This window comes from Hylobates moloch, unplaced genomic scaffold (genome assembly GCF_009828535.3).
Source record: "Hylobates moloch isolate HMO894 unplaced genomic scaffold, HMol_V3 SCAFFOLD_8, whole genome shotgun sequence".
NCBI classification, from domain to species: Eukaryota; Metazoa; Chordata; class Mammalia; order Primates; family Hylobatidae; genus Hylobates; species Hylobates moloch.
Genome location: NW_026652283.1, coordinates 20,167,532 through 20,239,620, shown reverse-complemented (window position 1 = coordinate 20,239,620; position 72,089 = coordinate 20,167,532). Strand labels below are relative to the sequence as shown.

The 72,089-nt window shown below is 40.7% G+C and overlaps 1 protein-coding gene across 2 annotated transcripts; it reads left to right on the top strand.

Moving 5' to 3' along the window:
* The first annotated feature begins 25,889 nt into the window (after positions 1-25,889).
* LDHB (lactate dehydrogenase B) lies at positions 25,890-47,782 on the top strand. 2 transcript variants are annotated; one of them, XM_032159798.3, is made up of 8 exons: positions 25,890-26,002; positions 29,404-29,538; positions 36,904-37,021; positions 40,073-40,246; positions 42,070-42,243; positions 44,635-44,752; positions 45,899-46,022; positions 47,414-47,782. In XM_032159798.3, the coding sequence occupies exons 2-8, from the start codon at positions 29,410-29,412 to the stop codon at positions 47,579-47,581; spliced, it is 1,005 nt and encodes a 334-aa protein (XP_032015689.1). In that variant the 5' UTR covers positions 25,890-26,002; positions 29,404-29,409; the 3' UTR covers positions 47,582-47,782. The 2 variants fall into 2 exon arrangements, with proteins under 2 accessions (XP_032015689.1, XP_032015688.1); XM_032159797.2 differs by lacking the exon at positions 47,414-47,782 and having other exon boundaries at positions 45,899-46,262.
* Positions 47,783-72,089: the final 24,307 nt, after the last annotated feature.

The following is a 72,089-nucleotide window of genomic DNA, read 5'->3' as shown; positions in this document are numbered from 1 at the left end:
TCAAGTTAGAAGATTTTAGCAAATGTAGGTTCTGTGATGCCTTTGAGCTAAGGTGCACTAGAATGAGAGGGGAATGGTAGCTGTTTCTTATTTAATTTGATGTGGAAATAAGAATGGGGTGAAATGGATATCAATATAATTTCAGACGTCTTCTAAAGGCACTGTCTTCCTTGATGGTTCTTACTGCAAGGCAACTGATCTGAAGTAGACTGAAGAGGGAGGCTGGCTTTAGAAACAGAGACTAAAAACTGGGGACACCGGGCCAGGTGCGGTGGCTCATGCCTGTAATCCCAGCACTTTGGGAGGCCAAGGCAGACTGATCACGAGGTCAGGAGTTCAAAACCAGCCTGGCCAGCATGGTGAAACCCCATCTCTACTAAAAATACAGAAAATTAGGCTGGCATTGTGGTACATGCCTGTAGTCCCAGCTAGTTGGGAGGCTAAGGCAGGAGAATTGCTTGAACCCAGCAGGCAGTGGTTGCAGTGAGCCAAGATTGTGCCACTGCACTCCGCCCTGGGTGACAGAGCATCTCAAAAAAAACAACAACAAAAAAAAAAACAGTGGGGACATCTGAGTTACTTAAGAGTACAGAATCAAGAAAACTTAAGTGAAGTACAAAAGAACAACAAAACAACAAAAAAAATAAGAATAGGAAACAGAGAAGAGAATGACTGCAACTAGATTCTTTAATCCCCAAAGATTCATTTATAGGAACACAAAACAAATTTTACTTTTGTGTTCAGGGCCAGCCATAAAGATCTGTCCTTAAAGAGAGTGAGACAAAGGGCACATTGCAACAGAAAGGTGGATGCATGCAGACAGTTATATAATTTTGCAGCCGTTCCACACACCTTGGCAAGGGCCAATGGTTTCAAAATCCAAGAATAGCTCCACATGTGATCTCTGACTGACTGGGAAGAGGAATATGCCTGGCATGGCAAGAGGAGAGCACTCCCAAAAATGATGAGCAAGAAAATCATTTTCTCTGCTAGAAATAGGTCAGAGAACTTTCCAGTGATGAAATATGGAGATTCAGAAATCAACGGTGGTCACTATTTTGCTGCTTTTAAAAAGGCAGAGGGCTGTTAATACCATTCATCTCATTTATTCAAACAAACATATTATTTGAAAATACATTGTTTTCCAAGCCCTGTACTAGACACAGAGAATACACTACTGGGCAAAAGAGGAATGGATTCTGAGGACAAGTAGAGTATCCCTTCTTTCTCTATCAGTAAGTCAGTTCTCCAGAGCTATTTACTGAGAGGCCAAAGGATTTTTCTAGGCTCACCTTTCTTAGCTGCCTTCCCTAACAATCCCTGTGAACTAGCGTTTAAAGTTGACTGACTCCATAAGAGATTAATGTACAGTAACTAAGGATGTAAAACAATGTTCTCCAATGGCCAGAACTCTTTACTCCGCAGAATTTATGATATATGGCAATGAAAATAACTAAAACCTTCAAAAATTTAGTACTCAAAACAGGACAAAAGAGCTAGATGAAACTTCTGTCTGCTTTACCACCACTACTGTAGTCACTTTAATCTCAAGATAGATAAGTCAAGATTGGCATCAGCTGTTTTGTCTAGGCTGAAGGGCAATTTATATTATGAAAAAAAAATGACAGTATCAAAGAATAAATTCAATTGTCTGCTTTATTCCATAAATATAAATTAAGCCATTAAAAGTTAGCTCCTAGAAAATGAGAAGCTTTTTGTCTGTGAAAACTAGTATTAAAATTAAAGAAACTTAGGGAAAAAAAGCCCGACTTAACAAAAAAGATACATACCCAAGAACCATTAAATGATCAGATCATGAGTAGATACTTTTTATCCAGAATTGATGACCAAGCATGGGTCAGTCTAGTCAAATACTCCTGAGGTTCCCAGAACATATCTGGGAGCAGAATATCCCAGGTAAGTATTAAAGCAATGTGCCAACAAAGACTTTCGTTCCTCAAATGCCCCAGCATTTTAATGTTGAATTGTGATTTTTTTTCTACTCTCAGCTTTGGCCTTGTTTTTGTGCCTGTACCTGCTTCAGACAGATCTTCACAAATAGTGCCTTTGGTCAGTTAACAATAGGTGGTATGAGGTCTAGATTGCGCAAAACTGACAAGAACTTGAAGACATCTACCTTATAAAACTGAAATCAAAGGGCTTAAAGGACATTCAGTTTGTTGATAAAGCAGATATCACCTTGTAGAAACTGAAAAGGCCATATATAAGAAACATGAATAAACATTTTTATTTATTATTTTTGTTTTTTGAGATAAAGTCTCACTTACTCTGTCACCCAGGCTGGAGTGCAGTGGCTCAACTCACTACAACCTCCACCTCCCCAATTCAAGTGATTCTCCTGTCTCAGCCTCCCGAGTAGTTGGGATTACAGGCACCCGCCACCACGCCTGGCTAATTTCTTTTTTTGTTTGTTTGTTTGAGACGGAGTTTCACTCTGTTGTCTGGGCTGGAGTGCAGTGGCATGATCTTGGCTCACTGAAACCTCTGCCTCCCAGGTTCAAGCAATTCTCCTCCTCAGGCCTCCCAAGTAGCAGGGACTACAGATGTGTGCCACTATATCCAGCTAATTTTTGTATTTTTAGTAGAGAAGGGGTTTCACCATGGTGGCCAGATTGATCTTAAACTCCTGACCTCAAGTGATCTGCCCACCTTGGCCTCCCAAAGTGCTGGGATTTAGGCGTGAGCCGCCGACCATGCCGGGCCTGATTTGTTTGTTTTTTGTCATTGAGATTGGGAGGGGGGATAGGAGTTGGTGTTTGAAGATATCACCTAATCATTTCCTTGCATACACAGGAAACATAAAATACAATTTTCCCTCATGTTGGAAGTTGAGTGCTCTCAGGGCATAGAGTGAAGGAAAGTCCTCATTTTGCCCTAAGCAAATGTTTCCTGGGTATGTGGCTCCAAGGAAAGATGCCAATGCTAAGTTCTCTAAGAGTACTAGCAAAATGCTTCTTGCACATCATAACTGCTTCATAGCTATCTCTTCAGTACTTTTTCCCTGGTGATCCCTAACCAAGGCTCCCATAATGGGAGCATCAGAGCTTGCACACTGGCCTTGCAGAAGCTATACCACCACCACCACCATACAAAAGACTTGGATTAAGATCCCAAATGCCTTCCCCAATAAGAGCTGTTTCAAATCTCCAAACTATTGTCTTTATATTTATTATCATAGTTTCCACAAACAACCGTAATTCATTAAATGCATACTGTGTACTAGTGTTTTACATTTAGTAATGCTAATCTTCAGAATTTTCCAGTTTATAAAAGAGTTAACTGAAGCTTGGAAGGTTTAAGCAATTTACCTTAAACTACAAAGTTGGCGAGTTGGTTGAACTGTATGTCTCAGTCTTAAACTTATCTTCTTAGTAACTCAACGTTTAATGAGAAGATAAGCAAAACATCAACAATTTTAAGCTTATGAAAAGCAACAAAAAAATCATAAATTAACAGAAAAATACAAATTTTCAGCACTGCTGCTACATTTTCCAGTTCCCTTTGTCTCTAGCTGTGAATGATTTCGTGGGAAGAATAGAGATGAATACGTTCAGACTAAAATAGAAAATGTTGGAAGCACTCATTTAAAATTGTGCACAGTAATTCCAGAGAACTTCCAGCAGGTGGCAGTATTTAAGAACATTACTGGCAGTCACAACTTTGGCAGCTATTGCTGCAAAGAGAGATTGGGTGTCAAACAAAAGTCTTTAAACTTCGGCCCAAACTTGAATTTCCAGGTATTGTATTCATTGTCCTTCGAAAGTTTCAAGAGCTAAAACATTACCTTTTTCTTATAATTGTTTAATTTGAGGTTCACTTCAACTTGCAGATATGGAACAGTGGTTTTAATAAATTACAGTAAATTTAGTTAATCTTACTTTGGAAATTGTGTAAGGTCTTTGATGTTGTTCCAAATACCAGTTCCTTCCCTGGAATTGTGTGGCCTAAGCCTCAAGCAGTATTCAAATTGCTGTTATTTTGTATTGTTTCTTAACTATCTAGAAAATATGTGAAATAAAGGGTCAGGTTCTGTTGACAATGCACAGGAATCGTTCAAAAGGCTTACATTATATGCTTGGTCTAGAAATAAACAGAACAGTTTGCCACATTTTCCTAACAGTTAAAACCTCTTGCAAACTATTCCCCATTCAGCATTTCTCTCTGCTCTGCAACACTCATCCCTCAGTCCTGTTTGGCAAACCATATACCTTCTGTGATCATCACTGCTGTTCCCACTTCCATCCGTTACACTCATTCTCCCATTTAAAAAAATTTCTTGCTTTACTCATTTTCAATCCATGTACATACCTTGCTTCAAAATACTTTTTACAAAACATTCCCTAGGCATCATTCCTTGACTACTGCTGTGTTCTTTTGCAACTGTGTATTTTCTTGGAATGTATAAAATCAATTTTCCCATAATGTATATGTTGTATATGTTTATCTTGCAATTTTCAGTTGAACATGTGTCACAAATATAGGCAAGCAAGAAGGAAGATTTTACCAAAGAACAGAAAGTTGTCAGTTCATTAAGACAAAGTCCATTATGTTTTCTTTTCTGTATGGTATCTCTCAAAATTACACTCATCCATTGTATTATTTTCTTCCTGTCAGTTTCATTGCCAGAGTCATAATAAACTTGAAATGCTCTGACATAATTAACTCGCTGGGGAAAGGAAGAACATAACCGTCAATTAATTTAGGAAATGACCATGCTTATCGTTGCTCAGATAATGTGTTTGTGTCTCACACACATTCTCATTTCCCTTTCCTTGTAGGTACATCGTGACAGGCAGAAAAAATCAATCTTCTGTTAGAAATAGTTCTGTAACTTACTTTTCAAACAAACAAAAAAGACTTTAAAAAACAGCATTGAAAGAAACTAAGTGTGGTTTAGGAAGAAAGGAAATACATTTCTAACCCAATTTATGCAGTATAGTTTTCCCCCAAGATTACCTATTTACTTTCAAATACATGCTAACAGGCTGTGTTTATACAGCCCACACACAGATGAGGAAAGCTTACACAGTAAACTCCCCAGCTTCTAGGAAGACTTTGTGGCTCAGTAAAAATGACAGAAGGATTCCATGGAATGATATAGCTCTATATCCTAAACACTTTTAATCCAAGGGTTTATATGAATTTGTACAATAGCTACTAGGTATAAAAATAGTGTAGTCTATGCATCCTGGAATAATCAACCAATATGAGGCCACCAGAAATGTATTCAGCTGGTAAATGTATTACCCTTCAGATGGGTAAAGTGTTTCTCATGCACTGGCAGTGGAATGCTCAATGTTTGGGAATGGCTGGAATAAATAAGAGGTTTTTTTAATCTTTCCAGAGTTATCTGTATTTTAAAAGTTTGTAACTAATGAAGTGTCTATGTCTTGAGTTTGTGTGTGTGCACATGCACGTGTGGGTGTGTGAGAGAGAGAGAGAGAGAAAGAGAGAGAAAGAGAAAGAGAGAGAGAGAGAGAGAGATCCTTTTTGGGAAACCACTGATGAGGCTGTCTGGACTCTCACCCTGGGAAAATGTCCACATGCATATATGCACAATTTTATATAAAATTCAGAGGTTTTATGGGTTTGCTGAAAGGTTAGAAAGATTTAGATCAATTGATATGATTTTAGGCAGTGCAAAAGATAAACTAAAACTCTTCAGGAAATAAAAATATTAGGCACAAAAGACATTCCCTGGTTTAAACACATACACACACACACCCACAGCCAGAGTTCTTGAACTCAATTAGGAAGATGACACATCTAAAGTCATCATTAGCTACCTCTCACAAGCTCTGACGACTCCAAATTGCTTTTCTCTCCCTAGTTTACAGTTTGCCATTCCAGATCTCAGTGTTTTTGCTCCTGCTCACCTCCTCTTTCTCTCCTGTCTAATTCAGCTCCACCTTAAAAGTGAGTATAGACCCTGTCTTTCAGAAAGCCTCACCTGGCTGCCTAAACCCTTTCTGTTCACAGCAAGGCCAGATGCCCCAGATATCGCCTGCACAATAACACATCATTTCATACTGAAACGGGAAAAATTCCCTTGTCCCCTATGCAGGGCACGCGATGGGGGTGTGGCTCACTTTTTCAGGTGCTCTTTTATTGTAGCCATCTGTAGGCAGCTTGTGTTAGCTCAGTTAGACCCCCTGCCTTATCTCAAGGACACAGGGCTTTCTGTACCCCGGGGTTTCTTGCCTTGGTGTACCCGAAGAATTGGATCTCACGTGGGCTTGGAGAATGAGTGCAAGGTTTTATTGAGTGGAAGTAGCTCTCAGCAGATGGGGTAGCCAGAAGGGAGACGGAGTGGGAAGATGGTTTTCCTGCTGGAGTCAGGTCGCTCAGCAGCCGGGCTCTCCTCTGACCACCCCCGTCCAAACCCCACGTTTTTCCACCGGTCAATGGCCTGCTGGCATGCTGGTGCCTGTCAATGTCCAGCTGCTTGTGTGTTCCCCCGCCAATGTGTTCCTCTTGAGGTCCAGCTCCTTGTGTCTCTGCCTGGTAGGGTCTCAGGGGGTTTTACGGGCACAGGATGGGGACGTGGCCGGCCAGGGTGTTCTTGGGAAATGCAACATTTGGGCAGGAAAACAGAAATGCCTGTCCTCACCTAGATCTGTGGGCGCAGACCTGGGGGTGGAACCCTAATGGGGGACCATAGCCCTCCTCTACCCAGCACTTCCCTGCTGGCCTTCCGTATCAATAGGGCCTTTAGACTGTGAGCGATTTGAGTACAGGAACTCTGAGTTATTTAATTCTGTGTCCTCAGATCTCAACTCAGTGCCTGGCACTGAGAAATGTTTTTGAATGAATGAACAGTGCACATATGCCTGTGATACATGCACTCAGTATTTAAATTCAGGTGGCTTAAAGTTCACAACCCTTGACCTTGTGTTCAAGAGAACTTGAAACAATACCACAGCCTTTGAACAAGGCTTGTTTAAAAGGAGCAAGTACTCATGAATAAATTATCTTCTGTCTCACTTTCAGCAAAGTATACTTTGAAAGGAAATGGGCCAGTTCCCTTATAGGTGAGTCCTCAAGTGGTCAGTTTTTGGTATGTGAATTTTTATGACAAATATTTCCCTTTCCTTTTCATTACACTGTTAATTATCGTTGTATAAAGAAGTGTACCTGTCTGTGGCATAAAATTTAAAAGCTATCAAAAGATAAACACCAAGTAACCTTTCTTCCTCCCCAGAAGCAACCATTTGTAGTATTCATTAACCTTTCACACACAGTCTAGGCATATTAAAAAATAAATGACGTCTTTTGTTACATTTTAAGACATACATTCAGAGAAATATTTCTCAATATTTGACAGCTGCCATAAGGAAGAAATAGCATGTAGAGGTGCTTCTTCAGCGACAGGCTGAGTCTAAGGTGCCTGTAAGGATTCCAGGCAAATGTATCCAGAATATAGCTAAAATAGAGGTCTGAGACTCAGGAGAGAGGTCAGGTGGTAGCCATCAAGGGTAACAAATTGTTGATGCCACTGGAATGATGTAATAGCTCAAGAAGCATAGACTGTGGGTGAGATGCTGGCATCACACTAAATCCTAGGAAGCACCAATATTTAGCACAGATGCAAGAAGAGCTAATAACCAAACCCAGGAAGTCTAAGTTAGGGTCACCCTAACAGCAGATTTAATAGCAGTAGATTTTTAAAATCAAAGTAAGAGAAAATTTTACACTCTACTCTTTAAATTACACTGATATGCACTAAAAAGGCCAGTATTGTGAATACTGAAAAAAGAAAGTATCAGTAGTTCAGTGAGAGATGAAAAAAAAAGTATCCATCAAATACCTATTGATGATTACTGTGTGCTAGGAATGTAGGAATATAATAGTGAATGGTACTGTCCTTTTACAGGTTCGAATTTCCGTGAAATTGTAAGTCTGCAGGCATGCCCTAAGATGATCTTTCTTCCACATGGCTGGTGGAACATTCAAAGTGGAGAAATCAGTCTCAGGTTGCCCTGATGTGAATCATCCACTTACACTTAGGAAGATTTTGAAAGCCTTGTAAACATCTATTTCCTAACCTGTTCAAACTTGTGTCTAGGAAGAGAGGTCAGGAGTGCATTAAGGTAAACACGCAAAACATATCAAAGAAGAATAGGAGGAAGAGAAGGAGGAGGGGGAGAAGGAGCATTACCAACGGGTCTGAGGCTTCCATGTTTTCCTATCATCTTCATTCATTGGTCTATTTAACAAAAAAGGAAGCCATTGTAAAGATACAGAAAAACTGAAACGTTTTTCCTACTCTCTACTCTCCACAACACAATCCACATGGAACACTTCTGTGACCTCTGGTCTGCTCTCCAAAATGTGTGAGGATTTCTCTTAACCAGCAATGAAGCAATTCTGACACTAGGTATGTGTAGATTTTCCCCACACCACAAGCAAACAAGCAACTCTGCAGCAGAAACCAGCTGGGTGTCCTTTAATTCTATTCAATTCTGAGACTATTTGCCTAGAGATAGCATCAGATCCCACAGAATGAGGGCTCAGTCCCACAAGACTGCCCTCCCACTTCCGATGCCAATCAAAAGCCCCAGGTTATTTTACCTGTGCTTCTGAGCAACTGGCTATAAATCAGGATTCCCACGCTCCCTCCTCAGGTTTGATTAATTCGTTAGAGCAGCTCACAGAAGTCAGGTTTATTTACCAGTTAATTATTAAGGATATTACAAAGGATATGGTTGAAGAGGTACATAAAACAAGCCATGTGGGAAGGAGAGTGGAGCTTCTATGTCCTCCACAGTCATGCCACCCTCCAGGAACCTGGAAAGTCTCAGAACCCAGTCCTTTTTGGTTTTTATGGAGCCTTCATTACAGAGTCATGACTGATGAAACCATTGGTGATCAACTAAACCTTCAGCCCCTGTCCCCTCCCTGGAGGTGGCAGGGTGTGGGGAGGAGGCTGAAAAATTCCAGCCCTCTAATCCTGCCTTGGTCCTGCCTAGGACCACCAGCCACCAATCAACTCATTAGCAAACAAAACGATCCATCACTTTGGAGATTCCATGGATTTTAGCGGTTGTATACCAGGAAACAGGGAAGAAGACCAAATATACACTTCACAATACCACAACCATTAAATTATTTCCTGCAATATGTCTTGAATTCTTTCACGCACTTAACATACAGAGATGAAAGATGAGCCTCTAGAAGTTTGCAGTGTACAAGTAAATTAGCAGACTATACCTGTTGATATTCAGAGGTGACAGCGTGCTGGCAGTCCTCACAGCCTTCACTCGCTCTCAGCGCCGCCTCGGCCTTGGCGTCCACTCTGGCCACGCTTGAGGAGCCCCTCAGCCCACCGCTGCACTGTGGGAGCCCCTTTCTGGGCTGGCCAAGGCCGAAGCTGGCTCCCTCAGCTTGCAGGGAGGTGTGGAGGGAGAGGCGCGAGCGGAACCCGGGCTGCGCACGCCGCTTGCGGGCCAGCGCCAGTTCCGGGTGGGTGTGGGCTGGGCGGGCCCCGCACTTGGAGCGGCCGGCTGACGCTGCCGCCGGGGCAATGAGGGGCTTAGCACCGGGGCCAGCGGCTGCGGAGAGTGTGTTGGGTCCCGCAGCAGTGCCGGCCCACCGGCGCTGCGCTGGATTTCTCGCCGGGCCTTAGCTGCCTCCCCGCGGGGAAGGGCTCGGGACGCAGCCCGCCATGCCTGAGCCTTCCCCCACCCTCCCGCTCCGTGGGATCCTGTGCGGCCGGAGCCTCCCCGACTAGCGCCGCCCCCTGCTCCAAGGCGGCCAGTCCCATCGACCACCCAAGGGCTGAGGCGTGCGCGCGCACGGCGCGGGACTGGCAGGCAGCTCCACCTGCAGCCCCGGTGTGGGATCCACTGGGTGAAGCCAGCTGGGCTCCTGAGTCTGGTGAGGACTTGGTGAATCTTTATGTCTAGCTAGGCGATTGTGAATACACCAATGGGCACTCTGTATCTAGCTCAAGGTTTGTAAACACACCAATCAGCACCCTGTGTCTAGCTCAGGGTTTGTGAATGCACCAATCCACACTCTGTATCTAGCTGCTCTGGTGGGGACTTGGAGAACCTTTGTGTGGACACTCTGTATCTAGCTAATCTAGTGGGGATGTGGAGAACTTTGGGTCTAGCTCAGGGATTGTAAACACACCAATCAGCACCGTGTCAAAACAGACCACTCGGCTCTCTGTAAAATGGACCAATCAGCAGGATGTGGGTGGGGCCAGATAAGAGAATAGATGCAGGCTGCCCGAGCCAGCAGTGGCAACCCGCTGCGGTCCCCCACTGTGGAAGATTTGTTTTTTCGCTCTTTGCAATAAATCTTGCTGCTGCTCATTCTTTGGGTCCACACTGCCTTTATGAGCTGTTAACGCTCACCAGGAAGGTCCGCAGCTTCACTCCTGAGCCAGCGAGACCACGAACCCACCAGAAGGAAGAAACTCCGAACACATCCTAACATCAGAAGAACAAACTCCAGACACGCCGCCTTTAAGAACTGTAACACTCACCACGAGGGTCCACGGCTTCATTCTTGAAGTCAGTCAGACCAAGAACCCACCAATTCCAGACACAGTATGAGTAGGTGTAGTGTGTCCCACGGCTCCCAGGGGCCCCTTTTACATGCACAAGTGCACAGGCCATGGCCCAGACAGATATATGTAGAGGCAATAAAGGGGACCCTTCCCCATTTTGGGGTAAAGAAATGATATAGGGAATTTTACACTAGGAACTATTACTCCTTTCTTAGTTGCAGTTATATAGGGCATATCCTGCCACTTTATCTAATCTGAGCTCTGCAACAATCCATTGCTATGTGTAGAGATGAGGAAGGTTAAGAAAGATGACATTGTCTATTCACTGTGACATACCTAATCATGGGAAAGCCTGAATTTGACCCCAGACACTCTAACAGAGAACATACACTTGTGATCATCACCCTTGCTGCTTCCTATATTTGCCTATCACCTTGACCAAAGCATTTGGGATTAAACCATATGATTCTTATTTATGGGGTGGAGTGAAGGTGGTGAAGGTAGAGAGCCAAAGATAAGGTTTGAGACTCTTTAGAAACTTAGAACAGTTTTCCACAAAATGTGTACTTTGGAAACCTGTATCAGAATCACTTGGATATTTATTAAACACACAGTCTCTTGAACTCCACACTGCATACCCACTGATTCAGAATCTTTATAGCGTATTTAAGAAATATTAGTTTGAACTGTGATACAATAGTATTTAAAATTCCACTACTATAATTACAAAATATTGAATGTAGTACAGTTTAAAGGAAAATTCAGAATTTCTGAAAATGCTTCTAAATATGCAATACCATGCAGGTCAGACTGCATCTTCACCATCTAAAGCACCTATTTTACGTAGGGAATTGAGAATTATTCACAAGGTTTGATTATGTAAAAAGGCTCTGGGGCCACAATAGAGTAAACAATTCTGGGCTTGCCAATGTAAAACTAGAAAACTGAACAAGACGGGAGAAACAGGTTTTTACACATTATAAAATAGGCACAAGAATGTGATCCTTGAAAAATAGGAAAGAAGATGATCATTATAATTGCCTTGACTTCCTTCCTGAAGGGATTTTTTGGACCACATTGGAGGTGTAAGTCCAAGCAGAACACTGCAGTGTCACTGAGTTGAAAAGACAGGGACAGGAGTTCAGAAAAGCTCAGGCAGCTGGAATGTGTGGGGTGCACATAAGACAGGAGGGCAGCAAAGAACCACTGAGAGGAGCTGTAAACGAAATGATTCTGGAACCCGAAGGGAATCCGGAGATACTCAAACTCGGATCAGCCATTAGTGTACAGATCCTGTTGAAGACCCAGGGTTTCAGTACATCGCCCAGAAGTGTAAACTTTGGTAATATGTATAAACCAGCCATAGAGCAAGACCACTCTAGACCTGCTCTAACAGTTTAAAAACAAGCCTCCATAGCATCAAGCTGATCCACAAGTAACTTAAATGTCTGTCAAACAAACTTCCACACTCTTTATAAAATACAGTAAAATCTAGATACTTAACTTTCAGAAAACGGATGAGAAGGATATACTTTCCAACATGTCTTCTAAGGCCAGCATTAGCCTGATAACAAAATCATCAAAAAGTTACCAGAAAACTACAGATTAATTCTAGAGATCTAAGATGTAAAAATTCTCAGCAAAATATTAACAAGTGAAATCCAACAATATACTAAAACAATACTACCACGTGGTCCCACAAGTAGGGTTTATTCCGAGAATGCAAGGTTGTTTAATATTTGAAAATAAGTCAGTGTAATCAAAGATAAATACTAAATCATCATATTAACAGATACATATAAGATGTTTGCTAAATTCAGCACCTATTCTTAATAAACAAAAATAAAAACAAAAACAAAAGCACCCCCACTGAATTTAGTATCATACTTAATACTGACTTAAGGGCTTTCTCCTTAGATTGGGAACAAGAGATAGATGTCTACTCTCCCAACTGCTACTCAATAAAAGTGCCAGTGCAATAAAGGAACAACAAAAAAATTAAAAAGCATCTAAACAAGTCTGGATTGTTGAAATTACACATGGAGTCACATAAGACCAAACAATGGCACGCTTGAGGAATGCACTGTTGCATCTCAATGGTCTGGGGATTCCAAAGAGCAAGTCCATACCCCTGTAAGTGTGGGGATGAGGTGAGGGCTCTCTGTCAACCAATGAGACTTTATCCCCACCTGCAATTATTCCCTAAATAATTGGGGCAGGAAATGGGGACTTTAGGGGCTCAGCTTAGACAGTGTAGAAGAGGAAACACCTTCCTTTCTCTGGACTTTGTGAATCAGTGGCCTGGTTGTGTTCAAGGCTACTCCTTTTTGGAGGGAAGCAGTACCCTGCAATTTGTAGTTGGGTCCGGAGCTAAGAGTGAGATCTGCAGAGGAGCTTGCATCTGTGGGCTCTGGAGTGGCTATCTATAGGTTCCAGTTTTAGGCTTTCTGTATTATAATTCCCTTCTGTTCTTCTTAAACTATCCGATAAATTTTAATAAACATTATAGCCTAATGTCTGCTCCCACTGGAGAGAATGATCTGTTATCATGCTTGAGGTGAAACAGGCCAAGGAAAAGCAAGTGGCACTTGGGAGAAGCTGGTCTCAAAATGGAAGAGGGGACCTGCAGGAGAATGAAGCAATGGACTGAAGCCCTACCACTGATGGAGACGGAGCGATAACCAGGACTGATGTGAGGAACACTGTGCGCATTACCCAGGAGTTCCCAAACAGAGCTGGAAAGCAGAAAAGTGGAAAAATGACCAAAATGTCTTTGGTCTTATGGGATAGAGGCTCTAACTGTTGAAACTAGACATTAAATGGAAATGTGACGTAATAAGCTAATGAAGGCTAAAACTCTTGGGCCACGAGATATAATTCTGCAGATTCCATGAGTAGATACCACTAAAAGAGACAAAAGGGCTTGTTTTGATTTTGTTTTTGCTTTGCCAAAGGCCAACAGGAGAGGAAAGAAAACCATAAAAGTTATGGATAAAGGGAGCCTATAATAATTCTGAAAGAAACAATCCCACATGCCATAATTCCAAATGTTGAAATCTTAAAAAAGATCAAAATCTTGAAAACATAATTCTGGTAAAGATAATTTAAAATTCTTTAAATAACATTTATTTATATTTTAAAAGGGTATTTGAGGAACAAAAAAAGACAGAATATTTCATAGACCACTTTACATAATAAAAAAAATTTTATTATGTAAAGGTCTATTGTAATTATTTTATTGTGTAAAGATCTATTGTCATAGACCACTTTATACAATAAGATATGTAAAATACACACATTTTTGCAAGCATAAACACTCAGCTATACAGTCTCACGGGTACAATTGTTATAAGCAGACAAACCATATTCATAAAGAAACAGGTCAAAAAACAAAATGTATAAATGCATATCACCATGGTTGGTAATTGTGTGCACTTAGTTTTGTACTACAGTCATCTGAAGTACCGTGAAGGACAACGTAAGTCTTTTGACAAGACGAATCAAAGATTGTGATGGGTTGCCACTGCATTTGCAGTCTCCCAAAGAGCCGAGACCTTGTGAAATTTTATCTTTCACAAATGCAGATGTACAAAAAGGGCATCTTTTCATTTACAGAGGAAGCTTCAATGTTTTTATGTAGAGAACCAGGGAAGCAAATGTACCTCTCAGTCTGAGAGCGTCAGGACCTGGGGGACCACTGATGTAAGTTCTGGAGTCCAAGAGCCAGCAAGTTAGGCGTTCTGATGTCCAAGGCAGCAAAAGAAAAGTCTCTACTCTCAAAGATACCAATTTGCTTTCTCTATCTATTCTCTCCAAGTCCCTAGCTGATTGGATGGTGCCACGAACAGAGGGCAGATCTTCCCCACCTACACCACTCAGGCTCACACAGCAATCTCCTCTTGAAACATACTTGCAGATACTCCCCCAGAAAATTCTTTACCAGGTTTTTTTGGTATTCCTTAATTTGGTCAAGTTGACTCCTAAAATTGAGTCCACAAGTTCATCCCTTGTCAACTTGGCACCCACATGCATCTCCTTAATCACCCACACTTAATTTTCTTTTTTTTTTTTAATGGTAAGGTAAATAGAGCTGTACCCAGTTTTCATTTTTTTTTTTTTTTTGAGACAGAGTCTCACTCTGTCACCCAGACTAGAGTGCAGCACTGCGATCTCAGCTCACTGCAAACTCCACCTCCCAGGTTCAAGCGATTCTCCTGCCTCAGCCTCCTGAGTAGCTGAGATTACAGGCACCAGCCACCGCGCCTGGCTAATTTTTGTATTTTTAGTAGAGATGGGGTTTCACCATGTTGGCCAGGCTAGTCTCAAACTCCGACCTTGTGATCCACCCACAGCCTCCCAAAGTGCTTGGATTACAGGCATGAGCCACCGTGCCCAGCCACTTAATTTTCAAATAACAAAATAACAAGATAATAGTTCCACCAAACATGATGTCATTATCATGTGATTGTGATTTTGGGGGGATTTTAGACTTTAGGGATTTCGATTTTTTGGGATTTCAACATTCAGGATTATGGCATTCAAGTCTTTCAGGATTATGATCCAAATTCATGAGAAAACATCCAATTTATTAGTTCAGAACAACAATAATACAGGCACACTTGGTTTCTCAAGTCACCTGCTTGGTCCTCTTCCAAGTGTGCTTTTCTTCCTTTCTTTCCTTTTCTTACTGTTTCAAAGGTTTCTAATAAACTTCCACTCCTGCTCTAAAACTTGCTTGGGTCTCTTTTTCTGCCTTGTGACCCTCAGTCAAATTCTTTCTAAACCCCCCCCCAAAAATACAAACAATAAAATGTATTTTTTCATAGAAAGTAGAAAATCTCCTTGTCCTGGGAGCAAAACTGTGATTTCTAGGTTATTACCAGCTGTGTGTGTGTGTGTGTGTGTGTGTGTGTGTGTGTGTGTGTATTGACCATGGTCTTTCACTAGCTCAGTATCTTCAGTATTGCATAGTGGTTAAGGTTCTGGTTCTGGGATCTTGGAACCTTACTTTTTGGTTTGAATTTTAGCATCACCACTTAGTAGCTTTGTGGTCTTAGCCAATTTATTTGACCTCTCGGTGCCTAAAATTTACCAACTGTCCAATAGGGAGAGTTTTAGCACTTAGTTTAAAAGGTTCTCCTGAAGATTAAACATGTTATCATAGGCTAATATAGGCAAAGCACCTAGCATACAGTAATAAACTTTAGTAACTTTTAAACTCAGTAAACTTTAACAATTTTTATTAAATTCTAAACCAGTAAGAAAAATATACATATAATGGTATATTATTCCTCACATGATCTAAGAGACCCAATATTTGAAATTAGGAAATACAATTTGCCAAAAGTAAAACTATCATTATGAACAGTAAGTTATTTATATCTGAAAAGGATTGGTTAGAATCTTATTGTTTACCAACAAAATTTCAACTATATCCTTTATTTAGGTTGTGGGAGACAGAAAGGATGCACATTAATATGTTAATGACAGTTACCCCTAGGGAGAGGAATCGGGGTACGGGGAAAGCAAGGACTTGTGCTTTCTTACACATTCCTGTATTTTTTCAATTCTTTATAAAAGATCATGAATTATTTAGGGAATAAAATTAAGATAATTAAAGTGAGAGGATCTGACAATACAGTATCACTTAATTAGCCAGAAGTTGGATTGTACCTTCTGCCTCTGGCTTTACAATGCTGCTTTTGCCCTGTTACACTGTCATCCCTATTCATTAAACGCTATTAGACATTTGCCTCAAGGTCAACATCATGAGTACACTTTTGACTACACCACCAAGATTAAACTGAGCCATTCAAAGCACCTAGTATGGCATCTAGCCATAGTAGATGTCAATAAATATTAGCTGCCTTATATTCCACTCCCCAGTGGCACCTATTTTTCATTTAACAAATTTCATTCAAGTAGTATCAGGGCTGGGAGTGATGGCTCATGCCTGTTATCCCAGAACTTTGGAAGGCCAAGGCAGGAAAATGGCTTGAGGCCAGGAGTTTGAGATCAGCTTGGACAACATAGAGAGACCCCCATCCCTAAAACAAAAAACAGGAAACAAAAAAATCAACTACAACATCAGATCTCTGGATTTTAGGGGTTACTTTTGGTTCACCTCTCTGTTTTCAAATTGTTTTTTGTTTGTTAATTGCTTTTTATTTTCTTTTTTGCCATAGGCCACAATCAGAGAAAACAAAAAGAGACACTAAACTTTTATATTTATATACACAAGGCTTTTATATTTAAATACAGATGAGTGAAGTGTTCCTTGTCATATTTCTGCTTAGGAAGCCCCAATGAGCATTTGGAGAGAAGGGTAAACACAGCCGCCTGGAAACGGCTTTTAGAAACCCATTAAGCTGACTGATTTCAACCACTGGTGATGGATGAGGATAGGAACAAATTCCTTCGTGGTACACAAGAACACTGCAAGTTACATTTTAATCTGTCTTAAATAATGAGTAAGACATAATAATTAACCTAAATGCTCAATCCACTCTCAGAATGCCCGAGGCAAATGTTCTCTCCAACATTCTCTACTCTACAAGTAAAATAAGCTCCTGAGTCCACTGATATTGCCTAAAAACCTAGGTAGTGCCTGATATATTTTTAAGTATTTTTAATATGTATTTTCTAGTTAGAAGAACAATCTATCCACATTGCACAAATTGCGTAACATGAATAAATGTGTTTTTTAAAAATACTCATATTAATATTAAAATTGGTAAAATTTGAATAAGGTCCCTAATTTAGCTTGCAGTAGTGTACCAGTGTCCATTTTCTGATATTAACAAGCTCAGTGATCAAGTAAGTTGTTATTATGGGAGGAAGCTGAGTGATGGATACATGGGAACTCACCAAACAATTTTGGCAACTTATTGTGAGTTTAAAATTAACACAAAATAAAACGGTTTTTAAAATCACCCTTACTTTTAGTATTTTTATATTATTAAAGCAAACTAAATATGGCCCGAGAAGGACTCCATACTTCTATATTTGAGTCCTTGTGGATGAATTGTAACCTAGCTTAGTAGTCAGACAAAATTGAAAACGTAGCTTCCGAGTATGCATCTGTAACTATAGCTAAGTCTTGGCCATTCCAGAGGCCATACTTCAACCATTCATACACTGATGAGTATTAAAACTGTGTTCAAATAAGGCAAACACCGAGCTGTAACCAATCCAGCCATTCTGTACCTCACTTCCAATTTCTGTACGTCATTTCCCTTTGTTTTTGTCTGTAAGTCTTCTTCCACCACATGGCTGCACTGGAGCCTCTGTGAATCTGCTGAGATTTGGGGGGCTGCCCAATTTGCAAAACATTCATTGCTCAATTCAACTCCTTTAAATTTAATTTGGCTGAAAGTTTTCTTTTATCAGTACTGAAATAACGATGACATTGTAATTTCAAAGTGGTCAAAATAATACATCAGTTAGGATCTCTTCTATCGTCAGTGAGGTTTGCTTACCTAAACTAGCCTAGGGACGAGGCTGGATTATGTTGCTTTTTTTTTTTTTTTTTTGAGACAGAGTTTTGCTCTGTCACCCAGGCTGGAGTGCAGTGGCGCGATCTCGGCATCCCAGGTTCAAGGGATTCTCCTGCCTCAGCCTCCCGAGTAGCTGGGACTACAGGTGCCTGCCACCACCCACCATGCCTGGCTAATTTTTATATTTTTAGTAGAGACAGGGTTTCACCATATTGGCCAGGCTGGTCTTTAACTCCTGACCTTGTGATCTGCCCGCCTTGGCCTCCCAAACTGCTGGGATTACAGGCCTGAGCCACCGCACCCGCCTTACGTTGCTCTTGATGCATAAATTTGAATGCCATCACTGGCTTCTCTTTTGCTGTCTCTCATCTTATTCCCCTTGTTTGGCTCCAGTTTTAGATAGGTTTTTCCCTTGGGAAGCTTTGATGTATTTAAGGGGAGGAAGAGATGAGAGGATAGAAAACCCCATGGCTGTTTTCAGAAGTAAAGTGAATAGTTGCTAAGTAGAGAAACAAAACAAGAAGAATGTTCACTTTGGTAGATGAGCAGATAATGGAAAGTTTAAAAAATGTTAAAGTATACACAACCAATAATCATACAAATTTATAACAAAACATCACTTTTTTTCCTACTACCTCTATAATTGCAGAAGAGAATCAAATACCCTTTTCATCTGACAAACTGGACAAATAAAATTTAATAATATGCAATATGATGACAGTATAGTAAGACATGTGCAGATGGGGTTTGGAATCAAAGGGTACAGCCCTTCCAAAAAACTGTTTTACTCTTTTACCCAGGAATTTCACTTTCAGAGACCTACCCAAGCAATGACAAATACAAATGACTACAATGTACAATGATATCTATACAATGTTATTTATCATAGTAAAAAGCATGTCTCAAAATATGGGAACAGTTAAATACATCATGGTGTTTCTGAATGATTGAATATTTAGTAACCATTTTTTAAAAGGAAAAAAATCTGTATAAATCTGTATGTTAAGAATGATCCGGCGGGGCGCAGTGGCTCACGCCTGTAATGCCAGCACTTTGAGAGGCTGAGGCGGGAGGATCATCTGAGGTCAGCAGTTTGAGACCAGCCTGGTCAACATGGTGAAACCCTGTCTCTACTGTAAATACAAAAATTAGCTGGGTATGGTGGTGGGTGCCTGTAATCCCAGCTACTCGGAAGGCTAAGGCAGGAGAATCATTTGAACCGAGGAGACGGAGGCTGCAGTGAGCAGAGATTGCACCACTGCACTCCAGCCTGGGTGAGAGAGCAAGACCCTGTCTCAGAAAAAGAAAAAAAAAAAAGAACAATCCCAAAATTTAAACACACAGAGAGAGAGAGGGAGAGAGAGAGTCTGCTTACTAGTTGTGTGATCTTGATCAGGTTATTGACCTTCTGTGATTCAGTTTCCCCATATCCTTAAAATAAGAAAAATAAAAGTACCCACCATATAGGGTTGAAATGAGGATTACGTAAGTTAATATAAGTAAAGTAAGCATTACTTATACTTAATTCATGTAAGCACATTATTACATGCAGTTAATGCATTGCATGCCTGGCACATAGTACTATTTTCAATAAATGAAAGCTTTATACAAATCATATAATACAAATTCCTGGATGTGTATTGCTTTGCAGGACTCTAAGAAAACTTTAGTCAAGTGAACTCTAGGGCTTTCTAGCAAAATAATCTCAGTAATAACACTTTCCACCTCACGAATTAATGTATATTTAAAGAACTATATACTCATTCATATTTTAAATGAGCACAGGGAGAGAAAGGAAACAGCAGCTGGACTTTCAGACTACAATTCAAGAAGTCAGAAAGAATGAGTGGTTCCTCTGGGGATCAGGACTGGGGATGAGAGAGAGGCAGCGGACTGTGTTTTTTTTTTTTTCCTTTTATTTATTTATTTATTTATTTTTTATTTATTTTTTTTTTTTTGATACAGAGTCTCACTCTGTCACCCATGCTGGAATGCAGTGGTGTGATCTCAGCTCACTGCAACCTCCACCTCCTGAGTTCAAGCAATTCTCCTGCCTCAGCCTTCTGAGTAGCTAGGATTACAGGCAAATGCCACCACGCCCGGCTAATTTTTTTTTTTTTTTTTGAGACGGAGTCTTGCTCTGTTGCCCAGACTAGAGTGCAGTGGCACGATCTCCGCTCACTGCAACCTCTGCCTCGGGAGTTCAAGTGATTCTCCTGCCTCAGCCTCCCGAGTAACTGGAATTACAGGCGCCCACCACCGTGCTTGCCTAATTTTTGTATTTTTAGTAGAGATGGGGTTTCACCAGCTTGGCCAGGCTGGTGTCAAACTCCTGACCTTGTGATCCACCTGCCTCAGCCTCCCAAAGTGCTGGGATTACAGGCATGAGCCACCATGCCCCGCCCATGCTCGGCTAATTTTTTGTATTTTTAGTAGAGACGGGGTTTCACCATGTTAGCCAGGATGGTCCTGATCTCCTGACCTCATGATCCACCTGCCTCGGCCTCCCAAAGTGCTGGGATTATTACAAGCTGGCTGGGACTGTTTGTTTTATTACCAGCATTTGCATTCTGATTCTTAACCTTTTATTTGCTAAGACATAAACTAAATAAATAAAATTTAAAAATCTATGAACAAGTATTTGCAACTGCAGTCCTTGGCACCAGAAAGGATAATAGGTTATGGTTCCAGGAAGGGGAAGTATAGATGGCATCAGACGACTTGACACAATGCCCAGAGAATGTAGACTAGGTGCTTCTGTTCCCAGAAGCAGCACCCAGACAATGTGAAGAACACTATGTGGAAAGCAGTGGGGCAGTTCTGGTTTCTAATGGGCTCTGCTGATCTTTCAGCTGATCTGCCTGAAAGTTCACTTTCAGGCAAAAACTGTGAACTTCAATCTGGTGTATAATTCACTATACATGGATATTTTATTCTCTGTATAACTCTAGCAAGGCTGAACCCTTAGCAAGGCAAACGCTTACCTGAGCTGCCCTTCGCAGATTTATCCTGTCCCCCGGTAGTGTGTCCGGAATTCACGGGTTCTTGGTCTCACTGACTTCAAGAATGAAGCCGCGCACCCTCGCGGTGAGTGTTACAGTTCTTAAAGGCAGCGTGTCCGGAGTTTGTTCCTTCTGATGTTTGGATGTGCTCCGAGTTTCTTCCTTCTGGTGGGTTCGTGGTCACACTGGCTCAGGAGTGAAGCTGCGGACCTTTGAGGTGAGTGTTACCGCTCTTAAGTCGGCGGATCTGGAGTTGTTCGTTCCTCCTGGTGGGTTAGTGGTCTCACTGGCTTCATGAGTGAAGCTGCAGACCTTCGTGGTGAGTGTTAACAGCTCATAAAGGCAGTGTGAACCCAAAGAGCGAGCAGCAGCAAGATTTACTGCAAAGAGCGAAAGAACAAAACCCCCACAGCGTGGAAGTGGACCCCAGCGGGTTGCTACTTCCAGCTCGGGCAGCCTGCTTTTATTCTCTTGTCTGGCCCCACCCACATCCTGCTGATTGGTAGAGCCCAGTGGTCTGTTTTGACAGGACGCTGATTGGTGCGTTTACAATCCCTGAGCTAGACACAAAGGTTCTCCACCTCCCCACCAGAGCAGCTAGATACAGTGTGGATTGGTGCATTCACAAACCCTGAGCTAGACACAGGGTGCTGATTGGTGTGTTTACAAACCTTGTGCTAGATACAGAGTGCCGATTGGTGTATTTACAATCCCTTAGCTAGACATAAAGGTTTTCCCAAGTCCCCACCAGTCAGGAGTCCAGCTGGCTTCACCCAGTGGATCCTGCACTGGGGGTGCAGGTGGAGCTGCCTGCCAGTCCTGCGCCGTGCACCCGCACTCCTCAGCCCTTGGGTGGTCGATGGGACTGGGCGCCATGGAGCAGGGGGCGGCGCTCGTCGGGGAGGCTTGGGCCGCACAGGAGCCCACTGAGGGGGGAGGCTCAGGCATGGCGGGCTGCAGGTCCGGAGCCCTGCCCCGTGGGGAGGCAGCTAAGGCCTGGTGAAAAATCGAGCCCAGCGCCAGTGTGTCGGCACTGCTGGGGGACCTAATACACCCTTCGCAGCTGCAGGCCCGGGTGCTAAGCCCCTCATTGCCCGGGGCCGGCAGGGCCGGCCGGCTGCTCTGAGTGCGGCGCCGCCAAGCCCACGCCCACCCGGAACTCCAGCTGGCCCGCAAGCGCCGGGCGCAGCCCCGGTTCCGGGGGCGCCTCTCCCTCCACACCTCCCTGCAAGCTGAGGGAGCCAGGTCCCGCCTTGGCCAGCCCAGAAAGGGGCTCCCACAGTGCAGTGGTGGGCTGAAGGGCTCTTCAAGTGCCGCCAAAGTGGGAGCCCAGGCAGAAGAGGCGCCGAGGGCTGTGAGGACTGCCAGCACGCTGTCACCTTTCAGTAGGAGACAGGAAGAAGGCATTTTTCCATAAGTAGAATAAATATAGTCAAAGTTTTTTCTATGATGTTTTTCAGATACCCAGAGAAAACAGCTTGCAAGAGCAAGAGATAAAAATCTATGCATATTCATAGCTTTGAGCCTAGGTATTTTTTACCGATAAATGACTTCTAAACATCTGTCATTCAAGCACATTAGGGACCTACCGCTTAGCACAAACTAGTCTATATCCAAGTAGACACCACAATGAGTCAATTCACAGTTACCAGTATGATTTAGAATTTAACTACCTGTCTTCTAAAAAGAACAGCTAACATGTAAACGGAAAAAGGTACTCTATGTTACAACTATCTAATGAAGGGCTAGACAATTAGAATCCTCAGTTCTCCTTTTTCCTCACTAGTATTATTTTCTCTCCCTGGATCCTTTTTCTTCTTGTTGTTAGAGATACCCACCCATCAACCAAGGCCAGTTGCTCTCCATTTACAGCATATATTGCTATTATAGTAATACCTCACCTACCTGAAGCTCAGCTTCAGGGAACTTCAGCTCCTCAAACTATTTTGAAGAACTAGGAAATAAGGAAAATTGCAAAGAAAATGATGTAAAAGAATCTATGTATCAATGAATGTCTTTCAAATCCTAACTCAGGGTTCATTTACTCATACTGTGCCTCAAGTTTAATAGGTATCTGCTGGGAGATATAAATGTATCTTGTCAGAAATACTATGCTACTTGGAGATATAAAAGTGAATAAAGTACCCTCAAAGAATTTACAGTCCTAATAACATTAGCTAATCTGGTTTTGTGGCTACCGAAGAATAAAGACAGCAAAATAGAATTAACAAAGAATCCCACAGAAAGGCACACAGATAGCAGCAAGACCAAAACTATTTTTGGTTCTATTCTTAAATCACAGAGAAATTTGAGGCCAGTCACTCAAACTCTAGGCATTCATTTGGATTAGATTATTTTAAAGTTCCTATTTTGTTCTCCAATTCTATGAATACAGTTTTAAAACAGTTCACAATCTGACAACAGGAGACTTTTTTGTAAGGCACAAGAAGTCAAAAAACACAGCAGTATGGAGTCATTTACTATAGGAGTGAATTACTCCATCTTATGCAACATCATAAATATTGTTGACAACAGCCCACAGGCTGGAAAAGCCCAGACGGGCAACTTGTATGTTGTTATGTTTACATCCTTTATCTAATCATTTTAAAATTCATTGATTTGTTTATTATCTATGATCCTCCACCAGAATATGTGTTCCTCATGAGCAGGCATTTTATCTGTCTTGATCACTGAAACAGTGCCTGTCACGGAGAAAGTCCTCAATATTTTTTGAAAGAAAAATATTCTCCTTTTGGCAAATTGTTTTGACAATTTTGGACATTAACATTCAATTTTATAACTACGTTTCTGGGAATTATTTGTCCTTATCTCTAAATTAATTGGTTCAGCCATCATTGCCTGTATTTTTATGCCATAATTCCCTCCTTTCTTGGATTCCTAATTTTGCTTATTTTTCAATATGTTGGCATATAGTTTCCCAATGATTTTTTTCAAAATAGAATGGTATGGGGAATATATTTTCTGGATCATTGTATGTATAAAATTGTGTTTTACACATAAAAGATAACTTGCCAGGGTATATAATTCTCAACTGTTTGAGAGTGGTAGTTTGCTCTCCTGGCATTTAGAGTTACATACTAGAGCATTCACTTTGTTCAATCAGATTAGAACACCTTGTGGCAAGGAATGGAAATGAGGGTAGAGGAAGGAAATAGATACCTCTTTTCATTTTTTCCTACCTCATCTCCAAAGTTACACAGTAATGGGGGTGGCAAGAAGAGGAATAAGTGGAAAGATATTTAGAAGTAAAGTCTAAATATCTGACTTGCAAAGTAGGTGGAAAAGAAATCTAGGGTGGCTTCTAGATATCTTGCTAGGCTGACTTGGCTATTCTTGCTTCAAACTTGGATTTAGGGTTAATGTAATACTTTTGAGATTATCCTCCAAGCTCTTTTCCTCACCATCACATTTTAATTTGTAATTGGACTGTATCTTCAGTCAAAGTCCCCACTAGCTGAATGATTTATGCTAGGAGAGTTTGAGGCTTATGAATTTTTCTCAACAAACCCTTCTCTTAGTGATTCTTTACTCTGAGTTTTTATTGTACTTTAACCAAATTTCTGTTGCCACTTATCACATTGTAATTGAAATAGGTTGCCTACTTGTCTATCTCCAATGGACTAGGAACACCTCAAAGGGCATAGTCTTATATTTATGTTTTTTACCAATGCTTAGCACTGAGAATAAACTGAAGCAATAATTATAGTATTAGTGGTCATATACAAGAAATATGCATTTACAAAAAAAACCACTTCTTTTCACATATGGGGAGTTTGTGAGATGGCTATATTTGAAAGCATTTTAATTATAAGAAAACAGAACTGAAGCCAGACTCTTCAGAATTCCTCCAATTTATCATTCATTCATTTATTCATCAATGCTATATTTAGCTACCAAACACTGGCTGAGTGTTGAAGACTGAATGATAACATCTAGCTTTGGAGTCGATTAGGGACTAAAAAAGAAAGTGCATCTCACTTAGTGGTCCCACAATTTCCTCTAGAGGGCAAAGCCTGACCTTGAGATCAGGTGGAATTGTAGGGAAACTTCAGAAGGCAAGGACAAAGGCTCACCGGTCTTGTCAGGCAACGAGTAAGCAATTATTGCGTGTTTGTTGAAACAGGTTGAAAAAAGTCATTTTCATCAAATGAACTTTAAAACGGGGATGATCTAAATTCAGATGTATTTTTTTAAGTCCTTTAAAGTCTAACTGAAATGCAACATAGAAATTTATTTCTGGCCGGGCGCGGTGGCTCACGCCTGTAATCCCAGCACTTTGGGAGGCCGAGGCGGGTGGATCACGAGGTCAGGAGATCGAGACCATCCTGGCGAACAGGGTGAAACCCCGTCGCTACTAAAAATACAAAAAATTTGCCGGGCGAGGTGGCGGGCGCCTGTAGTCCCAGCTACTCGGGAGGCTGAGGCAAGAGAATGTCGTGAACCCGGGAGGCGGAGCTTGCAGTGAGCCGAGATCGCGCCCCTGCACTCCAACCTGGGCGACAGAGCGAGACTCCGACTCAAAAAAAAAAAAAAAAAGAAATTTATGTCTATTTGTACTAAATCTAATCGAACAAGAGCGTTAAAGTCCAGAAGAGTCGGGGATGGGCAAGTTTTAGAAATAACGTGACCTCCGCATTGAAGGGCCTGCGAGTTGTGAGACCAGCTGAGAGCGGAGGCTTCTGGAAGGGAAACTCCTCATCTGGAGGGTGGGGGAGGGAGTGTGCACACTTGAGCCCTTGTCCTTGAAGGGGATTGAGCGAGCCGAGGGGAGGGGTAGGCGGTACTCGGATTTCCAATCACAATGGAGAAACCTAAGAGGCTGCGGTGGTTGTGGGGCCCCGCCCCTCCTCCCTCCTTGCAGAGCCGGCGCCCGAGGAGACGCACGCAGCTGACATTGTCTTCTCCGCACGACTGTCACAGAGGTCTCCAGAGCCTTCGCTCTCCTGGTAGGTTTCGGCTCAGGACCCTGAATCCTGGCTCACATTCAAGCCTGGTGGGACGTGCGGGGGAGTACTTGTGTGGGGAGACGCGGGAAGGAGGAAGAAGCACATCTGTCCTCCGCGGCCTTTAGCTCTGAGCATCCGGCCTCGGGCCGTGACTCTGCCTCTCAGTTTGGGGCGCAGGGCGGGCCGTGCCCTGGCGGAGGAGCAGAAGGCGGAGGGTAGCAGCTGCGGCTCAGGGGAGAGACTTGTTGCATTTGCAGCTAAAACCAGGCCCTGCTTGTCCTTGGTGGGTTCATGGCGGCCACATCACCCCCACGGCCTGCTGGCGGGAGTCGGGACACGTGCCCGAGTAGCTGGGGGAGGGGGACGGAACCAGGTGGCCTATGAAGGCTGGACGATCTTTACCTCGAGTATTTGAATATACTGCCACGGTAATAGAGAAATGCCCTTGCACTCGCTGGGATGAGGAGAAAGGCACCTAGATGACCAGCACGTTTGGCGCTGCACTTATTTTTGTCCGGCTCTCACGGTCTTTCCAGGAACTATGCGCCAGTTCTTTCCTGCAGGGCCTCTTTTCTTGATGCTTAGGTGCTTCGTTTACTTTACCAGCCTTGGGTGCTCCGAGTAAGGAAGTCCTAGACTTGTCCCCATAGACCTTACTCGGGGAGATCTCTAGCTTCTGCCTGCCCTCGTGATCTGCTGTTCTTTGCTGCCGGTGCCCTGAGGAAGAGATGGTTTCTGCGCACCGGGAGCAGTACAAGCTGCAGTGAGGGCCTGGGGAATGGGGGGAGGGGAGGAATTCAAAAGCAAAACCTGAATTTTTAAAAGATGACGGTGAGAAAGATTCTGCAAAGAAGATCTTTGTTCCTGAAATTAAGGCACTCGTTTATATCTAATGATTTATATCCACAGCAGTGAGGAGACATAAGGGACCAAGACTCAGAGATTTTTACCGGTTGTCGTTCTTGTTCCTTACAGCCTTTGCTCTGATGTTGGCAGAGGCCTGTATATCATGCAGACCGTTTTCTTCTCATTTCTTAAAACTCCTTTTAAGGAAATATTAAAGAAAAGCACTTTCTCCAGAAATAATCTGAAAGAAAATCTGGCTCGAGCCTTTAAATCGTACTTCCTGAAGTTTTCTAAATTAAAAGGTCTATCAGAACAACGAATCTGTATTTATATAGCCACTGTTTCTGGATTTTCATTTTCCACTGCTTCCTGGGCCCCCTGTATACCAAAATGATCGTAAACAGACCATCTAACAAAAATAGACTTAAGTGCAGAACAACTATTCATGTGTGTCTTCCTTCACCAAGAGATACAGCATTCTGTCTTCTGAGCCTGTTTAAAATACAGGCCATGTTGAATTTATTTCATTTTAAGGTCATCTATTTGTGGAGGCACTTGCACAACACTGCATCTTTCTTCTCTCTTTAACATCCACTAGGAAACTGTAAATGTGATCTGTAAAGGCGAAAGAATCTCTTTAATTTATCCTTACAGATGGGAGGAAATATTTTTTGGAAAAAAGGTAGCTATAAGACAAAATAGTTGTTACACAGTTGTCTCCAAATTCAGATACTTTATTCCAACTGAGAGTCCTGCTAACTCTTACTTTACATGTACAGTTAATAGACTAGGCTTATTGCTTAGTCCATTGCAGATTAGAATTAAAAACTAGACTGGGAAGCACTGGTACAGTTTGAGACTGGTATGGTGGCCTCAGATGCGACAGAGTCTGACATAAAAAGTAAAAAACAAGTGAAAATGATGGACATTACAATGGGTTACTACAATTATAAGTAATAATTATGAAGAAAAGGCTTATTTGCCATCTATTCTCTGTTCAAGAAGACAGAGTGGCACATATTTAGTATACTATAAATTGCCATGGAATTGATGTTTATTTCAATAAGTTTTGCTGTTTTTTTCAGTTATCTAGAAAACACATCTGGTTATCTGATGGCACAAATACATTTGGTGTTACTGTACAGATCATTCATTTTACAACAGGTTTCGGTTTTTTTTTTTTTTTTTTGAGATGGAGTTTCACTCTGTCATCCAGGCTGGAGTGCAGTGGCACGATCTCAGCTCACTGCAACCTCCACCCTCCAGGTTCAAATGATTCTCCTTCCTCAGCCTCCTGAGTAGCTGGGACTATAGGCGCCTGCCACCGCGCCCAGCTAATTTTTTGTATTTTTAGTAGAGTTGGGGTTTCACCATCTTGGCCAGGCTGGTCTTGAACTCCTGACCTCGTGATCCACCCGCCTGGGTCTCCCAAAGTGCTGGGATTACAGGTGTGAGCCATCGTACCCGGCCAGTTTTTTTTTTTTTTTTTTTCCTTACATTTTGGGAGTCTTTAGTTTGGATGGTTAGACAGAAACTGTTTCAGAGACTGATAATCTCCTAATGTGATCCCCTGAAAGGACAATGTATTAAGTGTCTATCTACTTTCCAAGAAGCTTCTTAGGTGCCCTAAGAGGAATTCAGGTTGGTATTTTTGCAGACTTTGAATAAAAATTATTCATTACCATTTTATTGTCACTATGTATTAAGTATGCATTCTATGTCCAGTACACTGTAACACATTTTATGTGAGACAGTAGAACAGTCAGTCCCTATCTTCCAAGAATGATGATAACCATTAGTAGTAGAAATTATGTTCATAATTGGCCATTTATTCTTTTTATCCAAGCTTAAATATGAGTTAATACTAGACCCAAACTTAGTTTACATAGTTACATATACATTCTTCATTGGGGAAACAAACAAATTAGCTAATTTAAACATAAATGTTCACAGATTTTTAGCCAGAAATATTAACAACCTACTAAATACTCACATGAAATCATAGGCTGAAGGAAGAAATCCAATTCTAATGGTCTTCATGAAAGTTTTTACCTTAGTGAATTCTTCCATTAAATGGGTCTCATGGTTGTTGTTGTTTTTTTTTTCTTTTGAGACGGAATCTCGCTGTGTCGCCAGGCTGGGGTGCAGTGGTGCGATCTCAGCTCACTGCAACCTCCACTTCCTGGGTTCAAGTGATTCTCCTTCCTTAGCCTCCCAAGTAGTTAGGACTACAGGCGTGCACCACCATGCCCAGCTAATTTTCGTTTTTTTAGTAGAGACGGGGTTTCACCATGTTGGCCAGGATGGTCTCAATCTCTTGACCTCATGGTCTGCCCGCCTCTGCCTCCCAAAGTGTTGGGATTACAGGCATGAGCCACCATGCCCAGCTGGCGGGTCTCGTGGTTCTTTAAAATATATTCTGCTTTCTAGAATATCATTAGGCTCATTTTAAGTTGTACTTGAGTTCAAAATTGCAACAGTAACATTTTAAGGATGATTTCTATTTGGATTTCATATGCAGATATATGTGTAATGTTTTGATTCTTTCCTTGCAGTGCAAAATGGCAACTCTTAAGGAAAAACTCATTGCACCAGTTGCGGAAGAAGAGGCAACAGTTCCAAACAATAAGATCACTGTAGTGGGTGTTGGACAAGTTGGTATGGCATGTGCTATCAGCATTCTGGGAAAGGTACATTTCAAGAAGTTCAGCATGTGTACACAGTTTCTTTGGGCACCTTGGAATTTTATTATATGTTTAAAAGATTTCTTTTTTTCCTGAGCAATTTGAAGTTGTAGACGTAATTCCACCTCACTTTCAAATATTTAAGCATGTATCTCCTAAAAGAATTATATTCTCCCTATGTGACCATAATAGTTACTACACTTAGAGAATTTAACACTGATGCAATACTATCATCCAGTGTACACTATTAACATTTAAAATTCTCCATGTTGTCAAAATCATGCCGTTTATAGCTATTTTCACCTCAGTCCAAGATCATGTGTTTCATATACTTGTCATGTCTCTTCATTCTTTAATCTGGAACTGTTACTCAACCTTTCTTTCCTGTATCATTGACATTTTTCTAGCATCCAGATGAGTTCTGTAGAATGTCCCTCAATTTGTCTCTCTGATGTTTTCTTGTAATTCAGCTCGGGTTGAATTTTTTGGGTGGGATTGGAACTAGGTGATGTCATGTCCTGCTTTGTGCAGACCATCAGGAAACACATGTTGTTCAACTTGTCTCATTACTGCTAAACTTAATCCCCTGGTTCAAGTGGTCACAGCAAGCCTTCTCCACTGCAAAGATCCCTTTCCCTCCTTTAATTAATAAGTAATCTGTGCCGTGCATGGCTTTGTGAGGTTGTGGGAATATTCTATTATGCCCCTGAAACTTTTACCTAATGGTTTCATTTTGAAATGATTTCAGATTTACAGAAAATTTGTAAGAATGGTAAAAAAATGAAACTTTCATAAACACTTCACCTACATTTACCAATTCTTAATATTTTGTTATTTATACTCTCTCACCATATATACATATATACACACATATGTGTGTATATATGTGTATGTTCATAGGTAGATTAGATACAGAGATCTATAGAAATAGATACATAGATGTCCATGACATATGTCTATATCTATCTGTAGATGGCTGGAACCATTTGAGAATAAATTGCAGATATTATGCCCTTTAATTCTAAGTCCTTTAGAGCAGCAGTCCCCAACCTTTCTGGCACTAGGGAACCAGTTTTGTGGGAGACAATTTTTCCACAGATGTGGTATGAGGGGATAGTTTCGGGATGAAATTGTTCCAGTTCAGATCATCAGGCATTAGCTAGATTCTGTAGATTCAGTACTGGCTCGTGACCTGGGTGTTGGGGACCCCTGTTTTAGAGTACATTTCCTAAGAATAGGACATATTCTGAGATCATCAGTGCAATTATCAACATCAGGAGATTTAACACTAATACCATACTATTATCACCTTCCACTTCAATTTTTCTTATATACCTCCATAGGCTTTTTCCCTTACCTCATGTGTATCCTTTGTAGTTCAAACCACGGTTAAGCTTTCTTTAGTTCTTGAAAACTTTTGAGGAAAGAAGCCCTTTTCTTATTTATCTCACTGAATGGATTCCTTATTTCTTCTGATGGCTGCCTTAAATGTAGGAACAACAACAACAATTCTGCCTTGCCTTCAGAACACACTGTCCCTTTGTATCATATGTAAAGGCTGCCTGAATAACCCCTAACCAAGCACATTTCTTTTTTCAAAATTTAAATTCTAAAGCAGCAAACTGAGTCTTTGCTGAGAAATAGTTATCAAAAAAATAAACTAAAAATCGTATTGCACACCCATGAATGTTTTATCCTTTTGCATTTGCTTCTAGCTAGTTTCAATTGACTAGGTAACTATCATTTAGGATAGCAGCTCCCTATCCTTTTGCATTTCCTTCTAGCTAGTTTCAGTTGACTAGGTAACTATCATTTAGGATGGCAGCTCCCTAGATTACAGGGAATTGAAGTGACCACAACTTCATGTTCACTGTTCATGCCAATAAAAACAAAAAGTACTCCAGCTTACATCGTTTTGAAAAAGACATTGAGTATGTGTCATGTTCAAAGATAAAATACGTTATTTTAAACAACCTTAGGAGATAGGAACTGTTCATATACTTGCTGTTGGATGAGATGGCTGATGCTTAAAGAGCCTGTCCACAGTCTCACATGTGGCAGTGGTGGAGCTATATTTTGAACCCAGGGCTCTGAACTCTTCACCGTAGTGACTTTTCAATTTTCTTTTTATTCAATGCTACTATTTAGGCATTTAGAAAAAAATAAATGTATTCATTAAATACTAGCTAGAGATTTTTCTTACCTTCTGTTAATCTCAAAATCTGAGCCTTTCAGGAAACTATATCCGAGCTATCATGATTCTATAAGAAGTACCTCTATGATGTTGTAATCATAAATTTTAAATTCTCTTCAGTAAATAATTTAATTGAGACTGTGCCTGGAGTTATGTAACACTTTGGCTCAACTGAAGGGCTTGAGAGAATAGCCCCTGCTGCTACCACAGTTGGAATCTTCAGATTCAGAGACTATGATTTCTGTTTTTCAATCTAGAGTTCTTTCCCCTTTATCTTTTGCAAAATGGAGTACATGGCCTTAGAAATTATGTGGAGACTATCTAACAAAGAATATTTTTGAAAAAATAATTACGGGAAAGAATGACTGACTTGTTGAAAGATGATTTTACCAATTAAGAATGTCTAAATATTATTTTAATGGTTAAAAATAAAAGTGGTTCAAAATTGTGTTAATACATGGTAAAGATTAGAAATCCCACTAGCTTAATAGAGAAAGGAAAATAACTCTGCATGTTGGTGTTTGTATATTACTTCATTTATTCCTTTCTGTAACCTGTCAGAGGACATTGTCATCTATATCATATGGTTGAAAAAAACAAAAACCAAACACCTAAGATCACACAGATAGTAAGTGCCAGATCTGGCCTTTTTGAGCTCATAGATGGTGTACTTTGCCCCCAGAAGTTAAATAAAAGTATAGCATCGGAGAGATTGAGGAGGGACATGCATTAGCCAGATTCGCGAAGCCCACTAAGGCTCCCTAGTACAGTGTCCCACCATATGAAGACTTGATTATTTTTGGCTTCTACTTTTGCCCACTCTCTGCAGCCCATTTCTTATATAATAACCATAGAGAGCTTTCGTAAAACTAGTGGCTCCCCTACTTAAAACTCTCCAGTCATTTTACAGTGCACACATGCTACACACATACATAAAATCCCATGAGGCCTCACAAATCCCTCCCTGCCTGTTTCTCAGAGCAAAGCAATGGAGCACACAACTCCAGGGGCACCATACACACCAAGGCAGCAGACCTGCCAGTGCAACGTGATGGTACCATCTCTGACTTCGTCTCTTCCATTTGCTTTCTGCCTCCCAAATGCCAATCTCATTTTTGCTTAAACTCTTTTACTTGCGTTTCCCTTCACCTGGAATGTTCTTCCCTAGGCCACAGGGTTGACCCCTTCTTATCATTCAGATCTTACTGCAAATGCATGCCTTTGCAGGCAGGCCTTCTCTGCCTTCCCATATAAAGTAAACTTCCTTCCCAGTGGCTTCAACATCTCCTTGCCTTATGCCCTTCAGAGCACTTCTGCCTTCAGAGATTAGCCTGATTTGTTGTTTGTTTAATTCCTATTTCCTTCCTGATACATTCCATGGCAGCAGAGACTTTATCATAACTGTATACCTGAGTAGTAGGATAATGCCAGGCACTTACATGATAAATAAATGAATACTCCTGCTATTACTTGTAAGCTGCACTCATATTTTGTCAAACTTTGGTCATGGCTTCTGATTTTTTTATATCTTCTACTGCCAGACTTTACTTTTACCCCATTATCCATCTCAGACTCTGCGTTTTAACTACCAAGAGGAGGATCTGAATGTCGAACTCATCATGTTGTAAGGGTCATGAAGAGCTTTGGGGCAAGATTATCATAAATCCTTAGCTTCTAAGTCTGTCTTTGGTTTGAGTGTTTATCCTTGCCTCGGTCAACTGTAGTTCTTGTGGACAAACACAGTATATAACAAAGCTATTAGGAGGAGCAAGGTAGGTACAACAACAAATTGCAAAGTAGTTTTGCAGTGCAAGACTGGGCTTAAAAGTAAAACATAATGAAAATTTGGTATTTGTACAAGACATGTTTGGTATTTCAGCCAGAAACATGCTCAAATAGTATTTAATAATAATGTAGAAGTAGCATTTCAGAGGGGAAGAAACACAGACTATTGAATAAATGGCACTTATCCATTTAGTTAATTATTTGAGAAAGGTTATACCTTTTCCTCCCACAAAATTTTATGCATACTAAACACTTGGAGAGAGAGAGAGATACATATATATATATATAATTTTTTTTTTTTTTTTTCTCTTGAGAGTCTTACTGTCACCCAGGCTGGAGCACAGTGGCACAATCTCTGCTCACTGCAACCTCTGCCTCTCGGATTCAAGTGATTCTCCTGACTCAGCCTCCTGAGTAGCTGGGATTACAGGTGCATGCCACCATGCCCAGCTAATTTTTGTATTTTTAGTAGAGACGGGCTTTTACTATGTTGGCCAGGCTGTTCTCAAACTCCTGACCTCAGGTGATCTGCCTGCCTTGGCCCCCCAAAATGCTGGGATTACACGCGTGAGCCACCACGCCTGGCCAACACTTGGATATAAAAATGAAACCATCAAATATTAAGGCACTGGTGGCAGTAATTTATTACTTGGGAGGAGAAAGAGGCAGAATATATGGCTGTGTCTGGTCCACACAGGATTTTAGATTAAAAGCCTTTTTTTTAAGTCTGTCACAGGAGTAGAGTAAAAATAAATACGTTTTTAAAAGCCATTTTAGTGATATATTAAGCAAGCTTTCAACAGTGGTATTTTGATATCTAAGTGACCTTGATCCATAATGAGAATACTGCTTTCGCAGTTAATCTAAACCTTGCCGTTTCAAACATTTTAAACATAGTTACAACTTAAGTGAAATATATATATGGTAAATTCATTGTATAAAATATGTGAATACAGAGGGAGATTTATTTAAGCCAAACAATAGCACCAGTATTTAGTCATACATCACGCCTCTCCATTTGGGGGATATTCAGTGCTGCAGATGCAGCTAAATTCAGTGTTACAATTATTATTGTTTAAGTGTTGGATCTCTTCCTTCCTTTTCAGCCGAGTATGCACTTCTCAGGCAATTCTCTACACCCACTGAAACAGAGAGACAGGATCTGACATCCTGTGACATCCTTTTCTACTTAAGCACTACATTGTTTCGCCCTGTTGATTTCAGCAGCACACATGTGATGTTACTAAAATAAGAGTGATATTCCCAGTGCTCAGTACCTTAATAGAACCATTATAGCTACTATTAAGTTATGTTGCATTAATTTAGGACTTAAAAAATACAAATGAGAATTTTGTGTGTTCTTATCAGAGCTTGCAAAGAACAAAAGCGGCTTTAAAGGTGTCAAAACGTGTTTAAGGAAAAATGGATAAAAATTAATGCCAGTATTTGATATACATGGAAATGAGGAAATGTTTTGTAGGTGATCCCCAGCTCACAGAATGGTCATTTCAAAAATCTGCAAGTAATTTGGTTGCTGGGAGCTAAGGACACATTCGGTCACCAGGAGGCGTCAGTCTTAGAGAAACCCTCACAAGCAACCCCACTGTAACTCACTTCATAAGACCAGGCAGCCACTTAGATTTTAGCAACAGAGGACAGTGTTTATTCATTGTCTTCCAGGGAGCGAGACTTGCTTAATCTAAGAAGCTAAGTAGGTCAACTTTTCTCATTGGCTGTCTCCCAGCTCTTTGCTGCATCTCCCTCTGGTGGCCCCTGCTGCCTGGGTTACTCCACCTTATTCTTCAAAGTGCTTCCTGAACTCTAGTTACTTACCTGCTCCGTGCAGCCCCCTCCATTAATACCCTTCACCTGTGTAGCTGATCACACTACTATTCTTAGAAGAGGTTGACCCTTGAACAACATAGGCCGGTTCACTTACAGGCAGATTTTTTTTTTTCAACCAAAAGTATATTGAAAGTACATTATTGAGGGGATGCGAAACCCACATATATGGAGAGTCTTTTGCATCCGGTGAATACTGTCCTTTCTGTATACTTGATTATGCCCAGATTTTGGTACACTCAGGGGTCCTAGAACCAATCCCTTGAGTATCGTATATTGAGGAATGACTGTATCGGCATTTTTAAGTGGGCCCCAGTATTGATATGTTCTACTTAGCTGATATTTTTGCTAATAGCCACAAAAACACTAAAAGGAAGGACTCTGGTGATGTTTCAATAGGAGGAATAACCACTTTATAAAAAGTTTATAAATTATGACTTCCATAAGATAAGGGAATTTCATAGCTGAATGGTTGCTTAGATTCATGTAGACCAACCACCTTTTTTTTTCCTTTTTTTCTTTCACTTTTATGTAGACATTCTGAGAACATTTAAAAAATTATGATTCCAGGCCCAGCGGTGCCTATTCCAGGCCAGGCTCATGCCTGTAATCCCAGCATTTTGGGAGGCCGGGGCGGGTGGATCAACTGAGGTTAGGAGTTCGATACCAGCCTGGGCAACATGGCAAAACCCCATCTCTATTAAAAATACAAAAATTAGCCAGGTGTGATGGCATGTACCTGTAATCCCAGCTACGCAGGAGGCTGAGGCTGGAAAATCACTTGCACCCGGGAGGTGGAGGCTGCAGTGAGCCGAGATTGCACCACTACCCTCCAGCCTCGGCAACAGAGCGAGAATCTGCCTCAAAAAAAAAGAAAAAAAAATTATTACTCCGATCAAGATTAAATAGTATATTCATTACTTTAGATTGTATTTTGAATGGGGGACAGAGAATGACAATTGGAATAGAAAACAAATGAAAGCTGAGACTGGGCAAGTCTCAGGCACAGATTTGGAGTGATTACATATGAAAAAACCTCCCAATCCTAGATTCCTCTGTCCGCAAAACTCGCCTTCCTTTCCCCACCAAGACATTTGAGTGTATCAGAGCCACCCTGAAGAGTCAAGCTTCAACCTGGGTTTCAAATCCTACTCTAAAGTAAACACACTCCTGGTAATTTAAGCCAAATCTACCCTGTCAGAAAGCCTCCAAACTGGGGTGACCTCAAGGATGGACACATTGCCCAAGGTTGTTTCTGGGCCTGAGTGTATTTTTGTTTTCATCATTCCCTCCCCCTTAATATAGACTTGTATTCAGTAGGCCTACTCTTGAACTAAGCTGGTTTCCTAATGAATCTTTAAGTCTACATGTTCTTATAGTTTGTATCATGTGAACTGAATCCTTGTTGAGTATCTAACTCCATGGTAAAATTCTCAAGATGTTTAGACCTTTGGTGCTTAGCCATGTTAAAGATCTTTCTTTGGGTTAGATTGTGAGCTGAGGCATCCTAGAGTGGCTTAGGGTTCTAATGCCTGTTTTTGCGTTTACAGTCTCTGGCTGATGAACTTGCTCTTGTGGATGTTTTGGAAGATAAGCTTAAAGGAGAAATGATGGATCTGCAGCATGGGAGCTTATTTCTTCAGACACCTAAAATTGTGGCAGATAAAGGTAATTTCACTTAATGCCCAAAGTGAGCTAATATTTTTTTCATGCCCCCCAAAACACATTTGGAATGCATCTTACAGCATAATAGATTTATTTGTAAGTAGGAAAAGTTGAAGTTTTGGAAGTTATTTCAATAACTGTTAATAAGATTTATAATGTAGTTTAGTAAATTCAAATTATTGCAAAATTGTTACATAATTATAAAATGTTTCCCCCTTTTTCCTCATTTTATAAAAAGCTCTTATTTCTCTACTGTATTCTACTTTTTATTTCTCATATATTTTATATTCGCTTATTAATGGACAGCTACCTAAAATGAGTTTGCTAGCCATAAATGATCACTAATATGTCACTAACAGGAAATAACAAATTGGATTTATCACATTGTTTGGGTTATTTTTCCACGTTTCTTCTATAGGCCAATTTTCTTTCATCCATTTCTAGAAACTCACTTGCTACTGCTAAAATGTACACATAGCAAATTGACATTTTCCCATTGGAAGTATATGTAGAAAATGGTTATGTATTCCACACTCCAAACTGCCACACTAGTTATCTTTATCCTAAAACAGATGCTTTCCCTAAAATTAAAGTTTGAATGCATTCTTTTCTTTAAAGATTTCTTATCTTGTTATAAACCTTTGTCTGTATTCTAAAACCTCTAGCAGGGCCTGCACAGCTCTCAATTTGGATATAACCTGCATTTCCTCATGGCTCATCGTCCTTCTCTCCTCCCTCAGTCTCTGTTATAAAATTAGTCTTCCCATCCTGGTGAATCTGGTGTTGGCAGTTTCTTTTCTTCTGGGTCCAGTTTATCCTCAAGGTTAAACTCAAGTATCACTTCTATTAACCCTCTCCCACATACCTTCTACACATTTGATATGTAACATTTTGGGCTATTGTATTATAATGGCTTGTTTATATGTATCTGAGAACCGGTATGTTTTAGACCCCAAAAGTATTGGTACAATGAAGAGGTGGCCTGCCCCTCCACACTTGTGGGCGTTTCTCGTCGGGTGGAACGAGAGACTTGAGAAAAGAAAGAGACACAGAGACAAAGTACAGAGATAGAAAAGTGGGCCCAGGGAACCGGCACTCAGCATACGGAGGACCCGCGCCGGCACCAGTCTCTGAGTTCTCTTAGTATTTATTGATCATTATCGGGCGTTTCTCGGAGAGGGGGATGTGGCAGGAAAACGTGAACAAATGTCTCTGCATCATAAACAAGGTAAAGAAAAAAGTGCTGTGGCTGGGCGCGGTGGCTCACGCCTGTAATCCCAGCACTTTGGGAGGCCGAGGCGGGCGGATCACAAGGTCAGGAGATGGAGACCATCCTGGCTAACACAGTGAAACCCCGTCTCTACTAAAAATAGAAAAAATTAGCTGGGCAGATGGCGGGCGCCTGTAGTCCCAGCTACTGGGGAGGCTGAGGCAGGAGAATGGCATGAACCCGGGAGGCGGAGCTTGCAGTGAGCCGAGATCGTGCCATTGCACTCCAGCCTGGGCGACAGCGAGACTCTGTCTCAAGAAAAAAAAAAAAAGAAAGAAAAAAGTGCTGCGCTTTTGATGTGCATATACATAAACATCTCAATGCCTTAAAGAACAGTATTGCTGCCAGCATGTCCCACCTCCAGCCCTAAGGTGGTATTCTCCTATCTCAGTAGATGGAATATACAATCCATTATGCTGATTTTACACTGAGACATTCCATTGCCCAGGGAGGAGCAGGAAACAAATGCCTTCCTCTTATCTCAACTGCAAAGAGGCCTTCCTCTTTTACTAATCCTCCTCAGCACAGACCCTTTACGGGTGTCTGGCTAGGGGGACAGTCAGGTCTTTCCCTTCCCACGAGGCCGTATTTCAGACTATCACATGGGGAGAAACCTTGGACAATACCTGGCTTTCCTAGGCGGAGGTCCCTGCAGCCTTCTTGCAGTGTACTGTGTCTCTGGGTACTTGAGATTAGGGAGTGGTGATGACTCTTAACAAGCATGCTGCCTTCAAGCATTTGTTTAACAAAGCACATCCTGCACAGCCCTTAATCCATTTAACCCTGAGGTGACACAGTACATGTTTCAGGGAGCACAGGGTTGGGGGTAGGGTTACAGATTAACAGCATCTCAAGGCAGAAGAATTTTTCTTAGTACAGAACAAAATGGAGTCTCTTATGTCTACTTCTTTCTACATAGACACAGTAAGTCTGATCTCTCTCTCTTTTCCCCACAGTACAAAGTAATTTCAATGCCTTGAAGAAACTAAATAATAGCTATTATTTATAAATTTGTAACATTCTGGGTACTGTGTGAAACATTTTGCACGTATTATTTCATCTTCATCTTTGCAACAACCTTATGAAATGTAGGGACTACAATTACTGCCATTTTATGAGAGAGGAGCCTGACAAAGTATTACCAACCATCAAAAGCCACACTGTAACCCAGTTTAATTATGTGAATCATCCATAGCTGTTGAGTCAAATGATCACATCAAATCGCAATATCCGCATATTTCGAAAAAGGACACACTTCCATAAGAAAAAGATAAAATCTCCGGGGAAACTTACAGTGCTAAAAAGCAAATAAGCTTCCTAAAAATACTGAGTATTAGAAATCCAAGTTTTACTTTCCAGACAAAACTAAACACTTCAGTGCCTTCCTTCCCTTCCTAAATTTTAACTTTTTAAGATAAAAGTAACTTAAAATTGATTGGTTTTGGGTTTTTTTTTTTTTTGATGTCTACCTATTGGAGTCACTGTTTATACTTCATTTTATTCCTGACAATTCATCGAATTCGTAGCCAAAAACATACTTTGGGGTCATCTTTATTTCTTTATTTTCTGAGGCAGTTTGATGTTTGGATTATTGCAGTGTAGCTCAAGGGAGAAAAAAGAAGCCATAGGAACATTGAACTTCAAGCCCTTACAATACAGAAAACTTAATTCACATATATATTCTAGAAGCTTATGTATGGTTAGGCTTTTAGAGCATGTCATATAGGTTATGTTATAATGAAGAGTTGTATTTAAAATACCTGTTTTTGCCTTTCTTTTTAAAGATTATTCTGTGACCGCCAATTCCAAGATTGTAGTGGTAACTGCAGGAGTCCGTCAGCAAGAAGGGGAGAGTCGGCTCAATCTGGTGCAGAGAAATGTTAATGTCTTCAAATTCATTATTCCTCAGATCGTCAAGTACAGTCCTGATTGCATCATAATTGTGGTTTCCAACCCAGGTATTATTGTAAAACTTAAAGTCTGTGTTCTGTTAAGTTCAGTGTTTTGCTGTTTTTGTTGTTGTTTTGGACTAAAATCAGTCCCAGTATTCATTTACAGAAGCAGTTTACATGTCTTCTTTTACTGGCCCTAAATAGTGGTGTTTGCAAAACAAAGGCCTCTGTCCCAGGCCAGATGTTCAAAAAATGTGACAAGAGTTTTAGGTAAAGCAATTTCGTGTTTTTGCCTCATCTGGCTTGGTTATAGATTCTAAAGTCTTTTAAAACTTTTTTATAAAGATTATCCTGGGATGGAGAATGAAGCATTCGAACATAGTTTCAATTTGTAAGAAACATTTTAACATATTTGACCTTTTATTTTCTGGAAAATCTCATTATACAGAATTGAAACAGATCAACTTTGAAAAGAAGCATATAAGAAAGCCATTAAACAACTCTGCTTTAAAGATAGAAATAGACTGAATTGATGTACAAATATATGCTAACACCAAATGCTCTGTCTTAAAAATTGCTTTCCTTGCTAACTTAACATCTACAGAATCAACATTAAGCCTTCTGACTAGAAAGAATGCACTTTTTTAGCTTTAACAGCTAAAACGTGCTGTATTTGATATACTGCTTTGATCTATAGTTTGCCACCAAAATTACTGCATGTTGGTGAGCATAGCAGGTACATTGAGAAAACAGTAAAGAAACTGTAAAGAAATAGTAAATAAATACTAAATAGTAAAGAAATAGTAAAGAAACTCTCACACTTTACATAGAGAAACAAGAGCTAGGGAAATCCCCACAGTATCTTGGGTATTGAGAGTTGAGAGCTAGCAAGGAAAGAGGTTATTTCCATATTTTTACTCTCTGCAAACCAAGACTGGAGTTCACTAAATGGTTCAGTGTTATATATAAAACTTCTCATAAATATATATGTGCCAGGTAGATGTAGAATAGGAATGAGAAGTAGCTAGCACATAGTAAGTTACTGCATCCTGTGCCTCAGGCAGGCATCACTAAATGATTATGCAACTTTCTACATATAGCTTCACAGCTGGATTTTCCAGGGAGTCACTTCCACTGAATCAAAGTTGGCAAGGAAAAGTTATCCAGTCCCAAATGTCCTTGAATTATCTTAGCCATTGTCTACAGATTAGTGTGGGGGTGGAGGCTGCAGGATTAACTTTCAGCTCTTCACCTTCCTTGTGTGCACATTTTTTACTTTTTACAGCTTAGCCTGCAAGTGCTGTGATCCTATCTGGATCAGCAAAAGTTTCATCTCTGTGGTTTTAAGGCTATGCCACACTGGAGCAAAGGTTCTGACATAGATGTTCTTTTATTAAATAGAAATTTTTAATACTACGTATTATCACAATTGTTTACTGAAGAATACCTCATGCCCAGAAAAATTTGTGGTAGCAAGATTTGGTAGTTTAGTAATCAAAGGCTTCTTGGTTTATGATGACAATCATTATAATTATGGAATGTTACAACTGGGGGAAACTTAACTGACAACCTGGTTCAATCTGTTTCGTTTTTTTCAACTTTAAGTTAATCTGCAAGGTTCTTATATATTCTTGTTTCACATAATAATGCAAACATAAAAGCACAGTATTGCATTTTTCATGTCTTGCAATCTTCATATAAGGCTTAAAAGTTTGTCTCTCTCATTCCTGTTATCTCTAACAATGAAAAGTTAAAGTATTTACATCTTTCTGGCCACATCTCATTTGGGGAATGGGGAAGTGGGAAAAGGGAAGCCAGGACACTCCAAGCTGCCTAACAGTCAAAGTTGGTTTTGGTTTACTTACATATATTATTTCCAAAATTTTTAGTGGACATTCTTACATATGTTACTTGGAAACTAAGTGGCTTACCCAAACATCGCGTGATTGGAAGTGGATGTAATCTGGATTCTGCTAGATTTCGCTACCTTATGGCTGAAAAACTTGGCATTCATCCCAGCAGCTGCCATGGATGGATTCTGGGGGAACATGGCGACTCAAGTGGTAAAGAAAAAAAAAGAAAAAATTACTTACGATATTGGTTTTGCCATTTTGAATTTTGAATTTTATTTCCAATTTTATTTTTATAGACTTTGATGTACTTAAAAACAGTTGCAAAAATAGTAGTTACTTTTCTATTCTATTCCATTTTGCTTTATCATTTACTCTGTCATCTCTCTATCTGTCTATCTACCTATCATCTATCTTTACCCTGATCAGTTAATCATAAATCAATTCCTTCAGCTTTTTGTCTATACATTCTTTACTGTGTATTTCTTCAAAACAAAGATTTTCTTTTTCATAACCACAGTACACTTACCAAAATCAGGAAATGTAACCCTGAAACAATAGTACATAATCCAGAGTCCATTATTCACATGTTACCAACTGTCTCAATAGTGTCCTCTAAAGCTTTTTTCCTAATTCAGAATCCATTCTAGGCTCACACATTGCATCTACTATATCTCCTTAGCCTCCTTCATTCTGGAACAGTTTCTCAGTCTATCTCTGTTTCTCATGATCTTGACATTTTTGAAAAGTCAGGTGAGTTATTTTGTGGAATGCCCATCATTTTAGAGTTGTCTGATTGTTTCTTTATCATTAGGTTGAGCTATGAACTTTTGGTGCAAATACCACAGAAATGACCCTATAGTTTTCTCATGGCATTACATCCAAAGGCATGCAATGTCAGTGTGGCCAACAGTTGGTGACACTCACTGTGATAACTCAGTTAAGGTTGTATTTTGCCAGGTTACTCTGTGTGAAGTTACTACTTTTCCTTTGTAATTTATGAGTAATTTGTGGGAAGATGTTTTGATGCTGACTAGGAAAATGTCTGACTCCTCATCAATTTTTCTCTGCTAAATTTAGCATCTATTAATGATTTGTGGTTGAATAAATTACCATGATAGTTGTCAAACATGATCTACTAATTCCATCATTTATTCTGTATTAGTTGCATTCTACTGTAAGACAAATTTTTCATCTTCCCTCTTTATTTATTCATTTGTTGATATCAGTGTGGCCTCAGATTTTTATCTCATGCCCAAAATATTGTGTCACTATCATTTGTAATGCTCAAGTTGTCCCAGGCTTTTCTTTTCTTTTCTTTTTTTATTTATTTATTTTTTTTGAGACAGAGTCTTGCTCTGTCACCCAAGCTGGAGTGCCGTGGCGAGATCTCGGCTCACTGCAAGCTCCGCCTCCTGGGTTCATGCCATTCTCCTGCCTCAGCCTCCCCAGTAGCTGGGACTACAGGCGCCCACCACCACGCCCAGCTAATTTTTTGTATTTTTAGTAGAGACAGGGTTTCACCGTATTAGCCAGGATGGTCTCGATCTCCTGACCTTGTGATCCGCCCGCCTCGGCCTCCCAAAGTGCTGGTATTACAGGCGTGAGCCACGGCACGTGGCCCTGTCCCAGGCTTTTCAAACTGACTCTTATGTCTTTTTTTTTTCACATGTCCCATCATTTTTGAGCACTGTCTTGCACAACAAGTTGCACCAGCCTCATTTTGAACTTTCTCCTTCCCGGCACTAGAATCAGCTGTTCCCCTAATGAGCCCTGTTTCCTTTTAGTGAGGAATGGTGGTTAGAAACCAGGATCAGGGCATAGGTGTGTTTGTGCTACTGGTATATCTTTGCTTCTAGGCCCTTTGAGTAGACAGAGCTATTACATTCATTGTGTTTGCTGAAGGAGGAATGAGTTAGGTAACAAAAGCTTATAAATAGCTTTTTCCTTCGTATCTGTTTCAGTCATATTAGATTCTACTCCACACTTTTGCTCCTATTTCCAGAGTCTACAATGTTTTCCTCCAAAGGTCTCCAAGGAACATATAACTTAGGTTTTAAGGTCCAATTCAAAGGCCTGTTTTGTGTAGTTCTTTCTGATACTCTTCTCCCTTAAATTTAGTAGACCCTTATTTATAATTTTTACCTCACTTTTATAATTACGCTTTATTTGGGTCTTATTCTAGGATTTTTTTTCTTTACTCTAGAATAAAGGAGCATATATTAGAAAAATATGGAGGAGAAAAGTTAAACATTCCTCAAACCAAAAGTTTAGCATAGTCCCCAACTAGAATCCCTGTGATTTCACACACCTAGAGAGAAGCAAAGAATTTTATTTTCTCTGTAACTATGACACAGCAATTCTGCTTTGCACTAAAATTCTTGAAAGTTAAAAGGTCAGACACGTTGCTATTTGAAGGCAAATGTCAGCCTTTTGGGGGTACTATACTGGAATCTACTGGAGAGTCACTTATTGGAGCAGTTCCAGTTGGTATTCAGTAATTTGCATCATAGGTGAAATTGCACTAAAAGAAGAAAATATTTTTTAAAATAATGTAAGAAATATCTGCAATGTCTTTTTTTTTTTTTTTTTTTTTTTAAACAGTGGCTGTGTGGAGTGGCGTGAATGTGGCAGGTGTTTCTCTCCAGGAGTTGAATCCAGAAATGGGAACTGACAATGATAGTGAAAATTGGAAGGAAGTGCATAAGATGGTGGTTGAAAGGTAAGTGAAAGGGAGCTTGATTTTAGATGATTAATTACAACTCTACTTAAATAAAATTATAAACATTTTCCATGGCTGTCTGCTCAGATAAACTCTTAATGTAGTAATTATGCAGCTGTTATCTTTTGAAACTGATAAGACTTTTACACTGGTCAAACTTGTTATGCCAGTCTCCCTAGGGAAAGTAAATATTTTCTCTAGAGAAACTATTGTAGAGGTAACAGGAGCAAAATGTGGAATTAACAAGTGAGAAGAGTCTTCAAACTGCCACCTCTCAACAAATAAGGTTGATTTATTTAGAAAAGTAAACTTAGACACTATTGGTTTCATAACTGCCCAAAATAACTTGCTGGCTGACTGCTAATAGCGTTTAAGTTTTAATAACAAGACTAACTGATGTCTCAAATATAGAATCATTTTGTTCAATTTTAATAATTTTTTTTTTCAGGAATTTGACCTATATGTGGAAAAAAGGAACCTTAAAAAAGTTGAAAGAGTCTTTATAATTTCAATTAACATATACCTTTATTTTACAAGTGAGAAAACTATGGCTCACCCAGATAGTGTAACTGGCCCAAGGTCTTCTAATGATTGGGTGTCAATTGCATTAAATCCTAATTTTCTGATACTCAGCTAGAGTTATTGCTTCTCAAGTACCAGGGCCTTTATGAGTTTTAAGAGCTACAATTTGTGCTGAAAAAACTGCCAGGCAAGATACTGTTATCCCTTTTATTAGTTAGTTGATTATGTTAGGTGACAATGGCAAGTAGGACCTCACAATTGAGATATATTTTGTTCTTTCACTTTTACTGTTTCCTGATTTTATGTGTTTGGAAATATGTTTACAAATTTGTTACAATGATTGGAAAATGTATATTTTTGCCACAGTGGCTTTATAAATCTTAACTTATACAATAAACTAAAGTTATCAAGCATTTATATAGTGTTTACCGTGTAGTGCTTACAGTTTTAAGCATTTTACATATATATTAATTCATTTAACACTCAAGAAGGGAACACTAAGGCAATAAAGGGTAAATAATTTGCCCAAGATTATAGTTAGAGGCAGAGCAGTAGTCAAAGTCAGGTCTGGTTTCAATAATGATTGAGTCTTATTTCAGTGATGTCTTTTATAATTTTTTTAAGTGCCTATGAAGTCATTAAGCTAAAAGGATATACCAACTGGGCTATTGGATTAAGTGTAGCTGATCTCATTGAATCCATGTTGAAAAATCTATCCAGGATTCATCCCGTGTCAACAATGGTAAAGGTAAGACAAACTACCACAAAATATAATATGATTTCTAGCATTGTATTCTACAAAAAGATTCATTTAAAGAGGCTCAGACCAGATAAAATCATAGTTCAAGGTTATTTCTGTCTCTCAAAGTTTTATGTAAACTATTCTCATTTTCCAACAGAAGTCTTGGACAACAAGGGCAGAAAACTTACAGAATCTAAGACACTCAATAGATTGTTGTCATTCTTTATATAATTTTGCAAATTAAATATTAACTCTGAATCTTAGCACATTCTTAAAGTATTGATCATTTGAATAAGTGTAATAGAGTTTCATTTAAAGTTGGTGTGCTAAACTCTAGATTGCCTTTCATATAGCACTTGATACCTTAGCAAATACAGTTTAATTCAAAAGCTGTGGAGCAAATGCACAAAACAGGTAGAAATTAATGACTTTTTAAACGAAACTAAAATTATATTAAAATATTTCGTAAGACAACTGACTCATTTGCCACGAGTCAGTGTAAATCAAGTGTGTCAATAATTGGGTAGTTACTGAGTCTTTGGGTACATATATAGGAATTTGTTTATTCTATCGACTTTTGTGTATGTACAAAATTTTTGAAATTAAAAGTTTAAAAACTGACATTAGGGTATGTTTAATATAATTAGTTATATAGTTAAATTGACCCTGTGAATAAGTGAATAAATTAATTACCCACACGAACTGGTAAAGTGTTTTGGAAATTGTATTTTTTTTTTTTTTTTTTTTTTTTTTTTTTTTTTTAGCAATTCTTGGGTATTCCAAGCATCTTGCCTTTTAATGGTCTCTAACTGTTACCCAGGACCTCGTAGGTTGGCTACCGCCTGAAATTTCTTCCTAACTAAAAGTCTTTAAGCAACTTAAAATTTCATAGAAAGTAATCCATTAAGAACCACAGTTAAAAGCAATTTAATTTTGAAGACTCATATTTCAAAATTTATTAAAGTTTATTTAAATGGAAGAGCAGTGTTCAATAAAATACGTATATAATTAAATAAGTACTTGTTACTTACAAATATCTAATTTTCTCATAGTGTATGTTTGCATATTCTATGTATAAAACCTAATTCAAAACATAAGTATTGGGGACATGTGGACTGGTAAGCGATGAAAATTAGATTAGGGAATGAGTTCATGCCTATCAAGTTTCCTATAATTCTTTCTGTTGAAACATCGGACCTTTGATTATTCTCTTTTTTTCCCCCCTTTAGAGATTAGTTCTTGCTGTGTCACCCAGGCTGGAGAGTAGTACCACTGTCATAGCTCACTGAAGCTTCAAATTCCTGGGCTCAAACAATCCTCCCACCTCAGCCTCCTGTCTTTGATCATTTTTACTTACAGTTTCATGTCTTAATCTCGATGCTTTGTTGTTCTGGTAGGGGATGTACGGCATTGAGAATGAAGTCTTCCTGAGCCTTCCATGTATCCTCAATGCCCGGGGATTAACCAGCGTTATCAACCAGAAGCTAAAGGATGATGAGGTTGCTCAGCTCAAGAAAAGTGCCGATACCCTGTGGGACATCCAGAAGGACCTAAAAGACCTGTGACTACTGAGCTCTAGGCTGTAGAAATTTAAAAACTACAATGTGATTAACTCTGAGCCTTTAGTTTTCATCCATGTACATGGATCGCAGTTTGCTTTGATCTTCTTCAACATGTGAATTTGGGCTCACAGAATCAAAGCCTATGCTTGTTTTAATGCTTGCAATATGAGCTCTTGAACAAATAAAATTAACTATTGTAGTGTGCTTCTGTTTCTGGGATTCCTTCCTTAATGATTCCTGAAAGATTTCAGTCAATCTGCCAAGTCATTCTTACCACACATCATAAATGTCCCTAAATTCCAACATCATCTACACTCCTCCCTCTGGATGAGACAAAAATTCTTTGTTGCAACATGTGCCACGGTTTGTTGTTGTTGTCCTGAGAATATGATTATCTTTTTAAGGTTTTAACTGAAGAAGTTGTAACGGATGTCAATGTATATGACATTTACAAGGAAGCCTATTTTAAAAGGAACAACCCCTAAAATGGAAACTTTGTTAGAATTAGTTCTATTTAATAATGAAGGAAAATGAAAGTTTGGTCTGGATTATTCAGATTCAGGCTACTTGGAGATGGCATAACATGTGAATTTACAGGGAAACTTAGGTAGCTTTCCTTTAAAAAGAGTTCCAAATTTACATGTCATATGTAGGGGTCAATTTGTGTCTGGAATTGGTGGGTTCTTGGTCTCACTGACTTTAAGAATGAAGCCGCCGACCCTCGCAGTGAGTGTTACAGTTCTAAAGGCAGCGTGTCCGGAGTTTGTTCCTTCCCATGTTCGGATGTGTTCGGAGTTTCCTCCTTCCGGTGGGTTAGTGGTCTCGCCGGCTCAGGAGTGAAGCTACAGACCTTCGCAGTGAGTGTTACAGCTCCTAAGGCGGCATGTCGGGAGCTGTTCGTTCCTCCCGGTGGGCTTGTGGTCTCGCTGGCTCAGGAGTGAAGCTGCAGACCTTCCCGGTGAGTGTTACAGCTCATAAAAGCAGTGTGGACCCAAGTGCAAGATTTATTGCAAAGAGCGAAAGAACAAAGCTTCCACAGTGCGGAAGGGGACCCGAGCCGGTTGCCACTGCTGGCTCGGGCAGCCTGCTTTTATTCTCTTATCTGGCCCCACGCACATCCTGCTGATTGGTAGAGCCCAGTGGTCTGTTTTGACAGGGCGCTGACTGGTGCGTTTACCATCCCTGAGCTAGATATAAAAGTCCTCCACGTCCCCATCAGATCAGTTAGATACGGAGTATGGACACAAAGGTTCTCCAAGGCCCCACCAGAGCAGCCAGACACAGCGTCAACTGGTGCATCCACAAACCTCGAGCTAGACACAGGGCGCCGATTGGTGTGCTTACAATCCCTGAGCTAGACATAAAGGTTCTCCGCGTCTCCACCAGACTCAAGAGCCCAGCTGGCTTCACCCAGTGGATCCCGCACCCGGGCTGCAGGTGGAGCTGCCTGCCAGTCCCGCGCCACGCGCTCACACTCCTCAGTCCTTGGGTGGTTGATGGGACTGGGCGCAGTGGAGCCCGGGGTGGCGCTCGTCGGGGAGGCTCGGGCCGCGCAGGAGCCCATGGAGGGGAGGCTCAGGCACTGCGGGCTGCAGGTCCCGAGCCCTGCCCCGCGGGAAGGCAGCTAAGGTCTGGTGAGAAATCCAGCGCAGTGCCGGTGGGTCGGCACTGCTGGGGGACCCAGTACACCCTCCGCAGCCGCTGGCCTGGGTGCTAAGCCCCTCACTGCCCAGGGCCCGCAGGGCCGGCAGGCTGCTCCGAGTGGGGGGGGCCCGCCAAGCCCACGCCCACCCGGAAGTCCAGCCGGCCCGCAAGCGCCGCGCGTAGCCCGGGTTCCCGCTCGCGCCTCTCCCTCCACACCTCCCTGCAAGCTGAGGGAGCCAACTCCCGCCTTGGCCAGCCCAGAAAGGGGCTCCCACAGTGCAGCAGTGGGCTGAAGGGCTCCCCAAGTGCCGCCAAAGTGGGAGCGCAGGCAGAGGAGGCGCCGAGAGCAAGCGAGGGCTGTGAGGACTGCCAGCGCACTGTCACCTCTCAAATTTAGGTGGTGTTTAAAACATGAGTTTTGGTGTCATATAAACCTGGACTTGAGTGCTGGCCTTTTCATTGATTAACTGTGATCTTAGTCAAGTTAACGACTTAATCACTCCTAATTCTCATTTTCCTCACCTATAAAACAGTGATGATAACAATACCTCTTCAATATGGGTTGTTTAAACGAGAAAATTATGTAAAACTCGTAGCACATAGCCTGGTCATCATGGTAGCTAAGTAGTTTACTAACAGTAAGCATTTAAGTAGTGCCTACTGTTCCAAGTGCTTCATAGATGTTAACTTATCTAAATCATGCCAACTATCCTATAAGGTAGTGTTTCTTAACCTCAACACTATTGACCTTTTGGGTTGAATGTTTCTGTGTAGTGGGGGCTGAACTGCGCATTGTAGGCTGTTTACCAGCATCCCTGATCTACCCGACTGATGCCAGTCACACACCTCTGCCCACAAGGTATAGCCAAACATGTCTGCAGACCTTGCCAAATATCCCCTAGGAAGGGGTGAGGAGAATCACCCTTGATTGAGAACCACTGCAGTAAAGTATGTATCCTCATTTTACAGATGAGGAAACCAAGACATAAAGAGGCACACAGGTAATAGCCACTAAATAACAGAATCAGGATTCAACCTAGGCAATTAGCTTTAAAATCCTTTCTCTGCTGGGCGCAGTGACTCACGCCTATAATCCCAGCACTTTGGGAGGCAGAGGCGGGTGGATCACGAGGACAAGAGATAGAGACCATTCTGGCCAACATGGTGAAACCCCATCTCTACTAGAATTACAAAAATGAACTGGGCGGGGTAGCACGCGCCTGTAGTCCCAGCTACTCGGGAGGCTGAGGAGAATCTCTGGTACCCAGGAGGCAGAGGTTGCGGTGAGCCGAGATCGCCCCATTGCACTCCAGCCTGGCGACAGAGCGAGACCCCGTCGTGGGGAAAAAAAAAAAAAAAAAATCCTTTCGCAAGCACAGTGACGCAGAAAAACTTATTGTCAAGTTTTTATATCTTTTTAGAACAATATTGAAATTCTTTAATGCTCCAGCATATTATGAGGACACTATTATTTCTATATTACAGAAAGGGAGATGGATACAGTTATTAAATTTCTTTTTCATATCATATTTCCAAAGTTACTATCTAGATGTAAGGAGGAGGATTAATTTAATATATGCTTCTAGTTCATTGTTGCAGTTTCTATGTGAATGTTGAATTTACAATAAGCTAATAGGTTCCAACCTGGAATTTCATGGATCAGTTTAGAATTGTTTAAACTTTGTTTAAAAGGGGGAATAGACACGTGTGTAGGTTAAGACGCATGAACACAAGTTTGCCAACTTTTCATTTTGCCAAATAAGCACATGGAGAAAAAACTACCCATTTTCTACCATCATACGAAAGAAAAGACATTTTAATGCCAAAATAATGGGAAGACCACAATCTCAAATATATCACCTATCCTGGACCATGGACAGAAATGCAGAACCCTTGGGATGGCAGAGCCAAGAGCTGGAAGAAGGCTGGGCTTTCAGTTTGCATGCAGCTGCCTATACCAGCTATTGACTGCCTGCCTCCAAATTGCTTTTTATATTAGGAGGAAATAAACTCCTATCACTGTTATTTTAAGTATCTGTCTCAGCTAACCAATTAATTCTAAATGACATACTCTCCAACTATATGGCACAGTACCTGTTAGATAACTTTTTATCTAATTGAGGGCATATACTTGAAAGATAAATAACAAAATAAGATGCTATAAAATCAAGAAAAAAAAGACTTGAATCCTCACACATTCAGTTGGAACACTTTTGTTATTTTCTTACTGTCTGGGGAAACATGAAAAATGGAATTAAAAGCATTCCTTAGGAACAGAGCAGATGCCTAGTAACACCTGGCTAGTCAATACATGGATCCAGATATTCCATGGGTCAATATCCAAAATGCAAAAATGAAGTACTGAATGAGCCAGACATTGATAGTTTATCCATGAAGGTACTTTGATCTCAAGTGATTTTAGTACTGGAAGTGACTTTTGTCCAAGTTATTTTACTGAAGAGAAACCGATACCCAAGTACTTTTGTGGATCTACGGCTGAGTATTCCTGCCTGCACAGTGGCTAAAACAAAGAAAGGTGGAATTTATTGGTGCAACCAGCTGCAAAGCTTAGGAATGGAGTGGACATTAACCAACACCATATTTAAGGATAAAAAAATCGATGTTGTCAGAAGTATGCAGTTTTTCTCCAACTCTTTTAACTTCTTTCCTGTGTACATTTATTTAATTCTCAGGTTCTATATAGTAGCAACTTGTCTATAGCAATTCTCGAATCATATCTTCTCTTGTTCAGATCTAATAGAATACTGTCCTCTGCTTTCCGAGAAACTCCAGAAAATATCTCAGTGCATCTTACTGGCTCTGACTGAATAAGATGTACATCATTGAACCTATCTCACTGTTTACTCCCTGGCATCAATGTCTTCCAACAGCTATCTAATAAATGCCTCCAGTTGTATCTGAGTTCTGACACAGTGAAGTGTTTTTAGGTGTAATATGGGCCTTTCAAGGGAAAATCTCTATCTTTTCCATTCTACTATCTGGCTCAACCTGATTCCTATTATTATTGGAGCTCCCACATAGAAATACTAGTCATTGCATTAGAAAACTGAGAGATGAATAGAAAGCAGGAATTCTTGTCCCATTTTGGAACAAAGAGGTCTATATGAGTAAAATTAAGCAGACAATTATTAGAGGAAGCCATAACACATTAAATTAGCCAATAAACAAATGCTTATTGAGTATCTGTTTTGTGTAAGTAACTCTTCTAGTTGTTATGGTGGGAAGACAATGGACATAGTCCAGGTCTTCACAGCAACAAAACATATTAATGTCACTATAATTTGGATATTCATCTCTGCCCAAATCTAATGCTGACATATAATCTCCATTGTTAGAGGTGGGGCCTGCTGGGAAGTGGTTGGATCACAGGGTCAGATTCCTTATGAATAGCTTGGGCCATCCCCTTGGTGATAAGTGAGCTTTCGCTCTGAGTTCATATGAGATCTGGCGATTTAAAAGTGTGTGTGTCACCTCCCCCTGCCAGTCTCTGTCTTGCTCCTTCTCTGGCCATGTGACATGCATCCTTCCGCATTGCCTTCCATCACGATTATAAGCTTCCCGAGGCCTCCCCAGAAGCTGAGCAGATGCCAACACCATGCTTCCTGTAAAGCCTGCAGAACTGTGAGCCAATTAAGCCTCTTTTCTTTATACATTACACAGTCTCAGGTATTTCTTAACAGCAATGCAAGAATGGCCTACTACACATGTGTACCAATATGGCATTTATATGTTTAGTATAGGAGACAGAGCTCTATACTGGTGCTCAAATGTTACATTTCTAATGTCATAGCTCTTTTTCTCCAAATCCAAGTGATAAGAGTGTCAGATTCTTTACTTTAAAATATAATAAGTAAGGATATAAATGAAATAATATGTAGAAAAAGTCTTTATAAGTTGTCAAGCCCTACACACATACATTATTATCATAAAAACAATATAGTAGTACAATTCCAAGTGCCTAGGGTTTCTGAAAAGTCAGTCTTTGTGAACTGAGAGACATTTCATGGAGACAATTTAGAAGACAGGATTTAAGTGGAAATGATTATAAATAACCCAAATGCATGACTAGAAAAAAATGTAATCTATACACCTCATACCCTAAACCAGGACAAATCTAAATAGATCAAGGATTTACATGCAGAAAAAAACCTGTATAAATTCTAAAAGAAAATATGTACATTTTTGTCATTACTTTGAGGTTAGGAGGAACTTTTTTCTCCATATCTAGAGCCATTAGAGAAAGGATTGGTTCAATTTAACCACTGAAAAAGAGAACTTCTTACCTGAAAACATAACACAAGCAAAGTCAAAGGACAACAAAAAATTGAAGAAAAAACATCAACTCATATTTCAGGCCAAGGGTGAGCCTCCCTATTGTATAAAGTATCCTTAGATTCTTAAACTTATCATTATTATTATTTAATCTGGAGAGAGTTTCACTTTGTCTCCCAGGCTGGATTGCAGTGGCTCGATCATAACCCACTGAAGCCTCAACTTCAGGGCTCAAGTGATTCTCCCACCTTAACCTCCCAATTTGCTGGGACCACAGGTGTGTGCCACTATGCCCAGCTAATTTTACTTTTGTAGAGATAAGGTCTTGCTATGTTGCCCAGGCTGCTCGCAAACTTCTGGGTTCAAGCCACCCTCCCTCCTCGGCCTCCCAAAGTGCTGGGATTACAGGCATGAGCCACTGTGACTGGTCTTGATTTATTTATTTATTTGAGACAGAGTCTCACTCTGTCACCCAGGATAGAGTGCCACGAATGTCATGATCTCAGCTCACTGCAACCTCTGTCTCCCAGGTTCAAGGGATTCTCCTGTCTCAGCCTCCCGAGTAGCTGGGATTACAAGCTGTGCCAACACACCCAGCTAATTTCTGTATTTTTAGTAGAGATGGGGTTTCACCATGTTGGCCAGGCGGGTCTCAAACTCCTGGCCTCAAGTGATCTGCCCACCTCGGCCTCCCAAAGTGCTGGGATTATAGGCATGAGCCACCGCACCTGGCCCTAACCTTAATTTTTTAAATGTCACAGAAAAAAAATCAGAGAGATAAATAGACATTCATTGAATATAAAGCAAATTGTTATTAAATATATAAAAGATTCTTAAATGTGAAAAATCCTTAACTCCATTTATAAGAAGTGAAAATTAAAAGGATATACTGATATACCATTTTTCACCAAAGAGAATAGGAAAAATATATATATGTTTGATAATGCACTCTATTCATTGTGGGGTAACAGAACTCATATATTTCTGGAAAGAGCATAAATTGGTCTAACCCTGGGATGGATGGGAATTTTGCAACATCTGTCAAAATGAAAAGGTACGTGCCTTTTGACTCAGAAATTCCATTTTTGAGAATTAATCCTACTACTAGCACAAGAACAACTTGATGTATGTTCTACTTTAGTCAGACCACATTGCTTATAACAGCAAAAGACAGTAAACAATGGAAATGTCTATCCATAGAAGACTGTTAAAAAAAAAGTTTACTTATTCATTTAATGGCATGCTACTCCATTGTATAAAAGAATGAGCATGCTCTTCACAGATCATTACAGAAAGATGTATTGGCCCATGAAAAGAGCAGCATGCAGAAAAATGGAGGGAGAAAAATAATGTACTTTATATTTTATTGTATAAACAACAAGAAACTATAAGAGAGCAAAAAAGTCTGTGGACTTTTTTAGAGTTAAGGGGGTGGTGGCTGGTGGGAGGAAGCATGGTAAAACCTAAGCAGATGCAAGAGAACATTTTAGGATATACTTTTTATAATTTATGGCTTTTGGATCCGCTGAACAAATTGTTCATTAAACTTTTTATAAAAATAAATGTCAGAAATTCCATTCATAGTCAAAAATTATAGCAAGGACCTTGAAATCTTCAGAAATTCTGGTAGATTAATTTTGTCACCTTGTTTCTTTGTTTTTTTCATCTTTGTGCACTGTGGAAAAATAACAACCACAACTTTATTCTTTTATGAAATGTCCTTTACAAGCACTCTTAATGTTCTGGTGATGATTTTTTTCCCCCCAATGTTCCTGACTAGATCACAAAGTAAAGAAACCCATGCTAATCAGGTCATAAGATTATAACATCTATTTACTATTGTTTGTACAAGTTAGAGTTCACAAAGCTTCTTCAAGATCAAGTAATTTTCCCTTTGGAAAGTTTGAGATTCTATTACATGTTACACTATATAAGACATTTTCATTGTGTAACACATAACAAGTGTTAGTTGTAATAAATAATTCTGTTTCCCATTAAAAGCCCTTGGAACAGGCTGTTTCTGACTAGATACTGTGTTTCAGGATAATCTGAGTCTAGCATTGAGACATAGGTTTCTTGATTTCTAAACTATATACTTGAAACCATAGAAGTTGGTGATGGAGGGGCCATCATTCTCTTTAAATGATCTATATTAATTTATCTATGCCCATAGAATAAATGACAGATTTCACAATGTCAAAACCAATAAATTTAGCTGAGTGATACGGAGGAAAAACAAATTCTTGCACCCCTAGAAGACAGAGTTAATTAAACCTATTTTTAAATAGCCAATAAATTTTATTACTAGGGATCAGAGAAGAACAAACATAAAGGTGATAAGATTATTCTGAGATGAATATGGTTTGGGGTAAAAGCAACTTTCTAATAAATGTACAAAACCCTAAGGTGTAGAAGGGTTGCATAATACAGAAATTTTTTCTCCTGAAAGAAAAAATAAACAATCAGAAGGTGACGAAAACTCACTTCCCAAGCTGTGTCTTGTTTGTTCTATTGACATCGTATTTGGCTGCTCACATCTCAAAACACTGATGGTTGCTGAGCACACCCTTGTAGCAGTGAGAAACTCGATGGCCACCTGGAAATTGTGACTCTCACCTGACACTAGGCAGCTGGTGCTTTCAAGTCATGCTGAAAACTTAACGGTCATTTCTAATCAGCTACGTAATTCTTAGAACAATGCACAGGATATTTTTAACAGTGACCAAAATAACACATATAGATTAGCCAAGGGCTTTGCAAGGAGACATTGCCAGCTGCTTACTCAAAATTTAAAAATTTATTACACTTGGTTTCTATCCCTAATATTAGTATGTGGTGGGGATGGGAGAGAAGGTTGCTAGCACAGTGCTTGACACAAGCAGACTTTTAATAAATTGTATATTAACAGAACATATTTTGATATTAAAAAGTCAATGTTAAGGCCGGGCGCGGTGGCTCACGCTTGTAATCCCAGCACTTTGGGAGGCCGAGGCGGGCGGATCACAAGGTCAGGAGATCCAGACCACGGTGAAACCCCGTCTCTACTAAAAAATACAAAAAATTAGCCGGGCGTGGTGGCGGACGCCTGTAGTCCCAGCTACTCGGAGAGGCTGAGGCAGGAGAATGGTGTGAACCCGGGAGGCGGAGCTTGCAGTGAGCCGAGATCGCGCCACTGCACTCCAGCCTGGGCGACAGAGCGAGACTCTGTCTCAAAAAAAAAAAAAAAAAAAGTCAATGTTAAACCTAAGTATTATATTTAGGTAATAACCATAGAGATATATAAGAAGACTTTTTTACTGTATGTTAATTTTGAGTATGTTGTAAGCTCAATAGTGTATTTATGGTTCCAAGATGGCCAAATAGGAACAGCTCCAGTCTGCAGCTCCCAGGGGGATCTACACAGAAGACGGGTGGTTTCTGCATTTCCAACTGAGGTACCTGGTTCATCTCACTGGGACTGGTCGGACAGTGGGTGTAGCTGATGAAGGGCAAGCCAAAGCAGGGTGGGGTGTCACCTCACCGGGAAGTGCAAGGGGTCAGGGAATTTCCCTTCCCTAGCCTAGGTAAGCCATGATAGACTGTACCGGGAAAACTGGGACACTGCCACCTAAACACTGTGCTTTTCCAATGGTCTCAGCAAACGGCACACCAGGAGATTATATCCCGCACCTGACTCAGCAGGTCCCATGGTCACAGAGCCTTGCTCACTGCTAGTCTAAGATCCAACTGTGAGGCAGCAAGCCTCCTGGGAGAGGGGCATCCACCATTGCTGAGGCTTGGGTAGGTAAACAAAGCAGCCAGGAAGCTCAAACTGGGTGGAGCCCACCGCAGCTCAAGGAGGCATGCCTGCCTCTGTAGACTCCACCATTGGGGTCAGGGCATAGCTGAACAAAAGACAGCAGAAACTTCTGCAGACTTAAACGTCCTTCTCTGACAGCTCTGAAGAGAGCAGTGGTTCTCCCAGTACGGTGTTTGAGCCCTATGTAGCATAACTGGGAGACACCTCCCAGTGGGGGCCAACTGACACCTCATACAGCTGGATGCCCCTCTGAGACGAAGCTTTCAGAGGAAGGATCAGTCAGTAATATTTGCTGTTCTATAGTATTTGCTGTTCTACAGCCTCCATTGGTGATACCCAGGCAAACAGGGTCTGGAATGGACCTCTAGCAAACTCCAACAGACCTGCAACTGAGGGAACTGACTGTTAGAAGGAAAACTAACAAACAGAAAGGAATAGCATCAACAAAAAGAACATCCACACCAAAACCCCATCTGTAGGTCACCATCATCAAAGATCAAAGGTAGATGAAACCACAAAGATGGGGAGAAACCAGAGCAGAAAAGCTGAAAATTCTAAAAACCAGAGCGCCCCTTCTCCTCCAAAGGCTCACAGCTCCTCGCCAGCAAAGGAACAAAGCTGGATGGAGAATGACATTGATGAGTTGACAGAAGTAGTCTTCAGAAAGTCAGTAATAACAAATTTCTCTGAGCTAAAGGAGGATGTTTGAACCCATCACAAGGAAGCTAAAAACCTTGAAAAAAGATTAGATGAATGGCTAACTAGAATAAACAGTGTAGAGAAGTCCTTAAATGACTTGATGGAGCTGAAAACCATGGCAAGAGAACTACGTGACGCACGCACAAGCTTCAGTAACCAATTCGATCAAGTGGAAGAAAGTGTATCAGTGATTGAAGATCAAATTAATGAAATGAAGTGAGAAGGAAGTTTAGAGAAAAAAGAGTAAAAAGAAACAAACAAAGCCTCCAACAAATATGGGACTATGTGAAAAGACCAAATCTACATTTGATTGGCGTACCTGAAAGTGATGGGGAGAGTGGAACCAAGCTGGAAAATACTATTCAGGATATTATCCAGAACTTCCCAACCTAGCAAGGCAGGCCAACATTCAAATTCAGGAAATACATAGAGCACCACAAAGACACTCCTCGAGAGGAGCAACCCCAAGACACATAATTGTCAGATTCACAAAGGTTGAAATGAAGGAAAAAATATTAAGGACAACCAGAAAGAAAGGTCGGGTTACCCACAAATGGAAGCCCATCAGACTAACAGCGGATCTCTTGTCAGAAACTCTACAAGCCAGAAGAGAGTGGGGGCCAATATTCAACATTCTTAAAGAAAAGAATTTTCAACACAGAATTTCATATCCTGCCAAACTAAGCTTCATAAGTGAAGGAGAAATAAAATGCTTTACAGACAAGCAAATGCTGAGAGATTTTGTCATTACCAGGCCTGCCTTACAAGAGCTCCTGAAGGAATCACTAAACATGGAAAGGAACAACCGATACCAGCCACTGCAAAAACATGCCAAATTGTAAAGACCGTCGATGCTAGGAAGAGACTGCATCAACTAACGAGCAAAATAACTAGCTAACATCATAATGACAAGATCAAATTCACACATAACAATATTAACCTTAAATGTAAATGGGCTAAATGCCCCAATTAAAAGACACAGACTGGCAAATTGCATAAAGAGTCAAGACCTATCAGTGTGCGGTATTCAGGAGATCCATTTCATGTGCAGAGACACAAATAAGGTCAAAATAAAGGGATAGAGGAAGATCTACCAAATGAAAAGCAATAAAAAGCAGGGGTTGCAATCCTAGTCTCTGATAAAACAGACTTTAAACCAGTAAAGATCAAAAGAGACAAAGAAGGCCATTATGTAATGGTAAAGGGATCAATTCAACAAGAAGAGTTAAGTGTTCTAAATATGTATGCACCCAATACAGGAGCATCCACATTCATAAAGCAAGTCCTTAGTGACCTACAAAGAGACTTAGACTCCCACACAATAATAATGGGAGACCTTAACACCCCACTGTCAATATTAGACAGATCAATGAGACAGAAGGTTAACAAGGATATCCAGGAATTAAACTCAGCTCTGCACCAAGCAGACCTAGTAGACATCTACAGAACTCTCCACCACAAACCAACAGAATATACATTCTTCTCAGCACTACATCACACTTATTCCAAAATTGACCACACAGTTGGAAGTAAAGCACTCCTCAGCAAATGTAAAAGAAGAGAAATCACAACAGACTGTCTCTCAGACCACAGTGCAATCAAATTAGAACTCAGGATTAAGAAACTCACTCAAAACCGCTCAACTACATGGAAACAGAACAACCTGCTCCTGAATGACTACTGGGTGTATAAGGAAATGAAGGCAGAAACAAAGATGTTCTTTGAAACCAATGAGAACAAAGACACAACATACCAGAATCTCTGGGACACATTTAAAGCAGTGCATAGAGGGAAATTTATAGCACTGAATGCCCACAAGAGAAAGCAGGAAAGATCTAAAATTGACATCCTAACATCACAATTGAAAGAACTAGAGAAGCAAGAGCAAACACATTCAAAAGCTAGTAGAAGGCAAGAAATAACTAAGATCAGAGCAGAACTGAAGGATATACAGACATAAAAAACCCTTCAAAAAATCAATGAATCCAGGAGCTGTTTTTTTGAAAAAATGAACAAAATTGATAGACCTCTAGCAAGACTAATGAAGAAGAAAAGAGAGAAGAGTCAAATAGATGCAATAAAAAATGATAAAGAGCATATCACCACCAATCCCACAGAAATACAAACTACCATCAGAGAATACTACAAACACCTCTATGCAAATAAACTCGAAAATCTAGAAGAAATGGATAAATTCCCGGACACATACACCCTCCCAAGACTAAACCAGGAAGAAGTTGAGTTGCTGCATGGACCAATAACAGGCTCTGAAATTAAGGCAATAATTAATAGCCTACCAACCAAAAAAAGTCCAGGACCAGATGGATTCACAGCCGAATTCTACCAGAGGTACAAAGAGGAGCTAATACCATTCCTTCTGAAACTATTCAAATCATTAGAAAAAGAGAGAATCCTCCCCAATTCATTTTATGAGGTCAGCATCATCCTGATACCAAAGCCTGGCAGCGACACAACAACAACAAAAAAAGAGAATTTTAGACCAATATCCCTGATGAACATCGATGTGAAAATCCTCAATAAAATACTGGCAAACCGAATCCAGCAGCACATCAAAAAGCTTATCCATCAAGATCAAGTTGGCTTCATCCCTGGGATGCAAGTCTAGTTCAACATACACAAATCAATAAATGTAATCCATCACATAAACAGAACCAAAGACAAAAAACACATGATTATCTCAATAGATGCAGAAAAGGCCTTTGCCAAAATTCAACAGCCCTTCATGCTAAAACTTTCAATAAGCCAGGTAGTGACAGAACGTACCTCAAAATAATAAGAGCTATTTATGACAAACCCACAGCCAGTATCTTACTGAATGGGCAAAAACTGGAAGCATTCCTTTGAAAACTGGCACAAGACAGGGATGCCCTCTCTCACCACTATTTAACATAGTGTTGGAAGTTTTGGCCAGGGCAATCAGGGAAGAGAAAGAAATAAAGTGTATTCAATTAGGAAAAGAGGAAGTCAAATTGTCCCTGTTTGCAGATGACAAGATTGTATATTTAGAAAACCCCATTATGTCAGCCCCAAATCTCCTTAAGCTGATAAGCAACTTCAGCAAAGTCTCAGGATACAAAATGAATGTGCAAAAATCACAAGCATTCTTATACACCAATAACAGACAAACAGAGAGCCAAATCAAGAGTGAATTCCCATTCACAATTGCTACAAAGAGAATAAAATACCTAGGAATCCAACTTACAAGGATGTGAAGGACCTCTTCAAGGAGAACTACAAACCACTGCTCAACGAAATAAAAGAGGACACAAACAATGGAAGAACATTCCATGCTCATGGGTAGGAAGAATCAGTATCGTGAAAATGGCCATACTGCCCAAGGTAATTTATAGATTCAATGCCATCCCCATCAAGCTACCAATGACTTTCTTCACAGAATTGGAAAAAACTACTTTAAAGTTCATATGGACTCAAAAAAGAGCCTGCACTGCCAAGACAATCCTAAGCAAAAAGAACAAAGCTGGAAGGCATCATGCTACCTGACTTTAAACTATACTACAAGGCTATAATAACAAAACAGCTTGGTACTGGTACCAGAACAGAGATATAGACCAATGGAACAAAACAGAGGCCTCAGAAATAACACCACACATCTACAACCATCTGATCTTTGACAAACCTGACAAAAACAAGCAATGGGGAAAGGATTCCCTATTTAATAAAGGGTGCTGGGAAAACTGGCTAGCCAAACGTAGAAAGCTGAAACTGGATCCCTTCCTTACATCTTAGACAAAAATTAATTCAAGATGGATTAAAGACTTAAATGTTAGACCTAAAACCATAGAAACCCTAGAAGAAAACCTAGGCAATACCATTCAGGACATAGGCATAGGCAAGGACTTCATGATTAAAACACCAAAAGCAATGGCAATAAAAGCCAAAATAGACAAATGGGATATAATTAAACTAAAGAGCTTCTGCACAGCAAAAGAAACTACCATAAGAGTGAACAGGCAACCTACAGAATGGGAGAAAATTTTTGCAATCTACCCATCTGACAAAGGGCTAATATCCAGAATCTACAAACAACTCAAACAAATTTACAAAAAACAAAACAAAACAAAACAAAAAAACTCCATCAAAAGTGGGCAAAGGATATGAACAGACACTTCTCAAAAGAAGACAATTATGCAGCCAACAGACATATGAAAAAATATTCATCATCACTGGTCATCAGAGAAATGCAAATCAAAACCACAGTGAGTTAGAATGGTGATCATTAAAAAGTCAGGAAACAACAGGTGCTGGAGAGGATGTGGAGAAATAGGAACACTTTTACACTGTTGTTGGGAGTGTAAACTAGTTCAACCATTGTGGAAGACAGTGTGGCTATTCCTCAAGGATCTAGAACTAGAAATACCATTTGACCCAGCGATCCCTTTACTGGGTATATACCCAAAGGATTATAAATCATGCTACTAAAAGGCACATGCATATGTATGTTTATTGAGGCACTGTTCACAATAGCAAAGACTTGGAACCAACCCAAATGTTCATCAATGATAGACTGGATTAAGAAAATGTGGCACATATACACCGTGGAATACTATGCAGCCATAAAAAATGATGAGTTCATGTTCTTTGTAGCAACATGGATAAGCTGGAAACCATCATTCTGAGCAAAATATTGCAAGGACAGAAAACCAAACACCACATATTCTCACTTATAGGTGGGAATTGAACAATGAGAACACTTGGACACAGGGTGGGGAATATCACACACTAGTGCCTGTCATGGGGTTGAGGGATCGGGGAGGGATAGCATTAGGAGAAATGCCTAATGTAAATGATGAGTTAACGGGTGCAGCAAACCAACACAGCACATGTATACATATATAACAAACCTGCACATTGTGCACATGTACCCTAGAACTTAAAATATAATTTAAAAAATAGTGTATTTTTATATCACCTTAAAATTAAATGGCTTTTAGGCCAGGCGTGGTGCACACACCTGTAATCCCAGTACTTTGGGAGGCCAAGGCAGGTGAATTGCTTGAACTCAGGAGCTCAAGACCATCCTCGGCAACATGGTGAAACTCTGTCTCTACAAAAAATACAAAAATTAACTAGGCATGATGGCACGTGCCTGTAGTCCCAGCTACCTGGGAGGGTGAGGCAGGAGAACCACTTGAGTCTGGGAGGTCAAGGCTGCAGTTGAACCACTGCACTCAAGCCTGGGCAACAGAACAAGACCCTGTCTCAATAAATAAATAAAATTAAAGGACTTTTAAACACTTTCCTCAGGTGCCTCAAACTGAGTAATAAATATTAAGGTCATCTGAATTTTAGTAATAAAAATGCGTTGGACACCCAAAATTCTGTTTAAAAAAGCAGTATCTACTAAGCACATAAAAGCAGTATCTACTAAGAAACTGATTTTATTGGTGAACATTGAGAATGGAATAAAATAAATAATATCTTGTTTCATGTGGACTAATAGAAAATTAGGAGCAAATTTTGAGGCTGATTTTTAAGGAATTTTAGCTAAATTCATATTCAGCTTAACCTCGTTCTTGGTTAAGTTTTATCCCTGTTCTTGTTATTCTTTTTTTTTTTTTTTTTTACCTTACTTCAGAATTGTGCTATCATCTCACTAACCTGTGGATAGTTGTAAATAGTTTCAAATGATGTCTAAAAAAGGTGGACTCTAAGTAAAGAAAACTACACAAAAGTGGCAGCAAGCAAAACCTGCAGACATTTATTGAGTGTTGATGGCCAAACAATGTGCTAGGGCCTAGAGCTCAAAGATGAAAACAACACAATTCCACTTTAATCAGGCTGTGTAGAGAGGAGAAACAGATGCAAACACAGAAAATTATTATGAAATGAAGTATGAAAAATGTAGTCACGAATATAGATAGGGCATTAAAGGAGAATTAAGGAGAAATATCTAACATGACCTAGGAGGGTGGCAGCTTAAGAATCCTTGGCATGATGACACCTGATTGAGTCATAGAGGATGAGAGAGGAGTTGCCCAAGTACAGAATAAGCAACAGACTATTCCTGGAAGAAGGGACAATATCAGCACTGGAAGAGAAGCAAATCACAGCATGGTGTGGGGGCTGTGATGCCACTGGAGCATAACATTTTCGTTCTGAGGGTTAGATGATAAGGCTGGGTCAGGTGGCAAGGACTTACTTCCACAGAGTCTATTTCAGAGGCAAAGTTGTGGCGGTGCAACAAAAGTTGTTTTGGCACCTCAAAAGCTGCAGTGAATGCTAACAATATCAGACTGCTTGAAAACCATGATTTTTCAGAATTATTAAATTTCTGAAAAATGGTAGACCTAGTAAACTCTTTTATTTATTTATTTATTTATTTATTTATTATTTTTTAATTAATTTATTTTTTTTGAGACGGAGTCTCACTCTGTCATCCAGGCTGGAGTGCAGTGGTGCGATCTCGGCTCACTGCAAGCTCCGCCTCCCTGGTTCACGCCATTCTCCTGCCTCAGCTGGGACTACAGGCACCCGCCACCACGCCCAGCTAATTTTTTTTCATATTTTTAGTAGAGACGGGGTTTCACCGTGTTAGCCAGGATGTTCTCTATCTCCTGACCTTGTGATCCGCCCGCCTCCCAAAGTGCTAGGATTACAGGCGTGAGCCACCGCACCCGGCCTAGACCTAGTAAACTCTTAAACAAGACATTAATTGACAAATAGATTTCATTATAAAACTTAATCTTGTCCCTCCTGTTCCTCAATTCCTTAACTTGAAAATTAACTGCTAACGATACTGTTACATATGGAGATGGTTGACTCAAGAGAGAAATGCATCAGCTCCAGAAGAAAGGGATTTCTCTTGGAAGGAAGAGATTGTCCTGACAAAATATTTTCAACCCTCTTACATGCTAGGGGGTGGATGCGAAGCACTGAATGTGTCTCTGCATTGTCCTTTTCCTTCTTCTCTTTTCCCTCCTTAATACTTTCCAAATATTCTCTCTTTTCTCTTACAAGAAAACTCCATTATTTTTTTAACTGTGACATTTCAACATTTTATTCATGCTTAATGATTTAAATTTGCCTGATACTGCTTTTAAGTACATAAGTATGGAGAATTCTGCCTATACTTCCAGAAACAGATTTTTTTCATTCATGAATCTAGTAATTAATTTTGATTGAGTGTTGGGACATGTGATAGCTGTCAGTGAAAGAGTGGAAGGCAAGGAGACGTGAAGAGCAGTGGGGAAAAAGACACTGGTGAAATCACACAGCAAGGTATATATGATTACAAACTGTGTTAAGTTTATAAGGGAAAAATGCAGGGTGCTAACAAGAACCTTTAATAGATGAACTTGCCCTATTTTGGGGAATCATGGAAGGCTTCCCATTGGGAGCATTACATTTTATCTGAAGGTGAAAAAGTGGAAGAGCTTTCAAAGCAGAATGCACAGCATGTGCAAAGGCTCTGTGGTGGAAAGGTCTATGGTCTAATCAAGAAACTGAAAGAAGGCCGGGCGTGGTGGCTCACGCTTGTAATCCCAGCACTTTGGGAGGCCGAGGCGGGCGGATCACGAGGTCAGGAGATCGAGACCACGGTGAAACCCCGTCTCTACTAAAAATACAAAAAAAAAATTAGCCGGGCGTGGTGGTGGGCGCCTGTAGCCCCAGCTACTCGGAGAGGCTGAGGCAGGAGAATGGCGTGAACCCGGGAAGTGGAGCTTGCAGTGAGCCAAGATCGCGCCACTGCACTCCAGCCTGGGTGACAGAGCGAGACTCCATTTCAAAAAAAAAAAGAAACTGAAAGAAAGACAGTCTGGTTCGGGCTCAGAGGAGAAAAAAGGAGAGTGAAGAAGAAGCTGCAGACATAAACAGGTACTGTATTCTGTAATATCTTGTAAGCCAGGTAAAAAGGCCTTAATCCTTAGCCTAAGAAAATTTGGAGGTAATTGGGATTCTGAGTTTGAGTATGACTTGATCAGATTTGCATTTTTCAAAAAGCACTTTATTTGTCAAGTGGCAAGAGTGGATCCATGGAAACCATTACCCAGCTCAGGCAAGAGGTGATTGTAATTTAGATTAGGGTGGTGGTGGCAGAGAAGTAGAGAAAATTCTAGAGATATTTATGGAGCTAAATTAATAACACCTAAGTGTAAACATTGTGGTTAGGCCACAGTAGTTAGGGGTGCAGCTTCTAGAGTCAGACCCTCTGGTATAAGTCATGGCCCTGACCCTTGTTAGCTGTGTGACTTTGAACCCATCCATTAACCTTTGCCTTGGTTTCATCACCTGTAAAATGGACATAATAGTGTTACTTTCCTCCCAGGATTGTTGTGAGGACTAAATGCTTAATAGACTTATAGCACCTGGTACATTGCCTGGCACATGTGAGTGCTCTAGAAATGTTGGATGCTATTAGATTGGATATGAAGAGTGTAGATGGAGAAGGAGGAGGAGTCAAAGAGGACTGTCAGGAATTATATTCATTGTACTCAAACATGGCTGAAATCCATTTAAAATTGTTCAATTAAGTACAAGAAATTATTACACTCTAAACTAGTAACAATCTGCAGGAAGATATTATGTTCTTGCCCAATAGGAAAATCTTTTTTTCAGATCGGATCTAAATGAGTGAATTACTCTCCCTTCAAAAAGTAATTAAAAACAAAAGAATGGGCCGGGCATGGTGGCTCACGTCTGTAATCCCAGCATTTTGGGAGGTCGAGGCGGGTGGATCACCTGAGGTCAGGAGTTCCAGACCAGCCTGACCAACATGGTGAAACCCTGTCTCTACTAAACACACAAAATTAGCCGAGCGTGGTGGTGCACGCCTGTATTCCCAGCTACTCTGGAGGCTGAGGCAGAAGAATCTCTTGAAACCAGGAGGCGGAGGTTGCAGTGAGCCAAGACCGTGCCACCCACAGCACTCCAGCCTGGGCAACAAGAGCCAAACTCCATCTGAAAAACAAAAACAAGTAAACAAAGAAACGCCAACCCCAACCCTGTCAAGGACTGCTGAGCACCAAATAGCCACCCGGATATCACAGAGCACATACATTAAAATGAGATTAGAAACTGTTTCTTGGACAATAAAGAATGAGCAGCAACCCCTGTAGGAAGTTACTGAGACACGCTCATCCATTCTTTCACCATGTATTTGCGGAGTGCCTGTAATTTGTCAGGCAATTCGTTAGGTGCAGGAATATCAAGTGATCAGGACACATACAGTTTCTCTCTGCCTAAGGATCCACGTAGGAGATGGATGTAAAAAAGGAAGACAGAAAAGAAGAAAGAGAGTAAGAGAGAGAACGAGAGAAAGAAAGAGAGAAAGGGAGAAAGGGAGGAAGGGAGGAAGGAAGGAAGAGAGGAAGAGAGGGAGGGAAGGAAGGAAGGAGCTAAGAAATTTTTGAAAATTAAACTCTACATCTGAGGTTAGCAATAGAAAAAATGAATACAATTGAAAAGTAAAAATAGGATAAAAATAAGAAAAATTACTAAATATGATAACAGCTGTTTTAGAGGTAATAGCACACATTATACTAAAATATTAATACTAAAAACAGTCTCATTAAAGCCAGGAAACTTTTATGAATGCTTATCATTATTATTTGGCAATGTTTGGTATATTCTAGTTATTGCAATCAAACAAAAATGAAACATGTTATAAACATTGAGAAAGAATTACTATTTTTAGATGATTGCCTACCTAAAAAAAATCTGGCTGGGTGCGGTAGTTCACGCCTGTAATCCCAACACTTTGGGAGGCCAAGGTGGGTGGATCGGGAGGTCAGGACTTCAAGACCAGCCTGGCCAAGATGGTGAAACCCTGTCTCTACTAAAAATACAAAAATTAGCTGGGCACGGTGGCAGGTGCCTGTAATCCCTGTTACTAGAGAGGCCTAGGTAGGAGAATCGCTTGAACCCGGGGGGCAGAGGTTGCAACGAGCCGAGATCATGCCACTGCACTCCAGCCTGGGTGACAGAGTGAGACTCCATCTAAAAAAAAAAAAAAAAAAAAAAATCCAGGAAACATTATTAAAAATCTATCAGTACTAACAAGACAATACAATAAGATGGCAGATACAAGATAACTATGTAAATATCAACAACTTTCCTTTTACAAAGAGAAATTAAAAATTAAAATTAAAAAACCTCATTTCGGGTCTGGTGTGGTGACTCACATCTGTTATCCCATCACTTTGGAAGGCTGAGGCAGGAGGATCGCTTGAGGCTAGGAGTTCTAGACGAGCCTGGGCAGCATAGTGAGACCCTGTCTCCATCAGAAAACAAAAACAAAAACAAATTAGCTGGGCATGATGTTGTGAGCCTGTAGTCCTAGCTACTCAGACAGAGGCTGACACTGATGGATTGCTTGAGCCCAGGAGTTCAAGGCTGTAGTAAATTATGAATGTGCCACTGCACTCCAGCCTGGGCAACAATGCAAGACCGTTTCTTGAAAGAAAAAAATCTCATTTCACATATTACACTAATGAAAAAAGCTCTAAAATATCTATGAACAAATTAAATACTAAAAGTGAAATCTTATATGAAAAAATAATAAAAATTAACTAAGGCAATAATAAATAGATATTTCATATTCCTGGATGGGGGGACAAAGTCATAAAGATATCCATTCTTCCCAGTATAAAATTACTTGAATTGCCAAGCAGAATTGATGTTTTGGGTTTTCCTTTGGGTAGGGTGGAAGGGGGGGCAGTGGTTGTTTTGGTGGTGGTGGACTTATCCAAGAATGATGAAATTAGATGAGATGTTTTAAGTACAATAGAAATATGGTCATCGTTTCCTATGAAATGATTACATTGGCTGCCATGTGGGAAATGACTGTGTGTGTTTGTGGCAGGCAGAGCTAAGAAAAAGGGGGAAGTCTAGTTAGAAGGAGTCAGAAGGCTAAGGCTGCCTTATAAATAAGGTTACAGATGATAGGTTATAGATAAAGGTGGCTGGATCATGGTGGTGTGTCCAGAATTGGTGGGTTCTTGGTCTCACTGACTTCAAGAATGAAGCCGCGGACCCTCGCGGTGAGTGTTACAGTTCTAAAGGCGGCGTGTCCGGAGTTTGTTCCTTCCCATGTTCGGATGTGTTCGGAGTTTCCTCCTTCCTGTGGGTTAGTGGTCTCACCGGCTCAGGAGTGAAACTGCAGACCTTCGCAGTGAGTGTTACAGCTCTTAAGGTGGCACCTCTGGAGTTGTTCGTTCCTCCCGGTGGGCTCGTGGGCTCGCTGGCTTCAGGAGTGAAGCTGCAGACCTTCACAGTGAGTGTTACAGCTCATAAAAGCAGCGTGGACCCAAAGAGTGAGCAGTAGCAAGATTTATTGCAAAGCGCAAAAGAAGAAAGCTTCCACAGTGTGGAAGGGGACCCGAGCGGCTTGCCGCTGCTGGCTTGGCCAGCCAGCTTTTATTCTCTTATCTGGCCCCACCCACGTCCTGCTGATTGCTAGAGCGAGTGGTCTGTTTTGACAGGGCGCTGATTCGTGCGTTTACCATCCCTGAGCTAGATATAAAAGTCCTCCACGTCCCCATCAGATCAGTTAGATACAGAGTATCGATACAAAGGTTCTCCAAGGCCCTACTAGAACAGCCAGACACAGAGTGTCAATTGGTGCATCCACAAACCTCGAGCCAGACACAGGGTGCTGATTGGTGTATTTACAATCACTGAGCTAGACATAAGGGTTCTCCACATCTCCACCAGACTCAGGAGCCCAGCTGGCCTCACCCAGTGGATCCTGCACCGGGGCTGCAGGTGGAGCCGACCGCCAGTCCCGCGCGGTGCGCTCGCACTCCTCAGCCCTTGGGTGGTCCATGGGACTGGGCGCCGTGGAGCAGGGGGTGGCGCTCGTCAGGGAGGCTCAGGCCGCACAGGAGCCCGTGGAGGGGGTGGGAGGCTCAGGCATGGCGGGCTGCAGGTCCGAGGCCTGCCCCGTGGGAAGGCAGCTAAGGCCTGGCGAGAAATTGAGCGCAGCGCCGGTGGGCTGGCACTGCTGGGGGGACCCAGTACACCCTCCGCAGCCGCTGGCCCGGGTGCTAAGTCCCTCATTGCCCGGGGCCGGCAGGGCCTGCCGGCTGCTCTGAGTGAGGGGCCCGACAAGCCCACGCCCACCCGGAAGTCCAGCCGGCTCGCGCCTCTCCCTCCACACCTCCCTGCAAGCTGAGGGAGCCGGCTCCCGCCTTGGCCAGCCCAGAAAGGAGCTCCCACAGTGCAGTGGTGGGCTGAAGGGCTCCTCAAGTGCCACCAAAATGGGAGCCCAGGCAGAGGAGGCACCGAGAGCGAACGAGGGCTGCAGGGACCGCCAGCATTCTGTCACCTCTCAGTGGCAGAACAGGTAGTGGGGGAAAATGCACTCCTTTGAGATATATTTAAGAGAAAATCAGTACAACTCAGAGCATAAACTGTGAACATTTCCAGATGCAGAATGAAAAAATTGGAAGTACTAATTGTTAGGTAACAGGGGTACCTTAATGGCGCCGGTTCCGGGTTCTTCTCCCCTCCTTGACGGGGCACTGTCTGAACCCGCCATAGGAGGGCCAATCAGAAAGAAGCATCTCCCGCCTTCCCTTGGGTTCGCCCCACGTAGGCCCAAGGGATATAAAACCCAGCACATCAGCAGCTCTCCTCTCCTCTCCCCTCCCCTCCCCTCCCCTCTCCTTTCTCTTTTTTCTCTTTTCTCTTCCTTCTCTGCTCGATACCTCCAATAAAGATCTCTTGACCGCGACCGGTGTAGTCTGATCCTTGCCCAGCCTCTTTCACTAATAAAGGACTCCGAAACAAAAATAACAATTCCCAGGATGGTGTGGCATGAGACAGACAGATTGCCAGGAAATATTAGGAAAAGCATCAATAAAATCTGGGCAACTCCACAAAGAGAGAGGTTCAGAAGTGGTGTGAGGAAAAATCTTCTCTCAGTTGCTTCTAAGTCAGAGCTTTCAGCAATTCCTTGCAAGGAAGAAACGAGGAATGAATAATGGAACTATCGTTTGTGTTTTGCTGCATAGATTATGCCTAAGTTAACTATTTAAAACTTGTTCATGTTATTCAATGTGAATTCACTCTTACATAACTAATCCTGTAGTCTTCATAAAATTCTGAATTAGCAAAATTCTCCTAAGATTATTATGCATTAAATATGTTAACTGGGTGAAAGTCTCCTAAATTACACTCAAGCTTCTGCTGTCTGGAGTTTTCACCAATAAACCGGGTGAGCAGTATTCCTCATAGAATTTTGTTTTAATGAGTCCAATTTCTGTCTGCTACATTGACTCTAGAGAATGAATTAATTGCACCAGAAGATGATCAGTTTCTGGTCAGATATAAGGAGGCCAATTTTCCATGAGGATGTTTTTCAAAAATATCATTTGGTAAATAATTACCATCATAAGAAGAGTAAAATTCTAGCCATTATAATCTTCTGAAGCCCTCAGAAAAAAAACCCAAAGAGAATGAAACAGATGTCCAGGAGAGATAACAACTTCCTCTTCCTGTTATTCTACAAACTGCACTACTCCTCCCCAAAGGAGACAAAAATATTTATTTTAAATGTGCACTTTGATTGAGGTGATCTCTAATATTTTACACCATCAGTATAAAATTCCTAATTTCATACGTATGTTCTAGCACCTTCCAAAAGCACCTGTGGTGTAATGAACTGTGGCAGGTATTGAACTAGTAATTCGTAAAAACTTAAAAAGCCATTCTTCATCATTTGTAGAATTCACCCAGTTTCAAATATGTAGACTTTTTTCTCTTATAAAAGTATTTGGATATTTTAAAACTCATAATTAAGATTTATATGATTGAAGACAAACCTTAAAGACTACTTTCAAGGTCTTTTCCTATTTTCCACAAGTAATATTGTGAAAACTATATGTCCTATTTCTCAACAATGCCTAATTTTAGCCAGTAGCAAAGTTGATGCAATAAATGCTTTCAGAACAAACAGTATTTTTGACTTCAATCCAGAAGTTGATTTGTCCTAGGACTTAAAGACTCATAAAATCAGTTTTTAATGACATATCTACTGCTACATGTATTTGCCAGTCTTTCCCCTGAAGATGAGAACTGCTAGACTAATTGCCA

Excerpts from the sequence above, each read along its gene's own strand:
- LDHB (XM_032159797.2), top strand. The coding sequence starts at position 29,410 with ATGGCAACTCTTAAGGAAAAACTCATTGCACCAGTTGCGGAAGAAGAG. Across the intron at positions 37,022-40,072 it reads TAAAATTGTGGCAGATAAAG|ATTATTCTGTGACCGCCAAT; the intron begins GTAATTTCACTT and ends TTCTTTTTAAAG. Across the intron at positions 40,247-42,069 it reads AATTGTGGTTTCCAACCCAG|TGGACATTCTTACATATGTT; the intron begins GTATTATTGTAA and ends CAAAATTTTTAG.